Source organism: Zingiber officinale, chromosome 7A (assembly GCF_018446385.1).
Source record: "Zingiber officinale cultivar Zhangliang chromosome 7A, Zo_v1.1, whole genome shotgun sequence".
Taxonomy (NCBI): domain Eukaryota; kingdom Viridiplantae; phylum Streptophyta; class Magnoliopsida; order Zingiberales; family Zingiberaceae; genus Zingiber; species Zingiber officinale.
In genome coordinates, this window is record NC_055998.1 from 99,115,176 (window position 1) to 99,187,264 (window position 72,089).

Below are 72,089 nucleotides of genomic sequence, written 5' to 3' on the forward strand. Positions count from 1 at the left end.
AATACAGTTCAAAGTTAAGTAAAAAATAAGACAGTAAGTATAGAAACTTAAACAAAAAACTTTATATGCTTTCCCATTGATTATGTTTAAGTTTACTTAAACAAAAAACTTTATGTGCTTTCCCATTGATTATGTTTAAGTTTACTCTTTACTTAACTTTTCTCTCTCCCCCTTTGACATAAATAAAAAAAAAACCTAGGAAAAGAGAAAAATAGTCTATGTAACTTCCTCTCTCCCCCTTTGCTCTATGAATCGCCTTTTGCAAACATTGAATTTTGAAAATATAGCTTAAGTGAAAAGGGACTTAGCTTAATTTTGAATAAAATAATACTTATTTTTGAAAAAGAACTTGTTAGTTTTTTGGTTGAAGAGAGAGAGTAGCTAAAATTTTAATTTAGATTATTTATTCAGTTGGTCTTTAAGTCCAAGCATGAGTCAAGTTAAATAGTAATCAAATTATCTAATTGGTGTTGATCAGGTATCAGAGCCCTAAAGTCCAGGTAATCTTAATCTTAATATTTCCATTTCCTTTAGTTTGAGAGATACTTTTAGCTAAGATAAGGTTATTTTTGTCTTTAACAAGTAACTCAGCAAATTTTTGTGATATCACAACACTTTAAATTCTTAGTTTTTAAAGAGGGAGTTTAGAAAAAATTTGATCAAGACTCAGTTTAACTAAGATTTTTACTTTTTAAAATACTTTTATCAAAGACTTAGCTAAACTTATGAAGATAGTAGTTTTGTTAAGTATTTAACCTTAAAAAAAACTTAGTTTTTTTTAAAAAAAATTATTTTGATGAAATTTTGAGAATGTTTTGGAAAATACTTAGCATATTCAGCGAAACTTAGCATTTGAAAACAATTGCTTTGAGAGACTCTTAGCTAAATTCCCTTTTTGTCTTTAAAAAACTTTAAAAAGCACTTAGCTAAATTTGAAAATACTTAGCTATATATTCAGCTTAAAAATGATTGTCTTAAGAAAACTTCTTGCCAAATAGCTAAGTTTAGAGTATAATTTAACTAAGCTTAGTTAAAGAAGACTTGATTAAGTACTTAGCTTAAAGAGGTTTTACATAAAGGCTTAGCTTTGAAAACATTCTAGAAGAGTTGTAATTTAAAAGCCAGGTTATAAATAATTTTAATTTTAAAGTTAAGTTAAAAATAACCTGAATTTTTGAAGATAAGTAAAAATAGTTTTTAATTTTGAGGTCAAGTTAAAAATTTTAAAGAAAAACTAATTTTAAAACCGACTCAAAATCGCTCCCCCTTAATTAATGCCTTAATAAATTTTTGAGTTCAGGAGTTCAAGCATGAGAGGCTAAAAAATTATTTTCCGAATTTTCCATCTCACTCATTCTAGATTAGAAGCATGTTTAGCATATGAGTGAGTGTGAGATGGAGTTTACTTTAATTTACAACATTGAAAATATCAGTTAGAATTCCAAATAAGTGACCATTATTTTGAAGATTTAAAAATTAATTGAGTTTAGAATTTCAAATAATTTAATAACTTCTGAAAATGGTTTTGAAATTAATTTTTCAGAGGATATTTCAAATGATTTTTCAAATAAATTTTTAAGTAGTTTTGAAATAATTTTGAAATTAATTTTTCAAGGGATTTTTCAAATGATTTTTCAAAAGATTTTGAAATGATTATTTTTCAAATTAAGTTTTAAAGATTTTGAAAAGATTTTTCAAATAATTTTTAAAAGAATTTTAAAAGATTTTGAAAAGATTTTTCAAATAATTTTTAAAAGAATTTTAAAAGATTTTGAAAAGATTTTTAAAAGAATTTTGAAAGATTTTGAAATGATTTTTCAAATAATTTTTAAAAGATTTTGAAAGGATTTTGAAATGATTTTTGAAAAGATTTTTCAAATTATTTTTAAAAGAATTTTGAAAGATTTTGAAATGATTTTTGAAAAGATTTTTCAAATAATTTTTAAAAGAATTTTGAAATGATTTTTGAAAAGATTTTTCAAATAATTTTTAAAAGAATTTTGAAAGATTTTGAAATGATTTTTGAAAAGATTTTTCAAATAATTTTTAAAAGATTTTGAAAGATTTTGAAATGATTTTTGAAAAGATTTTTCAAATAATTTTTAAAAGAATTTTGAAAGATTTTGAAATGATTTTTGAAAAGATTTTTCAAATAATTTTTAAAAGATTTTGAAATGATTTTTGAAAAGATTTTTCAAATAATTTTTAAAAGATTTTGAAAGATTTTGAAATGATTTTTGAAAAGATTTTTCAAATAATTTTTAAAAGATTTTGAAAGGAGTTTTAAATGATTTTAAAAAAGATTTTTCAAATAATTTTTAAAAGATTTTGAAAGGATTTTTAAAAAGATTTTTCAAATAATTTTTAAAAGATTTTGAAAGGATTTTTAAAATAATTTTTAAAAGAATTTTGAAAGATTTTGAAATGATTTTTGAAAAGATTTTTCAAAAGATTTTGAAAGGATTTTTGAAAAGATTTTTCAAATAATTTTTAAAAGATTTTGAAAGGATTTTTCAAATTATTTTTAAAAGATTTTGAAAGGATTTTGAAAAGATTTTTCAAATAATTTTTAAAAGATTTTGAAAGGATTTTTAAAAAGATTTTTCAAATAATTTTTAAAAGATTTTGAAAGGATTTTTAAAAGAATTTTGAAAGATTTTGAAATGATTTTTCAAATAATTTTAAAAAGATTTTGAAAGGATTTTGAAATGATTTTAAAAAAGATTTTTCAAATAATTTTTAAAAGATTTTGAAAGGATTTTAAAATAATTTTAAAAAGAATTTTGAAAGATTTTGAAATGATTTTTGAAAAGATTTTTCAAAAGATTTTGAAAGGATTTTTGAAAAGATTTTTCAAATAATTTTTAAAAGATTTTGAAAGGATTTTTCAAATTATTTTTAAAAGATTTTGAAAGGATTTTTGAAAAGATTTTTCAAAAGATTTTGAAAGGATTTTTGAAAAGATTTTTCAAATAATTTTTAAAAGATTTTGAAAGGATTTTTCAAATTATTTTTAAAAGATTTTGAAAGGATTTTTGAAAAGATTTTTCAAATAATTTTTAAAAGATTTTGAAAGGATTTTTGAAAAGATTTTTCAAATAATTTTTAAAAGATTTTGAAAGGATTTTTAAAATAATTTTTAAAAGAATTTTGAAATGATTTTTGAAAAGATTTTTCCAAAGATTTTGAAAGGATTTTTGAAAAGATTTTTCAAATAATTTTTAAAAGATTTTGAAAGGATTTTTCAAATTAATTAATTGATTATAGAATTATAGTTATGAGTTTAAATTCCTTAGTCATCTCACCCGATCTAAGTTTTCAATCAGGTAATCCTATAATTTTTGTGAGATGAATTGAGGTTCAATTTAAGGGTTTGGTTTAACTTTGTGTTAGATTTAGATTTAGTTTTGGGTTCAACAAGTAAGCATTGTTTGGATAAACTTCTGGGCTATGGTGAGTCACAAGGAACTCATTAAAGTAACCATGCCTTCGAGGTTTTCCAAATAGTCCTACCCACTGAACTTAATACTAAACCTTGGTCTAACTAGTTATGATCCATTTAAGGGTAGCTTCGGTCAGTTCCACTTGGCCAAATGCACCAGGTCGAAGCCATATCTTCCTAGACATGCGATGCCCAAGCTTCCCTAACGTACTATCATCCAAAAACTTCACCAGTATTATGTTTCAAGTTAAATCTAACCCTTTTTAATCTATCCTTAACTACCCTACCGAGTAGTCTACTCTTGTTTTACCCATTTCGGGTAAATTAGGTTCAGTTACCCTGTCGGGTAGTTCAGTCGGAGGTGCCAGCTAGTTTGGATCCTCCATCTATTTTTCAATTTAATTTTGAATTTAGTTTCGAATTTTAAGTTTTGAATTCGATTTTTAATTTTATATTTTTAATTTAATTTCGAATTTTAAGTTTTGAATTTGATTTTTAATTTTATATTTTTAATTTGATTTCGAATTTTGAATTAAGATCGTTTTCATTTTAGTTTTCTCTGGATCACGGCCTCGATATGGTCTATCGAGGTAGTATATTTGATCCTTCAGAACCCAGTATTGGCCAAGTCCAATTTGATTGATCAATTTGGACTTGGGGACCCATGCTTGGACTGATTTACTACTTTGTTTGTTTATTAAGGATAAATAGGATTTATATTTCTTTTTACTTTTATATCCTAGCCCAGTTCTATTGTAGACGGCTCTTTGTGTCCCAAGAATTAGATCCAAATTCTTGGAGCCCAGAGAGAACTTTTCTAAAGTAATTTTTAAATCTTTTAACTGATTTTTCAGATTTGAATTTTCTTTCTCAAGTTGTTGTACTTGAGTTGAATCTTCAGTTAAAGATTTTGAGTTAATTACTTCTTTAAGAATGGTTACCTCTTTTAAAAGTGACTTAATTTTCAAATTTGACTTGGCTAATTTACGAAGTAAATAATTGACTAAATTATTAAGCCTAGGAATACTTACAGCGGAGTTTGGCCCTTCGGAAACGGATGCGGATGCGTGGCTTTGCTCGGAGTCTGCTTCTGACTCGTTCTCGGATTCGCTGATCTGGTCCCGGGCCATCAATGCGAGTAAACTCGTTTGGTCGAGTTCGTCGTCTTCGTCCTCCGAAGAAGATTCGTCCCAGGTTGCCTTTAGGACTTTCCTTCTTCTTTGCTTCTTGGCTTCCTTTTGATTGGGGCAGTTGGCTTTTATATGCCCCTTTTGGTTGCACCCGTAGCAAGTGACTTCGAACTTTGTCTTTAAGTTCTGTTGAGCCTCCTTGGATTGAACTGCCTTCTTTAGATCTTTCTTGTTGAAGCCCTTCTTCTTCTTGTAGAGCTTCTTTACAAGATTCACAAGTTCGCTGGTCAGTTCATCTTCTGAATCTTCTGAGTCAGGTTCGTCTTCTGATTCCGATTCAACTTTTCGCCGTCCTCTTGATTCTCGTGTTCGACTCGTTCCTGCAATCAAAGCAATACCTTTCTCGGATGGCAGTGTGTTAGTTTGTTCATGGAGTTCAAATTCGCTAAATAACTCGTCTAATTTTAAGGACGACAAATCCTTAGAGACTTTGTAGGCATCCACCATTGATGCCCACAATGAACTCCTAGGAAATGAGTTAAGTGCATACCTTATTATATCTCTGTTTTCTACCTTCTGCCCGATTCCATGAAGGGAATTCAGGATATCTTGAATTCGAGCGTGTAAGGAACTTGCCGTTTCGCCTTCCTGCATTTTCAAATTGTATAGTTTATTAAGTAACAAATCACGCTTACTTACCTTGGTTTCCACAGTGCCTTCGTGAAGTTCAATCAGTTTCTCCCATAGTTCCTTTGCGGAGGAGAATGGACCGACTCTGTTGAGCTCTTCTTTGGTAAGACCGCACTGGATTGTGCAGGTGGCTTTGGCGTCGGCTTCCACCTTTTTGATAAATGCTGGCTCCCAGTCCTCACAGGATGTTGGCTTACCGTCTGTACCAGTTGGTAGTTGTAGTACTGTTTTGACGATCATCCAGGTGTCGAACTGGATCTTTAGATAAATTTCCATTCGCCCCTTCCAATATCCGAAGTCTTCTCCAGAAAATAATGGGGGACGAACGGTGCTAAATCCTTCTTGTTGGGCCATTTAGATCTACAAAAAAAACAGAAACAACAAGATCTATTCCAAGACTAAGTCTTGGATTAGTAGTGCGGGAGGAAAAAAAAATAACAGACTCAAGTGGTATTGACCAGCTTTGAGCAGAAAATCGATTCGTAAAAAGAAATTAGAATATAGCTATGAGGCTAAATTCTAATTGACTCCGAACAAAACCACAAAAAAAATTGTCTCGAATAGTGGTTGCACTGATTCAAGACGACCCCGCTCTGATACCAATTGTTGGATCGAGACGCGCTAGAGGGGGGGTGAATAGCGCTCGTGGCTATTTCGTTCGATTATCGGAAAATTATCGGAGTAAAAACGTGCAGCGGAATAAGAGGAAATAAAATAAAGAGACAACACAAAGAGACAGATCGATTTTACCTCCTTCGGAGCCTAAGTCGACTCCTACTCGAAGGCCCGCGATCCTTGATCGCTTCCGGTGGGCAACAACTATAAGCTCGTTAAAAGATTACAATTATGAGTACAAATAGAATCTATCAAAAATTATACCGACAACAAGAAATGCTAATTCTGAAGCTTCGGGTCGTCGGGCACTTGTAGTAGTACTTCGGAGCGTCTTCTGGAGCAGCGTGTTGATGAAAGATCATTTAGAATTCGTTGTTTTTTGAAGCTGCACCTCAACCCTCCTTTTATATGCGGTTCCGGGCGCCTGGATCCCTTCCGGGCGCCTGGAGTGTGACGTGGCCAACCAACCAGGATGCTCCACGTGGCGGTCGCAAGGATAGATTTGGTCCCGGCGCCGGGCGCCCGGACCTCCGGGCGCCCGGATCCATCCTGGGCGCCCGGACAGCCTTTTTCCAGCAGGTTCCTCACCTGCAAACAAAGGTTAGTCCGAACAAAATACCCTGCAAGACAGTGTTAGAATCTGATAAAACACAGTAAGTAATAATTGACAGTCTTCGGACTGTCCGAGTCTGACTTTGGATTTCCATCCGGAAACCCTAGGTCGACCCGACGCCTACTGTTCCCTCTGTGGGGAACGCGCCCTCACCTACTCCACTCAGGAGATTTACCTGTTGCCAGTCGATCCTCCAGATCGACTGGACTTTTGCTCAGTACTCGATGCTTCCGGACTTTCTGCTGGACATCCGCTTCTCGGCTAGTCCAGTCTTTCACCTGGTTCGCGACACCAGGACTTTCCACCTAGGGTTACCACCCCCTAGGACTTTGGCCTGAAGCCATCGACTTGCCAAGACTTTCCGCATAGGGTTACCACCCCCTATGACCCAGGGTTACCACCCCCTAGGGTTTTCCTCTACCTAGGGTTACCACCCCCTAGGACCTAGGGTTACCACCCCCTAGGGTTTTCCATTTGCCTAACCGCAGCTAGGACTTATGCCTAAGTTCCACTTAGGACTTTCCTGTAAACTTGTTCAACATATTAGAAACCAAAACACCTTAACTTTGAACCCTTTGACATAATCAAAACATAGGTTCGATCGTCGGATGCTTCCCGCACCAACAAAATGGATTAAAGTTAGGTATAGTGTGATTTAACCTTTTTACCAACTGGGTAGTGTTGAAGATCGGTGGCTGGCTAGAAGGAGGGTTGAATAGACATTGGCCCCAAATCTATCGCTTTGCTACGTATTCGTTAGTATAGTAGAAATACAAACAAATATAAATACGAAAGCTATACTAAATACAAGACAAGAATGCAAACCAAACTCGACATGCTCGTTTATCTGATTCAAAGATAACTTGCTCCTACTCTATGACTGTCTGTAAGGTGGACGATCTTGATCCGTCGGTGGATGACTCCCCTGAAAACCTTCAGTTAACTCACGTAACTCCTTGCGGGTGGAGAAATCTCACCATAACTCTCACAAGAACATTTGAAATGCTAGGACACTTGGAAGACTACTAATAGAGGTTAACTACCTCTATTTTGTCAACCTTAACCAAGCTCCAAAACCTTGGTTATATAGACCACGGGTTGAAAAACCTACTAGTCGATTGGTAAGCATACCAGTCGTTTTCCCTTTGTGAAAATTTATTTGTTACAATACAACGATTAGTCAACTGATAACTTTGCCAGTCGACTGCTCCACATTGGCTGAGCGAACAGAGGTATTCTGTTCTATCCTAGTCGACTGCCCAGTCGACTGGCAAAGTCACTAGTTGACTGGTAAACCCTAAACTTAGGATTTTACCCCGTGTATAATCTCTTAGCACTCGGACCCTCACGCCTCACTTGACTCTTCCTCGCAGCCTTGATCTCTTGCCTTCAAGCTTACTTCCTTTAGCTCTCGTCCCTTGGATTCATTCAAGCCAGTGGCTTGCCCCAATGCCATCCTTCGCATATGCCTAGAAGTGCACTTCCCTTGACTCTTGTCCTTGCTACCTTTTGCATGGTCCCTCGAAAGCTCCATCCTTCACCAAACTCGAAGCTATCAAGCTGAGTCATATGTGTATCCTGTAAACTTGCATAACTCAAATACACTTATCAAATACAAGGATAAACCTAACTTAAACCCTTTGCTCAAACAGCAAAACTCATGATCACATTAGACCTCAAGATTGCTCCAACAATCTCCCACTTTTTTATGTTTGACAACATGTTTAAGTTAGGAAAAGCATAATAGCAAATAACAAGGCTAATCAAACATGCAACATGCATTGGAATCTATCACAAGACTCCCCCTACACCTAAGCTCCCCATTGAGCTAGGAATTTCTACACAAGGATATTTAAGAATCTATCACAAGGCTCCCCCTACACCTAAGCTCCCCATTAAGCTAGGAATTTTGACATAAGGATATTTAAGAACCTATCACAAGACTCCCCCTACACTTAATCTCTCCATTAAGCTAGGAATTTCTCATTCCAAAGGTATTCAAAGTTTTCCACTTAAACCTTACTTCTCCCCCTTTGCCTAATATCAAAAAGCTTCCAACAATATCTCAATTGTTGAAATTTGATCATCTAAATTGATCCTAAACTTGTGTATTTATCCCCCAAGGATTTCATACATCTATATGAGTTATCTCGGTCACACTCAATGCTAAAAAATAGTTTTCAGACTGTATCAGTCAACTGCCATAAACAGCAGTTGACTGCTCTCATCGAAATAACCCCACAGAATCATTCTGTGTTCGATAAACAATGTTACCAGTCGAATGGTAACTACATCAACCAACTGACACCCTTTTTAGCCCAAATAACATTTATGACTCAACTTCAGAAATATATTAAAATTTTTACAGATATCCAAAAATCTCCAAATTTTATGGAGAGGTCTGTTTTACTCATGTTTACTTGAAAAAAATATATTTAAAAATGTGCATATCTTGAATCCCAAGATTAACACAAATTTAAAACTATTTAAATGGTTTCATTGAATCTTGACTTAAAGTCCTAATTTTAACTTCCTCTTGATGTATTTGCTCATACTAAACTACAACTCACCCCTAGCATTAGTTTATATGGCATCCAAACATTTAAAACCAATTTTCATGTAATATGAACCCAATGTCATATTTTCATACATGAAATGTAATCTAATTGTGTTAATTTCTTGGATTTGAGACTCAAGTCCATCTCTAAACCACTATGGCACATTCCACGACTCATCCAAACTCCCAAATAATATCCACTTGAGATCCATTAATCATGGGTACCAAATTGACTCTTTAAGCTCCCCTAGAGCTCTTAACCTTAGCACTCTTCTTAGATGCTTTCTCCACTATGGCTAAACCACAATGGTGCACCTTGGACACCTCATCCTTACCATAATTATATGTAACCCTAGCATATTTCTTCTCATTAGCCTTGGATAACTCTCCCTTGCCCTTGGTTATTCCTCCCTTGTCATTATCATGTGTCACCCTAACATATGATCTCCTTTTGGCCTTGGAGGGACTAGATCGGTATCCTAAACCTGATCTATTATTGTTGGGTCTTTGACTACTTAATACCATACTTAACTCCTTAGATCCAACATTGAATCTCTTTAGAGTTGTCTCTAAATTATTAGCTTTGCCTTCAAGGCTTGATTCTCCTTTTCTAGATTCCTAACTCTAGAATTGACTTATCTACTATGGAGATTCCTAGACCTACCTACCTTTCTAGGCATATGTCTCCTCTTCTTGGGATTTTTGCCTAGGTTCTCCATTACTTTCTTCTCCTTAGGTAATGAGAATTTAACATGTTTAGGTTTATTATGCATAAGTATCTTAGGGTTAATTTTGAAATTTACCTTATTTCTATCATGATACTTGAAGCTAAAATTATGCATGGACATACTATGATAAACAAAATCATTTCTTCTAGCATGTATGAGAAAATAACAATTTGAATTACATTTCAAATTAGGGTATACCTCTCTCACCCTTGAAGCTTCCCCTCGACTTGAGCTTCTCTTCTTCTCCCATTTCTTCAAATTCTCCAACTTCTTGAGCTCTCCCTTCCTTGGATATTTTGTGTGGTAATATCTCATTTCACCACACATGAAGCATCTAATATACTTCTTCTCCTTGGTTCCTTTATTAAAACTCAAATTAGATTCTAAAAGAATTGAATTGAGTTTAGAAGTTATCTTCTTCTTACCCATAGGACACTTACTCTTGTAATGTCCTTTCTCATTGCACCCAAAGTAAATAATATAGTCCTTTGACTTCACTTCGGTCGAGGTGCTAGCTAGGTTGATTACTTTCAAGTCCTCTTCTTCATCCATCTTGGCTTCTTCTTTAACCTTTAATGATGTGGTTGACACTTCCTCATCTTCCTTCTCCTCGGAAGTTGAAAACGCATCACCTTCCGGTTGATCCTCCTTAATTTGAGCCACTTCATCCCTTTCTTCAGATTTTTCTTCTTCTTGTGAGGCTTAGGTTCTTTGCTTAGAACCATCTTCACTTTTCTCCAAAAATCATGAACATTCTTATATTCATCTACACGACTCATCACATCATTAGGCAAAATATCGATTAAAATTGATATTACCTTTGAATTTATCTTTGATTGTGAGTCTTGTTGGATCGAGACCGCGCTAGAGAGGGGGGGGGGGGTGAATAGCGCTCGTGGCTTTCACACGTTTCGGATTCGGAAAAACTATCGAGTAAAGCAGCGGAATAAAAGAGACACAAAAGAACACTAAGATTTACTTGGTTCGGAGCCTTGGGCGACTCCTACTCCAAGGCCCGCGATCGTTGATCGCTTTCGGTTGACAACAACTATAATATCGTTAAAAGAATACAATTGGATTTTACAATTTGAATGCACAAGAAATTATACCGACAGTAACAAATTGTAAAACTGAAGCTTTGGGTTGTCGTAGCTTAGTCGGAGCATTTCGTTAGCAGCTTGTAGCAGAAGGATTGCTTGTTTCTTGATTATCCTAGCTGCTGGTCGAGATGTCCTTTTATCGGCTATTGAGGGCACCTCCAATGCCTAATGGAGGAACCTCAAACACCAAAATCTATCCCGCTTCCTGTGCTGCGATGAGTATTCGTTGCCTGCCTCTTATCCGCCTGGAGGCACCTCCATCAACACTCCAAGGTGCCTTCAAGCAAGCATCTAGGGCGCCTCCAAGTCCCATGGAGGCGCCTCCAGCTCCTCTTCACAGCCAACCTTACCTTGCACCCAAGGCGCCTCCAAGCTCCATGGAGGGCGCCTTGGGTACTGTTCATCCGAGGCAAGGTGTGCACTTTAGTCCCTGCAAAATATGTTAGTCCACACCACAACACAACAACATACCCTGCAAGACAAAAGTTAGCACCATATAAACATAATAAATGAAGTAATCGACAGTCATCGGACTGTCCGGTTCTGACTTCATATTTTTGACCGAAAATCCTAGGTCGAACCGACGCCTAATGTTCCCCTTCTGGGGAACGCGCCCTCACCTACTCCACTCAGGAGAGTATACCTGTTGCCAGTCCAGTTCTCCAGACTGACTGGACTTTCCGCCTAAGGTTACCACCCTCTAGGACCTAGGGTTACCACCCCCTAGGGTTTTTCGCCACCTAGGGTTACCTCCCCCTAGGACCTAAGTTTATCCTCCCTTAGAATTTTACACCACCTAGGGTTACCACCCCCTATCACCTAAGGTTGCAGCCCCTTAGGGTTTTCCTCCACCTAGGGTTACCACCACCTAGGACCTAAGGTTACCATCCCTTAGGATTTTCCACCTGCCTAACCGCAGTTAGGACTTTCCTGAAACCTCATTTAAGCTCGTTAGATAACAATTAACCTTAACTTTGAATCCCTTTTGCCATTATCAAAACTAAGGTTCGATCGTTGGATGCTTCCCACACCAACAAGTCTTGCTCTTCCGTCCAATAACGTGGTCAGAGTCTCTTCCCTTTCTTGTCTCTTGAGACTTCGAATGGCTCCTCAACAACCACCATGGTGTCTCAATCTATTTTGAAAAAGTTTTTCATCTTCATCATTCAAAATGTGATGTCCCATAAATTTCCTCAATCATACTTTGGAGTTTCAATCAAGCCAGTCATCCTTGAAAGTTGCTCTTCTCGGCAGTTAGTTCAGTGAAGTACGACCTCTCTCTAATACCACTTGGACAAGAAAGCAAACCAAACTCGACATGCTCATTTATGTAGTTCAGAGATAACTTACTCCTACTCCACGGTTGCCCGCAAGGTGGATAATTTCGATCAGCTGGTGGATGACTCTCCAAAAAACTTCCGGCTAACTCATATAGCTCCTTATGGGTGGAGAAACTTCACCACAACTCTCACAAGAACACTTAAGATACTAGGATAATTGGAAAACAACTAATAGGGGTTAACCACCTCTATTTCATCAACTTCAACCAAGCTCCAAAGCCTTGGCTATATAGGTCATGAGTTGAAAAACCCCTCACCTACCAGTCGACTGTTCTCTGTGAAAATTCGACCGTTATAATCCAATAACTCGATACCAGTTGACTGGTGACTTTACCAGTTGACTGCTCCACATTAGCTGAGCGTACAGAGATATTCTATTCTCTCCCAATTGACTGCCTAGTTGACTGGTAAACTCTAAACTTAGGATTTTACCCAAAGTGTAATCTCTCAGTAATCGGACCCTCACGACTCACTTGACTCTTCCTCGCAACCTTGATCTGTTGCCTTCATGCCTACTTTCTTTGGCTCTCATCCCTTGGATGCATTCAAGCCCGTGGCTTGTCTTAATATCATCATTCGTGTATACCTTGGAGTGTGCTTCCCTCATCTCTTATCCTTGCTACCTTGTCCACGGTCCCTCGTATGCTATATCCTTCACTGGATCTGAAGCCATCAAGCTGAGTCATATGTGTATTCTGCAAACCTGTACAACTCAAATATACATATCAAATACAAGGGTAAACCTAACTTAAACCCTTTGGCTAAATATCAAAACCCATGGTCACACCGAACCTCAAGATTGCTCCAACATGCAAGACTTAATGGGTTTAGAGGACATGACACAAGGTTGAAATCTAGCTAGGTCTGTTGGACCTGATAGTTGGTGGAAAGTTCAAATTGGTCAAGGAGTAATCCGATATTTGGCAAGAAATCTGGTTGGATCTGTGAGACCTGACAGTTGGCCGAAGTTTAATTGGGCCTGTTGACATGACAATTAGCGGGAAGACCTAGTGGGTCAAAGGCTAGTCAAGTGATTTTGCATGGTAAGTAAGGTAAGTCACTAAAGGAGAGTGGTCAGTGAGGATGAGCCCCAATTTAGGACTTTAGATGATGGTCCAGTTTACATTCATTTTAGAAGGTTAAACTGAAACTATGACTAGATCCTGGTCTTGGAAAAATAAGATCTAATTAATAATACTTTTATATATTGTGTAAACGTTATTTTGCATGTTACACTTTGTTTTTGGATTAATGCATTCTACAGGGTTGAAGTAGCAAAAATCAACCTCAGATGAATGATATCCAAGGTGCCTCAAAGGTGCTTGAGGTGCCTCAGTTCAGCGCTTGGAGGCACCCTGGACCAGTTAAAGGCACCCTCAAGGAGATAAGAGTGGTAGATAAAACTTCATGGCACGGAGGGACCCTGGAGGCACCTCAAAAGCACATTGGAAGCACCTCAAGGAGCTTGGAGGTGCCCTGGCGTGGATAGAAATCGAAGTTAATAGAAATGATCGAGTTTGAGACTTTGGGGATCATTTTTGAGACTGGAGGTGCCTCCAAGCTCCTCAGATGAGCTTGGCAACTCCTCCAACACTCTTTAAAAGAGCTATTTGACCAAAACTTAAACATAACTTAATTACGAGCTTCAACAACTCTTTTGTTGCTATGCTACTACTCCGAGACATTTGACCATTACCGATAGACTAACACTGACATATGAGCTCATTAAGATTATACATTTCTAAAGTTTTGGCAACGATTTAATATTCTTGCACATCTTTTATACTTGCAAAAGAAAAGTGTAGACTGTTACACTTTTTCATTTTTATACTTATATTTGATTCCCTCTTCCGGCGGTTTCAGAAGAGGTTTATAGTGGATTACCCATTGATATGATCCAAGGGATCGTGGGTCTTGGAGTAGAAGTCGCCAAAAGCTTCGAACCAAGTAACTCATTGTGTTCAAATTCTATTTTTCTTTACTTAATTGTTTTTATTTTTCTGGTGCACACTAGTATTTCAAAAAGATAATCATTTTTAAAATACATGTGATTCATCCCCCCTCCCCATGTGCACACCGATCCTACAGTAAGTTTCTCTCTTAGTGCTCATCCCAAATCCCATAGTTAATAGCATCTTCTAGTACTACCATTCTCTCAGTACTTGGCTAGGGTCTTGCGGTTGATGACATCTTTTAATGCCGCATTAATCTCAGATAGTTGTTGATTTAATAGAGTGGGCTTGGATTTAGTTATTCTCTCCCTTTGAAGAGCAGTGTTTAAGGCATTTCTTGCTTGATCTCGCTATTGTGTCAGAATCCTAATACAAGATGAGGTCACACTTTGTTTATGAGTTTGATCAAGAGTCCTATTTAATTTATCACATCAAGATTAGAGAACAAATTTAAGAAATAAAATAGGAATAATATATACAAAAATAATTTGATTGGGTGATAAAAAGGGGACAATGAAACTCCTTAGAAATAGAATGAACTTTAGAGATAGAAGATTTTGCAGAGACAACAAATCCTCAGATGATTCTTCCGAAGGAGAGAGTCTTTTGACACCACCCTTAGAGGGTTTTAATTTTTGATTATGACAATGGGCCATGACTTCCAAAGATTTTACCCAAGGCTTAGGGGGTGTTTGTGTCATTCTAGTAAACAGGGAAAAAACAAGTGTATGAGAGGCAAGAGTTAAGGGATGAAGACGAAGAGGTTATGGTGATGACATATTTATAATGAAAATGTTCTGGTCTTGTCCACTCTTGATGGGGAATAATATAAGAAATAAATTAAAGTTGATCATAGGAAAAAACTGAAATGTCTTTTCGAAAACGTGGGGAAAATATTGTACCATGGGACAATTATAATAAAAGAGGAAGATTAAAAAAGTAAGAATACATGTTACCACATTGACCTGACGTTGTAGTAGTTATTATCCAATAGTTGCTACAATAGTTGCTCCAATGTGCACATTCTACTTTTCCATTTCATGATCGTAGTGACTATCATATACCCTCTCAACTGTGTAGGATGTAATAAAAATTATTACATTGCTCTTTTGTCGCGCTAGCCTATTGATATGTTAATAGAACGTTATGTTTTTTGTGACTATTGAAATTTCAATGTTATGTTAAAAGAATGATTTACACATTGTAGAAGCTACTGTTGGATAGATGCTATAACAAAGGTGGCTAAACAAATCTGTCATCCATTAGTCAATTACAATAATCAATTAGGGGTTTCTAGATGATGGCTCTGACTACTATAGCTTGTATTTAACAGATGGTGTGATTATTATGTATTTATATTACACATTGTGCTTGAATTATATTCTTATAGTAGCTGATGTAAATGAATTGTTAAGCTGATAATTTTTATAATATCGTTTGATTTATGTTGTAGTAGTTACTCGATAGTAGCTGCTACAATGTTAGTTTCATGTTGTAGCAGCTACTGTGAGAAAAAAATTCAAGCATGATGTTTAACACAAATAGAAAATAATCACACCATCTTTACATACTCAGACTATGTAGCATATAAGGTTAATCTCCCTCGTAATAAATATATAATAATTACACCATCTGTACAGTCTTTATCTCTTATTATTTTCTATCTCCCTCACATACATTGGTCGAGGCTAGGAGAAGTTTGGACAATCAACGTCCACAGTGTTCTCCATGAGTAATCAGCCTTGATCAACGTACATAGTGTTTTAAACCCCAAACAACATTGGGCTGATTTTTGTCTCCCTTGCGTACTTTGTTCTTGGTTAGGAGAAGTTCATAGAAGCGATCATCCTCTAGCTACTCCATGAGCAATCCTCAGACTCTTTGTTTTGGCCAAAGGATGTTTGAGCCTCCTTTGGTGAGAGATGGAAGAAATTTATCTAAAGGCTTTTTTTCTTTTTTTTTTAAAGGTAAATATGCATATGGAGTGAAAGGGGCATACAACAACCTATGGCACATGGCTACCACCCATCATGTTTGGACAAATGCCAGATCGGAGCAGAATATCCATAGGGACGCCTAATGATATAGTGCCACACACAAGGATTGACACTTATACATTTAAAGCACTAGGATGGTGTATGCAAACACCAACTTTCATCACAATCTCACATGATCTTGGGTACTCACTCAATCGCACAACCAAACTAACATGTGTCACTGTCACTGACAAATGTCATCATCGTCACCACGAATGAGTGCTCCTTAGCTCTCCGCCTCTGCAATCTATGCCCGGCCAAACTCCACGCTAGAGGTACAACTAAAACCAATAGCCCATAGCAACCTGTCAACAGTGATGAAGACAGCTTTCGTCTGCCCAGAGCAAGTCCAAACAACATCAACCATGAAGACAAGAAGCTCCAGCCTCCACTCTAAAGCTCTAGCCGCCGGCCGGTAGTGATTCCCCAGCCCAAGAGAGCACTGCAACATCTTCATTGTTAGGATCCTTCGTACGGAGGCTAGAGAGGGGGGTGTGAATAGCCGACCCCAAATCGTCGTTTCTTTCTACAAAACGTGTTAGCGCAGCGGAAATAAAACAGTAGAAAGGAAACGGTGAGAAGATCAAACCTCAAACTCGATGGATGTAACGAGGTTCGGAGATGAACTCCTACTCCTCGGCGTGTCCGTAAGGTGGACGAAACCTACCAATCCGTCGGTGGATGAGTCCCCGGAGAACCGGCTAATACAATATACTCCTTCTGGGTGGAGAAACCTCGCCACAATGTTTCTTGCACAAGCAAGATAGGAGTACAACAGATACAAGAAAGCAAAAGACAATATGAAACACTTGCTTGCCTTTCTTGTTGACTGGAGTGATGAAGTAGCAGCTTCACACCAGCAGCAGCTGACGAGAATCCAGTCGAGAAGCTCACGCGAAGCTTCAGCTACGAGGAGCTCAGCAAAGCTCTGATAGCAGGTAAGAGCAGAAGCTCTAGAGCACAAGAACAGAAGTTCTAAGGAGTAAACAGCCCCAGCAACGAAGCCCTGTAGCTTCTTTTATACCTGCGAAGAAAAACATGAAGGAATATAGCCGTTGCGTCGCAACGGCTAGTGCCCTGATCGGTCCACAGACCGATAAGGAGTGTGCCTGATCGGCCCACAGATCGATCAGCGCTTTCTCCCGAACTCTGCTAGCTACTGATCGTGCTCTGATCCGTCGTGGGGACCAATAAGGGTATGGCCTGATCGGTCTGCTGACCGATCAGGGCTTATTGAGTGCGGTTCCTCGCACTCCTCAAGATCGTCACCTGATCGGTCGGCAGACCGATCAGGATATCGCCTGATCGGTCTTGCAGACCAATCAGGCTCCATGCTGATCGGTCGCCGGACCGATCAGATAACTCAGCGTATCACTGGATCGATCCACTGATCGATCCAGCGCTTGGTTTTTGCCCAAACCAAGTCCCAAACCTTCCAAACCAATATCCGGTCAACCTTGACCTATTGGTACATCATGCTTAGCATCCGGTCACTCCCTTGACCTGCTAAGACTCCCCACCAAGTGTCCGGTCAATCCCTTTGACTCACTTGGACTTTCCTCTTCGTGCCAAGTATCTGATCACTCCCTTGATCTACTTGGACTTCCCAACACCAGATGTCCGATCACCCTTGATCCATCTGGATTTTCCCTTGCCCGGCTTAACTCACCAGGACTTCCAAACTGCCTAGCTTCACTCACTAGGACTTTTACCTGACTTCACTCACCAGGGTTTTCCCTTTCACCTAGCTTGACTCACTAGGATTTTCACCTGGCTTCACTCACCAGGATTTCTCGACTGCCTGGCTTCACTCACCAGGACTTCTCCGACTGCCTGGCTTCACTCACCAGGACTTTTCCCCGTGCCAAACTCCCTGTTTGGACTTTCCGCGTGCCAAGCTACCTGCTTGGACTTTTCCCCGTGCCAAGTTTCCGTACTTGGACTTTTCCAGTGCCAAGTCTCCATACTTGGACTTTTCGCGTGCCAAGCTCCCTGCTTGGACTTTTCCCGAATCAGGTCAACCTTGACCTAAGGTTGCACCTACAATCTCCCAAACACCTATTCTTGTTAGACATCAAGAATAGAACTTCTCTTTTCGTCAAACATCGTCAAACATCAAAACACAACTCGAGTCAGGTCAACTCGAGTCAGGTCAACCAGGTCAACCTTGACCTAAGGTTGCACCAACAATCTCCCCCTTTTTGATGTTTGACAAAATCCAAAATCAAATTAGGTTAACCCGATAACCTAACTTAGGTTTTCCAATGTTCTTCCTTGAACATTCTTCCAAAACCTACACTCTCCCCCTTGGGACATCTCTCCCCCTTTTTGACACACATCAAAAAGAGAGAACCAAGGTCAAGAGTTTCTTCCTAATGAAAGTCCCATACCTTTCATTGAAACCCTTAATTTCCCCCTTGATACTAAACTCAACACTCAACTTAGTGACAATCCCATATCACTAATCATCAAAAGTCTTAAGGAGTAAAAACTTTCCCTAAAAGTCAACTCCCCCTTGACAATTAGTAAAGACTCCCCCTAAAGGTCAACTCCCCCTTGACCATTGCACCAACAATGTCTTGGAGAGTTTCAAACCTTTAGAAACCCGAAACTCAACTCCCACAGCTGAAATTTCAGACCACAGTCGAAATTCAGCAAATTCAGCACGCCTGATTGGTCACCGGACCGATCAGGCCCCCCCTCTGGATCGGTCCCCAGACTGATCCAGATTTCCCTGGATCGGTCCAGTGACCGATCCAAGTTCAGATCAGGCGGTTTCTGATTTCTTCTCTCCCGAAATTCAGAAACTCACAACAAATTCCAGAAAAATTGTAAAATTTTGAGGATACATTCCTCATACCATATATTATCAAGGAAAAATAGTTTTTTATGAAAATAACTTTCATTTTCAAATCTTGATACAAAGTTCAAAAGTCTTTGAAATAGTTCAAAGTTAACTCTTCTTTGTATCAATTTGCTCAATGATGAATGCTATCACTAGAAAAGCTTCATCAAGGTTTTTCAAATCAATTTCAAAATGATTTTAAATCTTTTAATTTAGGACCATAATCTTAGGGCTATATGCACATGACTTGTACACAAGCTTTCCCTATGATCTCCCAATTAGAATTAGGCTCATCTAGGTACAAGAACTATGCACCTTGATCCTAACTCATCATCCTAATATCTCACACACATCTAAGGTGTATCAAACACATTTAAGTCAATTTTGATGTGAGATATGGGTTTAGGTCAACTTAGGCTAAGTTCTCATGCATTTTCTAAACACCAATTTGATCTCAATATCAAAATGTGCTTTTATCCTTAAATCAATTTCATTGATTATTAATGCAAGAGATGATGACATGACATGAAATAATATCATAAATGAAAACATGTGCCAATGTCATGATGTCATGGCATAAAGTATGAAACTTAACTAAAGCATGACATTTAAACTAACCTAAGCATTATCATGACATTTTAAATGATCATAAAATAAATATGATGTCATGACATGGGAGGGCAAACAATCATGGCAAGATTTAGCATGAATAAGACATACCTAGATTACCTATCTAAGTATCCTTAGCCTTAGCTAATACTTAAGCTTTAACCCTTGATTGCCCTAATATGCCAAAATCCTAATTTTGACACTTCTTGAACTCTAGATTCATTCATGCCACTTAAAGATCAAATTTATCCTCAAATCTTGGCATGTTTCATTTTTCCTCAAGAGTTCTCTAGATTTTCCCAAATTGTGCCAATTGAAATTAACATCATCATTTTCCATGATGGCACATTTTACTCTTCCAAGGAGTAAATATTAATGATTGTTCCATTTCATTTTCAAAGGTTCCCAAAAACCTTGAAAATGCTCCTTGAGTGTCAATTTCCTCAAAGTTGGGTTAACTACCCTTCTAATCGGAGTTGACACTCTCTAACCCATCTATGGGGTAGAGAAGATGCTCCTAGGTACCCAATACCTATTTGAGCTCATTGGGTTCACTAAATATTCACTAGGGATAACTTCCCTAGCAACCCTCCTAATGACCCTCTTAGGCTTTAAAGCCTTGGTCATTTGGGACTCATCAAGATCAACTCTAGGGGTGACTCCCCTTGTGACCTTGGTGGTGGTCTTCCTAGCCCTAGATTTTGTTCCATAATCGAATGGAACATTATGATAAGTGGGCTTGACCACTTGGGACTTAGGTTTGTGACCCAAACCTCTCTTGTCCTTTGACTTGGGTTTTTGACCCTTAGACCCTAGAGTTGACTTTTCTAAGTTCTTAAGAGCCTTTTCCAAAGTATCAAGTCTTGACCTCAAGACTTGATTCTCCTTTTCTAATACCTCAAGTTTTAATTTATCATTATTCCTTGAGGTATTTCTAGGCATATGTCTAGATGATTTGGGATTTCTACCTAGGTTCTCCTTAACCTTAGATGAGTTAATCCTAGTGTTATCATTTCTAGCATTGTCCTTACCTAGACTAACATGCTTGGCACCTAAGCACATATATCGATTCCTAAGATTATCATGCTTATCATTCTTGACAATTGCAATAAAACTACTAGCATGAGTCTTATTATTATTGCAAGAATGTGCCTTAAATGTTACCTTAGGGTTTGCCTTAGCTCCCCCTATCGACGTGCTCGGTCTCTTGTCCTTGTGAGATTGCCTCCCCCTCGGACATTGACTCCGATAATGTCCCCTTCGCTTGCATTGGAAGCACACAACGTGTTCCTTGCCCTTACGTGTCGGGACTCCGGCTTCCTTGACCTTTGGCGCCGGTGGAGTCTTCCTAACCCTCTTTGGACACTTACTCTTGTAGTGCCCAAATTCCCTACACTCAAAGCACATTATGTGTAATTTGCTAGAAATTAAAATGCTTGAGTTACCTAGGTTTGAGGATGGATGAACGCTCTCTCCTTCATCCCTTCCGGAGGTAGAAGCTTCTTCTTCTTGCTCCGAACTTGAAGAAGAACTCTCCTCTTCTTCTTTAGATGTTGAGTGGCCCTCAACTTCTAAATCCATTCCTCCATGATGTGAACTCCTTGGCTCACTTGACTCCTCTTCATGACTTGAAGTGGAGTTCTCCTCATGGAACTTTGCCAAGTTATTCCACAACTCCTTGGCATCGTTATATCCACCTATCCTACACAAAACATCATTAGGTAAAGAGAATTCAATGATTTTCGTTACCTCATCATTGATGGTTGATTGGTGGATTTGCTCCTTGGTCCACTCCTTCTTCTCTAGGGTTTCTCCTTTCTTGTCCATCGGAGGCTTGAAACCTAATTGAACACAACTCCAATTTTCAAGGTTAGACATAAGAAAATACCTCATTCTTACATTCCAATACGCGAAGTCGCAGCACTCGTAGAAGGGTGGAAACGTGATGTCTTCTCCGAGTCGATCTATTCTCTAACTTGTGCTCCCCCGGGTGTTAATCCGACGAAGAGCAACCTTGCTCTGATACCACTTGTTAGGATCCTTCGTACGGAGGCTAGAGAGGGGGTGTGAATAGCCAACCCCAAATCGTCGTTTCTTTCTACAAAACGTGTTAGCGCAGCGGAAATAAAACAGTAGAAAGGAAACGGTGAGAAGATCAAACCTCAAACTCGATGGATGTAACGAGGTTCGGAGATGAACTCCTACTCCTCGGCGTGTCCGTAAGGTGGACAAAGCCTACCAATCCGTCGGTGGATGAGTCCCCGGAGAACCGGCTAATACAATATACTTCTTCTGGGTGGAGAAACCTCGCCACAATGTTTCTTGCACAAGCAAGATAGGAGTACAACAGATACAAGAAAGCAAAAGACAATATGAAACACTTGCTTGCCTTTCTTGTTGACTGGAGTGATGAAGCAGCAGCTTCACACCAGCAGCAGCTGACGAGAATCCAGTCGAGAAGCTCACGCGAAGCTTCAGCTGCGAGGAGCTCAGCAAAGCTCTGATAGCAGGTAAGAGCAGAAGCTCTAGAGCACAAGAACAGAAGTTCTAAGGAGGAAGCAGTAGCAGCAACGAAGCCCTGTAGCTTCTTTTATACCTGCGAAGAAAAACACGAAGGAATATAGCCGTTGCGTCGCAACGGCTAGTGCCCTGATCGGTCCACAGACCGATCAGGAGTGTGCCTGATCGGTCCACAGATCGATCAGCGCTTTCTCCCGAACTCCGCTAGCTACTGATCGTGCTCTGATCGGTCGTGGGGACCAATCAGGGTATGGCCTGATCGGTCTGCTGACCGATCAGGGCTTATTGAGTGCGGTTCCTCGCACTCCTCAAGATCGTCACCTGATCGGTCGGCAGACCGATCAGGATATCGCCTGATCGGTCCCCAGACCGATCAGTAAGCTCACAGAATCGATGCGTGCCTTCTGTTTGTTATCTGATCGGTCACCAGACCGATCAGATACACAAACGTATCACTGGATCGGTCTGCAGACCGATCCGGAGCTTGGTTTTTGCCCAAACCAAGTCCCAAACCTTCCAAACCAATATCCGGTCAACCTTGACCTATTGGTACATCATGCTTAGCATCCGGTCACTTCCTTGACTTGCTAAGACTCCCCACCAAGTGTCCGGTCAATCCCTTTGACCCACTTGGACTTTCCTCTTCGTGCCAAGTATCCGATCACTCCCTTGATCTACTTGGACTTCCCAACATCAGATGTCCGATCACCCTTGATCCATCTGGATTTTCCCTTGCCCGGCTTAACTCACCAAGACTTCCAAACTGCCTAGCTTCACTCACTAGGACTTTTACCTGGCTTCACTCATCAGGGTTTTCCCTTTCACCTAGCTTCACTCACTAGGATTTTCACCTGGCTTCACTCACCAGGATTTCCCGACTGCCTGGCTTCACTCACCAGGACTTCTCCGACTTCCTGGCTTCACTCACCAGGATTTTTCTCCGTGCCAAACTCCCTGTTTGGACTTTCCGCGTGCCAAGCTACCTGCTTGGACTTTTCCCCGTGCCAAGTTTCCGTACTTGGACTTTTCCAGTGCCAAGTCTCCATACTTGGACTTTTCGTGTGCCAAGCTCCTTGCTTGGACTTTTCCCGAATCAGGTCAACCAGGTCAACCTTGACCTAAGGTTGCACCTACAATCTCCCAAACACCTATTCTTGTTAGACATCAAGAATAGAACTTCTCTTCTCGTCAAACATCGTCAAACATCAAAACACAACTCGAGTCAGGTCAACTCGAGTCAGGTCAACCAGGTCAACCTTGACCTAAGGTTGCACCAACATTCATGACCTTGTCGCATGATGACTCAGTCGATGCTTTTTTCAATAAGTAGCTCAAAACAAACAATTTAGTTCAGAACCTGTCGTAGTCGAGGCTATGCATCTTCCAAACAGTAGCTGCCCGCCAAAATAGGAACCACTTTCATCATCCACTAGCATGGTGGAGATATCAATGCACCATCAGAAATCCACCATTCCTACTCTATTTAGATATCACAACAAAGCAACAACAAGGCCCCATGCTCCGGCCACCCCGCCAACCCTTCCGTGAGCGCACCTTCTCACCGCTGGGGCAGGAGGATGGCTTGATGGTAAGAAGTAGAAAAGGTTAATCTCCAAAGGTATATGAGAAGAAGTGTCCTCCACGAATCCCAGATTGCGGCATCACCCATTGCCCTTCTTCCTCCAATTTTTGGTAGCCTCCCTCCCCCCTTCTCACAATGTCTGCCATGCCGGATTGTCTACCAACTAGCTGCCTGTGTCCTCCCTCTCTATGTGAGATCCCACTGCTAGATGAGAGACTGTGTGCATGACTAGAAGAGCAGGGGAGGCTTCTTCCTTGGCTGTGTAGCTCCGGTGCTGGCTAGAGGTTGACTGTATAGAATGATGTTCACAGTAAAAAATATTCCTTTCTGAACCCCAAATTGGTTGCGTACAACCATATGAAAGCTTACAATACATCGTGAAAGGTAACATGATCACCTTGTATTCTCTCTTTTTGAGAAAGACACACTACCAGATTTTGGATAAGGCACTGGATGTCATGAAAGGAATAATGAAGGTGGTGTTGGGAAGATAGCACCATCGTTATGCTACTCATTTACCTTTAGATATTATGAAAATAAGGAGGCTCCCTCTGCGACACCATAAATTTTATAGGAAACAGAGGTGCTATTAAATCTAGGAATAGAAGGTGTATCATGCGCTCACAGTTGTCCTTCTAACAAAGTCAGATTTTGCCTATGTTGATGGGTCATAGTTTATGACAGGTATGAGTGGTCATTGTATGAACATGACAGATCAATGTAGAAGTAGGTAGGTTACCATTAATTAAATGATGAGTCGTCATAAATTCATTATTTGAAAAATCAATTGGTCATTCAATTATTAGAGTTTAGGGCTCGTTAACTGCAGCGACATTAGCTACTACAATGTATAGTAGCTACTACACACTAGCTACTACACATTGTAGTTGTAGTAGATAATTAGCAGTAATTGCTACAATGTGTAGCAACTACTCGGGAATAGCTACTATGTGAAGCACTAAATGCTACATGTTATGACATCTACTCCAGAGTAGCTACTACACTGTGTAATAGCTACTATCGAGTAGCTACTACAACGTGCACCAGCTTGACAATACATTTACAATAGTTATACAATTGATTTAAATTTTTGGTGTATGCAATACATTTACATCAGTGTTACAATAGATTTACACTAGCTTGACAATTTACAACAATTTTACAATACATTTACACTAGCTTGATAAAAATTTATTGGTAAAAATTGACATTAGTTTTATAATGAATTTACACTAGCTTTTTAGTAATCCAGTGTTTTCTAGTAAGAATTTTATGACCAACATGAAAATTAAATTATCTCATCCTAACTTGTTCAAAAATTTTGGTTTTTGGTATATTAAACTCTCGTCATACTATATAACAAAAAAATACACAATCTAACCTAAAATATATAGTTTTTTTAGACTATTAATAGTCTAATTGCAAATAGGAAAATGAGGATGCAACATATACTTACAATTTTACTTGTGTTGGACCCAGGATTATAGATACATTAAATTCTCTCGACATTAACAATTGTAGCCCTGGATACCAGATATCGTAGTAAGATTCGTGCATGTTCTTAAAAAAGGTCACCTATATATGAATGAAGTTTGTTAGCAATACACATTAAAAGCCGATATGTATAGAACTCTTCAACATGGCAGGTACTTACAGAATTATGAAACTTAGAAGTATACTGTTCTAAGACTCCAAGGGAGTTATAATGCATATATTGAGCTTTTTACATATCTATAATTAGTAGGTGTTAGTAATCATCTGAGTTATTTAATGGACAAAATATATATCTGATTGGTTTGTCATTGTCAATGTTAGATGATAGACTAAATATCTCATACAACATTATTCCAAACAAATCCTGTGCAAAGAGACAAACATTGTAAGAGGAATATATGGAGAGAAAAAAACTTGATAGTAGCAGTTGGTGTTATACTTATAACAAAACTAGTAACACAAAGTATAGATGGTCAATATGGTATGCCAAATATTTTGGCTTTCTCTATAATGATTATAAAATATACATTTATGCAATTGCCATCTGTGAATAGGTTCAATAAAAAAGAGTTATAAAAAATTACATATTCAATATAAACATTCCATTGGACCATATTGGCTTTATTGTAGTCCTACATAAATAAAAAATAAAAAATATCCATAAATTATGTTTTATGACACTAGCAACTATTGCTATAACTGTTACAATTGTAGTAACTATGGAAATTATGTGTTATAACAACTTCTAATTATGCGTGGTTGAATTTATTCAATATTATGAAATGTATGTTTGACAATACAATAAAAATCTAATTCCAAAGTAATTTATCCTTATGTTCATAATACAATTATTAAAATTATCAATCGTATCTTTGCATTACAATAAATATGTAACTCAAGTACCTCTTAACTCACTTTAGCTGACTCAGTTTCAATAATGTCTCTACCATTACATTATCTTTATTTTTCTTAAAATATGACTTCACTTGCTGAATAAATACATAGACAAAAGTTTTCTCCATAAGTAATTAAATGTCATATAGGAATAAAAGAAAAAACAATTAACCAACCTAAACCATACATTCATAATTTTATATTTCTATTTGACAAACGCATGCAAGAGTTTATATAATGAAGATGCGACAAGTACTTCCATAGATGAGATAGGGGCTTCTTGAACTTTAACAAACTGCTCAATAATTTTCTCTCCTTTGGGCATCTTTGACTTATTCTTATCTTGGAAATTCACTTTTTTTTATTTCTCTAGGGCACATGAACTCCCTCAATTTCTTTAGCAGGTAAGGGTGTGATTCTCTTTGTAGAGTCCTCTTTACCCTTGTCATTGGCTGATTAGGATTAGTAGTTGTTGTCTCTTTATCCTTGGCAAGCAACTGACTTTGAAAATCTTTATTTTTTCTCTCTTGTTCTGTTATAATTTTATCTTTTATAGATAAAATTCCGTCCTTTTCTTCAATTATTTTGTATTTCATAGCAATTGTAATTTTTGAATCACTGACACTATTTTTAATTGCATCAGTTAGCTCGCTAATTTGGGTCTCCATCACAGCATGGAGCTGGACCTTAATAACTAGAGACTTCAAATGAACATTTTTAGACTCCCTTGCTTGGCAAAACATACAAGACTCTTTCTCCTGAACACCTTCTACAACATATTCCTGAGCTTCCGCTTGTTGTTTATGAAATTGCTCAGGAACTTGTTCAAGAATTTCCTCAGAAACTAGTTCTTTAAATCCCTCAATGATTTATTGATTTATATGCTCTACAACATCTTCTAAGGAATCATATGAGAACGGATGTGTCTCTAGATATGATGGACTTAAATCAACAATTATTTGGCCTGCAAGTAGTTCTGCAAACCTAGACTTTATTATCTCCATACAGGAGGCTGACCACTTCCATATGCATATTCTTGGATGACATGTTGTCTGTAAGATTCCATTATTCTGACATCTTCACACATCCACACATGCAATATAATAAGAATGGTTAAATTTATAATTCTATGCATAACATATATGAATCTATCATCAAATGTAAGAACTTATAGTAAGGAGATGTGCAAACCCTTTGACCATGGGAGCTTGATTTCCCTCAAGGCCCTCTGGCTTTGGCCTCTATGAAAGTATCACACTAATGACCTCCAACTGTGGGCTCATATAGCCATATACAATCTTATACTAATTATACCTACCTAAATTATCAAAATCATCTACACAATCAGTTAGTGATTGTATTGGTAATTTAGATATACTACTAGTAGTAGTAAATAATACACAAACAAATAAATACAATATTAAAAGTTGGCAAAAGAGAGTATTAGATTCAGCAAATGATGGTTGTTTGTTGAGGTTGATCATCTTATTCTATAGTTCCTTCTTCGAGCACTCCACATCAGTGTGTTGAAAAAATAATGGGGTGGAGGTTGCATTCAGTTGTAAATTAACCTCATCGCCTTAGTCTTAGAGTCCTAGAATGAGTGCATCATCTTTCTTTGTGAAGCTAATCTCTTGATTTTGACAAATGAAACATTTTCCTTCAACGTCCCAATCGTCAAACATATTTTGTATAAGGTTTTGGATATTTATAATTTCAAGCATGGCTAAGGTCCAAACAAATAAACTTCTATTTATCAACTCTATCTACTGGTCGTTTATTTCTACTAATGATATAAAAAACCTTGAATTAAGGGTAATTACTTTTCCATTACATTTTCTTATGATATGCACGGGAAGCAAAAGTCCTCTGGCTCACCATTTAATTCTGTCAAACAAATACATCATATCTTAGTGATAATCTTAATGATACATTACATTGTTAGTTTTCAACCATAATATGATACATTAAATGTCTAGTAGCTACTACAAAATGGCTATTAATCGTGTTGTAGTAGTTACGGTCAAGTAGCTCCTACAACATGACAACAAATAGGGTTTAACCACATTATAGCAGTCCATATGATTTAACCACATTGTAGAAGCTATTGTCAAGTAGCTGCTACAATGTTACAACTTTTTTTTAAAACTCTATTCCCTGAAAGTATAACTTCAAAGTGAAGACTTATAATCAATTAACACCAATATAGAAGCTAGGAGAAGAATCAAAACTCTAAAAAATCCTAATAAATCAAAACCCTAAACAACAGAAGAAGAATCAAAACACTAAACACTAATAAAATACTTACAATAGAGGTGAAGCTTCGGAGGAGAAAACCAGGCATCATGGAGAGGTTGATAGATGAGGATAGGTGTCGTGAAGAAAGCCAGGCGTCATGGTGAGCTACTTCCAAGGAGGATGGTTCGAAATGTTTGTTCGCCTGGTTTAGGGATTATCACTTGCCATCACGTTGAGAACCATAAGGGTAAAGAGTAATTACACAATATACTTTCGTTTATAAATAGTAGTAGCTATTGTCGAGTATTTGCTACAATGTGTAACAACTATTGTCGAGTAGTTGGTACTGTCTATAGCAGTTACAACTTGAATCATAATATATTAAAATATATCAAACATGTGAACTATAATACTGGCTAGAAACAATGACAATAAGATAAATTTAAATGTCTATTCTTCATAACTAATTTGTTTAAGAGTTAATATATCGTGGAAGAGTTTAAGCCAGAAGATCGATAAACACTACAACTTCAAATACCATCTCTATTCTTCATCACTAATTTATAAAGAATTTAATTTTTATTTTATCTCTTCCAATGTATCTTTCACTTTTCTAAATTTTTCAGTCTTCGATAGTTTTCTCTCTGAGTTTGAACTTGATATATATTTGAAGCTGCACACAAACTTTCTTTTCCTCTCGATGTAAAGGAGGTAGGTGCTAGATTTTTATCAAAGTGTGTTTCAAAAGTTCTTTTTGTCTCATCTTTACTCTTGAAGGATTGGTGTTTAGCGCCCATAAAACCATTAACTTGTCTAAATGCTTCTCTCCAGGTGTCCTAAAGACCTGACTGACATCTAATAAAGGCAATATATATTTTCTCCTATATTAAATACATCATTTAGAATCACATATAAACAATATATTAGGATTAGAGGAAATTACAATTTAAAATGAAAGGACTTATCATCGAATGAAATGTGGAAATAATTTTTGACAAGTTTCCTACAAATTATATAAACAAAAAAAAATTAAATTTATTAAAAAAGATTATTCACATTATAAGAAAAGATTGTTTGGCTTATACCAGAAGCAGCTATACGTTGTAGTTAATACTGGATAGAAATATAACAACAAGACAAATTTAAAAGTCTATTCTTCATCATTAATTTGTTCAAGAGTTAATACACCATGGAAGAGTATAAGCCAGAAGACCTATAAACCCTACAACTTCAAATACCATGTCTGTTCTTCATTACAAATTTGCAAGGTAGAAGGATCAAATATTAATCAAGATTATTCACAGTGTAAGAAAAGATTGTTTGACTTGTACGTTGTAGCTGCTATAAGTTATAGTAACTACCACATAGTAGCTGCTACAATGTGTAGTAGCTAGGGCTTGTACGTTGTATCATAAACCCTAATAAAAAAGTATATAGAGAGAAAAACATATATTGGAGTGGTAGGGCTTACAATCGAAATGGAAGGGGTGGGAGGTGCAGTGTCAGCTTTGTTTGCAGTTACAATTTAGGGAGCTTTCGGCTCGTTCGAGAAGAAACTGGCGACACCTTTGATTAGCTTGTAGCGGACGAGTAGAAGGGGAGTTAGTGGTGGCAGCTAAGGGTTTAGAATGAGCACGTCTGAGTGAGGGAGCGACTGAGAGGAAAAACAAATTTGGGAAAGTGTTTTGAAAGTTTTGAGCGGAGGGTGAGCGGAGAGAGATTAATTTAAAAAGTTTGTGACTGAGAGGGAAAACATATTTGGAAAAGTGGTTTGAAGGTTTCCTGCCCATTCCAGAAAAAGCTTGTTGCTGTATTTTGTGTTTAACTTGCAATGTCTTTGCTTTGCTTACGACAGACGGGCCAGAAGGGGCGTTGACGGCAGGAGCAAGAGCAATGGAAGACAGCGGTGAAGGAAGGAGCCAAAGCGAGGAAAATTTAGATTTGGAAAAGTCAAGAGAATAAAAGTCGAGTGACAGTTTTGAATGGAGGGCGAAAGGAGAGAGAGAATAAAATAAATAATATAAAAAAATCGAGTTGGCAACACCTTGTGAGTATGTCGCTCACGATCACGTAGGAGACGTCGGGCAAAATATTAAATCTATATATATACATACACATACATGTCTTACCTAACTTGACTGTCCCTTTTTCCCTACTTGATTTATCCTTTTTTTAATATTCCAAGTGATTTTGGTCTGACTAATCCTGGGATTGACGATCTTTCCCTTGATTCATCATCTATCAAGTAAATTTGAAGCATAACTTATACACACCTAGAAATAAACCTCAAAGATATTTCATCATCACACCTGTGTGAACCTTACTTGATACGTCCAGTGCCAATCTATCATCCGAATACCAGCTCGATCATATCGCGAGGGCCATTAGTTGGTGTGCCTTGATCTAACTAGATGTTGTCCTATCCAATCAACCTGTCACATTGAATTAACTTATTTGTCTCCCTCACGCCACTTGGCTTATCTATATACCCTCCAAGTTCACATTAAACTTGTTCAACCTATTGAGCACACAAGTGACAACTATTTAAGCCTCGTGATCATACCTGATTTATTAGAATGAGACCATGCTACTCCAAGTAAAGAACAAAACAAAGTAATCCGTATACGTCTTATCACAATTATGGGATCCACCATGTGCTTAGAAAAGGAAGCAAAATGTACACATTCTTTTTTATCATTAAATCATATTTAAATTTATCTTGTCGAAAACCAATACTTCATGTGTACGTTGAGATGGATGCTAGAATGCGTGCCAAAAGTTTGCTTGAGCGGAGAGATAAATACTGTGGTGAGGTTGGCCATTGAAGTGAAAGCTCGGTCTTATCTACCTTGATGAACACGCTTCAGAGGGTGTGGAAGATGTAAAAACTGGTGGAAACAAAGTGATTTTAGAAAATAATTAGAGATAGATTCCAATGATTGCATAGGGAGTAAGGGTTGTCTCTAGAAGACTCGTAACCTACTGAACTCGGAAAGGAGAACTTAAAGAGTTTAAAATGCAGATCAGCTCGAGGAGCTCTGACCTGAGAACCCGAGGACTTCAAAGCGTTCGAGGAGTTCGAGCCAGTGACTATGGGTCTCCATAAATATTAACCTTGCCGACCTAACGGAAAAGGTTGACCCTCACGACTCACAGTCTTTGCCTACATAAGCAACGATAATATCGAGCGGGGTAACACCAAGTAGGGAATCATTATTACAGGGTATCAAATCTCAATCACTCTTATATAGTATAGATTTCACAATGATCTAGGATTTTATTGTTTGAGTAATGATATGCTCAAGGAAAAAAATTTAAAAAAAAATTCAAGGATAGACACATAAAGTCATGACCCACAATTTCACTTTTTGTGGATCTCATCACTTTATGTGTCTATCTTTAAATTTTTCTTTAAATTTTTTTTTTAAACATATCATTTTTCTTATTATTTTCCTTGTCACGCTCTCAACGTTTCTAGTTAGATCATCTTGAGTTTTTGGATGGGATCAAACATCGTGTGGCTCCACCTGTAACCATTGGGCCATTACAATGACATAATGTCATATGATTTCTAGCTAGTTCCATAGTGATAGATTTGGATCATAATGTTAAAAAGTTGGTATTTAGCCCCACCTAATAGTCAAGGTTCAACATTCTCTATATTTTAGGTTGGAGGAATCAGTTAAATCGATGCAGTTTTTATTTTGAATTTTAAAAATCAATTTAGTAGATTAAACTAATTTTTTATTAAACCGATTAAGTCTTATTAAGATTTTTTGAATTTTTTATTTTTATTTCTAAAAAATAGTTAATTCGATTATCAACTGAATTAACTGATTTAAATCTGCTTGGTTTAATTTGAATGATGTGATTGGTTTAATTATTATTTTTTGATTTGTTGGAAATAGATAGTTCAAAGTTTAGAAACACTGGACCAAGCACAAGCAGACTACTAAGGTGTTGACAGACAGGTAATAGAAACACTGGACCAAAGCCCAATAAGCTAGGCCCAAACTCAGTTATCGAGAATTTTGGGTTGTGATGAGATCCTACGTAAAAGCCTCATGAATATATTAATTAAAACAACTTTGCTTCTATAAATGATTACAAGCTGGCGACCGTAAAAACAATGCTAATCACTAACCAAGAAGTTGTAGTCAGTTTGGTATTCAGCTGGGTTAGAATTAGTACTTGTCGTTCCATAAATATACAATCAATTAAATTAATAAACTTAATTAATTTATTAAACTAAATAAATAAGATTCAAGTATGTGTTTAATTTATTAATATTCATAAATAAAGATTGCGAGCTATCGGTGAATAATATTCACAAATAATTTATGAACCATCTATAAGGATCGGATCCTCTGGTCCCCTTGTCTTGATCGACTCCTAGACTGAGATAAGGGGATTGGTGGGAGGTAATGTCCCCCCACCTGTTAACAAGTGGGGGTCCATTGCCCCCCACCAATGCAAAGGTTGGACCATGAATTGATCCAGCCTTTGTGGACCAGAAGATCCGCCCCTTATCTATATCAATAAACTCTTATTAATATGATAAATAAAAAAAATTAAAATGAACAAACAAATTTCTATTATCAAATTCAATAATAACTAATCAAACAAATTTAAAATATAAAAATTCCAGATAATTAGATAAAGTTAAATGAAACATCAACATCTAAGTAAATCAAACTCGAGTTCATGAAAAAAAACTAAATAAAATTTGAATCATTTTAACGATTTGATTCATTTTCTTGACTTGATTAGCTCCATTATCTTTATCAAATAAACTTGACTCACTTACAACCCTACAATACTTGAATGCAAAGCTCATGACCTCGCCTTCTTGTGAGTTCGCAGACTACTTACGAGTTATTGGCGGTTGCATGACCAGCCAACTTGCAAGCTCACGCCCACAATCTAGACTTCGGAAAACAAGAACTTTCATCAATGGCTTGAAAATTTTCTACGTGTACTACTGGAAATCATCCCCTACATTGTCTCTTCTACCATCTCAAAATGTGAAGCGTTTGATCTGCAGTGTTGTACTGATTTAGACTCTTGATTTTAATTCTTATCAAATGGACAGTTGGCTAACATACGATGATGTTACAACTGAGGTCTGGAGTTAAATCCTAGCACTTAACCGGGTATATGTCCTCTCTCATGATTATTCAACTGCCCAATGCTAGTAGTCAATTATGATTTACCTCTTCTTCCGTATTGACCCAAGGATGGACTAACAGATACGCTGGGACGAGTGAATTGCTTTTTACGACCTAGATACAAAAAAAATAATCCCTATAATACTGCTAACAGTAGAATCCAGCACCAACAGAACACACATCAACGGCTTTCGTTTGGCACTGACCAACTACTATTAACCTAAAGCCAACTGGTAGTTAGACATCAAGCATCATAAGAGACACTAAATGAGTAAAAAAGGATCAACATCAAAGAGAGGGGGACCAGGGAAGGGTAAAATGTGTGACTCACTGACAAGTTTCCATCCAGTTTATCAGTATACCTAAAGCTTTAGAAGAAAGCAACAAACTTAAATGCCACCTCTAAAATCTCTTTATGTGCACTGCTCCATCCCTCTTTAATAGTGAAACTTCAGAAATCAGTGCATTCCCCAATCTCTGGCTACTCTTTCGCTGAATGTGCATTCGGTGCCTTTAGGTTTTTGACTCACAGAAAGAACATCATGATTGCAGTTACCTAAAGCTTTGCAGCTTGTGCTAGCTTCCACTGACAGCCATTAAATATGCAGAGTTTTTGCAGATGCTCAGTAGATGCTTCCTGTATTTTAATAATACTAGTATGATACTAACTCTTCTCTATGTTTTCTGGTCACAACTTTTGATAGGTAAGGAAGCTTGCTTTCTCCTACAAAAGGAAGAAGTGCTTTCATTTCATTTATATACAGTGGATCCAGTTTGAGATTGCCGACCTAATGCAACTACAATGAACTAATCAATGGAGAGCATGAATCAAAGTTGATGAAAGTATTTGACTTGCCACTGGTGCACATGGAATGCATTCCAAGTAGGTAACCAACTTAAAGCAAAGCTATATCAATTATCTTGTTGATGAAAGAAATTCACCATCTAACCTCTCTTTTCAACACACACATTGTAGCTTTAAAGTGGTAGGGTTACTCTGTCTGTATGATTAAGGAACTTACAGAATATTCCAGTGGTGATATTGTGATCTTGAGACAAACTTCAATCATTCTCGAGCAACTACTAACTGCTACTAATAGAGAAAGGTCATGCCAGAATTGATTCAACACACACATTGTTGGAGCAGTTAAAATTTTAGTTGGGATGGTGGGGCTCTACTACCAGGACCTAAACCAGTATAAGTAAAAACAATCAAGTCAAAAGAACTTCCTTCACGGTTGAACTGGTATGAGCATCGAGCAAAGAGAGAGAGAGAGAGGGAGAGAGAGAGATCACAAACCCCACACCCAACGCTCTCTTTGTTCCCTTTTGATCCAAGCCGACAACAACCAACTCATTGTCACAAGACCTGCTCATCTCGTGATATATGTTATTGTTCTTTGCTTCCTACTTTATTCCTTACCCCCCTTCAATATTTCATCCCATTAATTAGAGCCTTGGGATGCTTAAATTCAAAGAAAAGAAAACTTGTGTCATGAGCATTGAGCAACTGAAAGCAACCAAAGGCCTACCTAACATGTGATTTGATCAAAGGAATACTTTACTACACTACTCTCCCTTCAGCTACAGTCCAGTCGATATACAATTCACGAAGAAAATGAAAATGGAGTTGCAGAAAGTGGATTAGAATAGGAAGGAGGTTGTGGTGGATGAGAAAGAAACAATTAAATGAGGAAGTCTTGTGCTTGATTTGATCCGTATTTTAAAACTAGAATTCAATAAATGCAGTTCGAGTTTGATTAGAAAAAGGGTCTGTGAAACAAGGTCTAAAGATCTGATAGGGTCCAGCGCGATGGGACGGCCAAACTGTAAGGCCAAGGGAGAGTTGGGAGGGGGTAAGAAGTGAGCGATGATTCCAAAGCGATGGCAATTAATGGACACACCGAATGTGAGCTCAACTCCTGCGTGGGTGCGGGTGTGCTTACTGCAACACGGTGCTTAATGGAACAGTGACATTAAGGTCAGATGGCAACAGAAGTGGTGACGCACTACGTTCCAAAAAGTGGAGTGAGGGAGCGAGAGAACTCTCGATGAGCTTCTTTAAGAGGAAGAAGAAGTGGCCAAACACTAGAAAAGAACGAGTCACAGTGGAGCAGTGGGGTTTTACAGGTGGGGTGTGGGTGTGGCGGCAGAGAAGGAACAAAAGCAGCAGCAAAAAGTAGCGGTTCTACTCTGCTCACTGCTCAGCTCTGCCCTGCTTCCCCATCCATTTCTCTTTCTCTTTCTCCTGCACACTTGTGACAGAATTGCATACGAAGAGTGGTGTTAGTCACTTGCTAATCCACCCTAAGACGATAGAAAAGCACGTTTAGCAAGAATAGATGAGAACAAAGAAACAAATTAGCAAGGGAAAGATGTCTCGTTGCAATGGATTCAACCTACTCTGTTCTTGATCAACTGATGCAGTGAGCAACAATGGCAACTCAAGCAACGAAAATATATGCAACTGATTTAGCTAAAGCAAAAGAGAAGCAGATCCAGAAGCATACAAATATAATCACCAGCTTTATCCAACTGAAAAAAGAAAGAAAAAAAATTTGAGCTTCATTGTTATGGGTTCTTTATCCGTCCATTTCTTACCTCGAACTTGGACTCGGTTCCTGCTTGCTCAGAAGTTGGAAATGATGCTTGTAAATTCAGCTCGATGCGGGGTTGGCAAGGAAATCCATGTCAGAAACGGCTGACAGCTCGACCTCGTCCTCTGCCATTGCCGGCAAGTTGAGGTCGAAGAGGCTGACGCCGGTCGCACGCTTGGTAGCGGAGCCGACGACAGGTGACATGCTCAGCCGAGAGCGTGGTGGCGGATAAAGAGGGACCGACATAGGCATGTTGCGGGTGACCGAAATAGAGGAGGAAGAGCTGAAGTGGGCTCTCTTGTGGCCTCCTAGAGCTTGGCCGGAGCTGAAGACTCTGAAACAGAAGGGGCACTCGTGAACCTTCGCCCCGCCATTGGCGTCGGCGGAGTCAGCCTCGCCAAAGATCTGGACGGGCTCCGCGGCGGAGACGCAGCCATTGTTCTTCTTGTGACTGGCCCGGTGGCCACCGAGCGCTTGGTACGAGCGAAAGATCTTCTTGCACGCACCGCACTGGTACCGGGTCCGCCCCTTCCGCGGCGGCATCGGAGTTGCCCGCGATGGAGTAATTTCCCGACGCGCCTCCACCTCCTCTTCTTCCTCGCCCTCGTCTTCATCGTTGGATCCATCGGAAGGGTGGATCTCTCCGGCGACGGTCCAAGAAGAATCGCGGGAGAGCATCATTAGGCAGAGGGCGACGTCTTCCGCCGGGGTCACGTCGGAGACGGAGCTCGCCGGCTCCGCCTCAACCGCGCACCCGCGCGGTCGCTTGTCCTGGCCACGGTGCGCTCGGGGAGACTCGGTGTCGCTCTCCCGGTCCTGGACGACGACGCTGGATCCCGCCGGCTCCGGAGCGGCGAAGGACGAAGAGAACTCAGGGTCCGCGAGGCGGATGCTCTTCCTGGGATTGGCTCTCAAGCCGTAAGAACCGGCCGCCTCCTTCCCCTCCTCCGCCTCTCCTTCTTGGGGCTGGCTCGACGAGGCGGAGGCGGAGGAATCTCCCGCCGGAAGCAGGGGAGCCACGGCAGCCAGCGAGGAGACCGCGTGCGAGCGCATGTGGCCGCCGAGCGCGCGGCCGTTGTGGAAGCGGCGGAAGCAGAGGTTGCAGCTGTAGCGCTCCATGGAACCGAAACCAATCAATCGCCTCAACTCAATTCCATCCTTCTTCGCAGACTAAAAAGAGAGCAGGCGACAAGAAGCCACTTCATCTCCCCCGCACCACCGCATCAACAAAGCCAGAAAAACAAAAAATAAATAAATAATCAAAATAAATAATATTAATTTTAAAGACATTTCTAAAATTTAAAAATATTACCAAAATAAAATACATATATATATTAATCAGGGATTAGTTCTCTCGATCTAAAGCTTATCATCATTAAAGTCAGTAACAAACTCTCCGATAACAGCGTTCGATGTCTTCATGTCGATGACAAGTGCCTGCCAGATGCGATCATCTTGCCACATAAATAGCCTCAATCAACAATGGTTCAGAAAACGGTCCACATATGGTTCGATCGAACCAGACCATTTGGTTTTACACGCATCCTAAAGCATTCGTGTACCCTCGGCATTGTCGATGTCTTCGGTCGAGTAGGGCTGTACGGGTGGCGGCGCCTGCTCGGCGGAGTAGTCGATCCAGATCTCGTTCTGCTTTCCTTCGGCCGGATTCCGCTTTCTCAGGTACGAAAGCTCTACCGAGCTCGATTTTATTGCCTTTTCTTCTAATCTTCTCAAGGGATCCATTGCTTGCGCCGAAAAACTATCCTTTTTTTATTATTATTATTTCCCGGAATAGATTGATCGACGTACCGAGTGTTTCTTTGGGAGAACGAAATGAAGTACGGTTCGCGTTGTTCTTATAAATGGATGGTGTGATTATCCGCACCTCTTTGTCGTTCATGGAGGAGTTGCCGATTTGAGATTTGGGCATTTCTTGATGCCTTGCGATTGTCGCTCTCTGCTGGTTCCTGCACGGAGAGTTAAGTATGGGTAATTTTATGGTAAGTTAATAATCTTTTTTATTATTTGTTGTTGCCTTTCATTTTAAGCGATAACAGGCGTGTAGATTGGTGGAAAAAGCGCCATGGATAGATGTGTTTTACATTGTCCTGAATTATTTAGGTTTGCTCGTGGTATAGATCAGCCTTTTAGTTATCGCCCCAAATCAAGCCAATTTAATGGTTTTACTGGTTTTTATTGAATGTGAATGTGCAGAAAATTGAGCAATAGGACCTGTTGATATTGGAAGATGTCAAATTGGGTTATTTTGTTCCATAATATCTAAATAAAATCATTTTCATTTTTCTTGACCAAACTAGGTTTTACTTTTTAGCCAAAGTAGCTGATTCAAAGAATCAATTGCTTTGGTGAAACAACTTGGGGGATTTGAAAAAAAAATTCGAAAAAAATATATAAATGGAGGAAAATGCTTGCTTAAATTTATAAGTAAATCTGTATTTTTATTTATAAAAAAGGTAAATTTGTTAATTACAATTAGACAAGTTGGTTTGTGCTAGACTGAAATTGACTAAATGATATTATTGTTGATTTTTTTTCACTTTTAATTTTATATTAATTTAGATATTCTCTTTTTTTTTTTTGGAATAATTTTCTTTCATAAAAAGAGTGGGTTTCTAACTTTATGAAATTTATGGACAAATAATTAAAAGTTAGTTAGAAAGAGGCAAATGCCCATTTATTTTCGTAGGTAAATATTTCTTGGTTTTAAAAATAGTCCACTATCAATTTCATTCTATCAAGATATTTTAATAAACATCTTGATGGACTAAAATTAGAAAAACAAAAGTATTTTTTTCCTTTTTAAAAAAGCATTACTCTTAATTAATTAAAATAGGTATTTATTTGCAATTTAGAAGAAAATATTTTTTCAAGTCAATCTTAAGCTACTTCACCAACCGGCTTAACTAATTGAAATAGAATAAGCTTATACTTAAAATTAAAAAAAAATATTTATTTGTATAAATAAATTGTCATTTGGCTCCTATTTTTTAAATTCTTTTCTTTGAATTTTCTTCTGAACCAGTCAAGTTGTTTCACGAAATAGCTTGATTATTTTCGCATGAGACTGATTTGGGTGTTTTGGAATATGAGAGCCTGAATTTGGCCATTTCATATTCTCATGGGCTCTATTCAGGTAATTGCTCAAGAAAATTACTAGGTTGTAACATTGAATTCTGTGGATAAGTTAATTGTGGATGCAACCTGGAGCTCCATATGTTTATGTTATAACTTGGTAGTACCTGTTCCAAAATGTTAAATTTTTATCTCAAAAATTTCTAACAGTTGGTACCTATCATCACCTCTGAGACTAGAATGCATTTTAAAAATCTCTCTTTTTATGAAAAAGGAAAAAAGGGTATATATCATTCTCCCAATATATATATGGCAAGTAAAGAAAGCATACCTGCTGGTTACATTGTCAAGCTATAGGAAATTATCTACAAACTACCAATAGAGACTAAATAGTAGTTGAGTAACAACATGCAAGCAAAGTTTACTACAAAGTATAAGAAGATTTTAAGAGCCTGTAATTGTAATGCCTTGGAGGTTGGCATCTGTCCAATACTGATCTTTGAAGCTTCCTCGGGTTTCTGTCAATCAAATTCTTAAGTTTTACTGGGGCCTTAACTGACCAAGAAACCACCAATCTTTCCCATTCACCACTAACTCTTGAGATGTTTTCCTTGGTTGTCTTTCATGAAGTATATTATTCCTTTCCTTCCAGACAGTCCACAATCAACATTGGCATACACAAGGGAAAAAAGCTTGGAACTGGTTCTGATATGATCATGATTAAAGAAGAACCACTGCTTGCAAGTTTCAGTGGACAAACCAGCCCACTCCCCAATTATCTCCTTGTATACCATTTGAACTACCTTCAAATTTTCAAATGGATATTCAAGTGTTGTTTATTGTTGATCACAATTGAGATTGAGAAAAAAGACATGGTCTGCTATTAGACATCCTCAAAGGTATCTTTTTAGCCTAGATTGATACATTAGCTGGAAACTGTGATAACCATTTGTGAAAAGGCTTACCATTAAGAAGCTGAAAACACCAAAACATATGGGGTCTTACTAGTGATTTTATTGATTGAAAACCATCAAGGCCGTGGATACCGACAATAGTGGACATTGAATTGCGAAATTAGACTTGAATCAACATAGTAAAACTGATAGAACCCAAAATTGACAGTGAAACTACAATAAATTGTTGATTTACATGTTGGTAACATGAAATTTAGGGCATCTCTCTAGACTTTCTGCTTTCTGTAGAGTTTAACCAGGCGAATTTGTGTAATGAATCAATATGCCCAAGAAGAAAAACATTGATAAAATGCATGAATACAACTAACAACAATCTTTAATAGTCGGACTCTGACATGATAGGCATACATCCACGGGGAAGGGATTCTTTATAAACCATGAACACACTGCAGCCTTTCTTTGTCTTTATCATCTGAACACCTGACAATTTTAATAAGGTCTCTTCTTCTCCATTCTTATTTGATACCCTAGTTGTAGGTCCAAACCGGCTAGAGGGGATGAATAACCCTAAAAATAAGTTAGAGGAATTCTCTTGCTTTTGAACTGGCAAGGATACAAGATTAGTTAGGCATAAACAATTAACATTTAAAAGAATAACAACTTTAAAATGATAAGTAAGAAGGTTAAGATTTACTTGGTTACAACCTAGTGGTTGTTAATCCAAGGCAGTTGAAAGGACTAAAAAGATCTCCTTCGTTGAAGGTGGAGAAGCTTCATACATTCTTTGATAGCTCAGAAATTAACTATGAATTGAATATAGTAGTTGTTTAATTCCTAACTCCAAGGGGCTTTTTATAACCTCCGGATCAGTTATCGTTAATTGGAGACATCTCCAAAGCACTCCGGGGCGCCTCTAAGCGGATAAAACTATATCCACTTTTCAACAATCAGTCAACGACTAACCAACACCTTTTTGCATTTGAGGGCGCCTTCAGCTTCCTTGAGGGCGTCTCCATCAAGAGGCGCCAAGGAGCCTCCAAGCTGCTTCAAGGCGCCTCCTTCGAACTAGCACGATTGCGCCTTCGTGCTCCTCCAAGGGGCCTCGGGTCCGATAAACAATAGTTCCGCCACCAATGCTTGAGATGCCTCCAATACCCTTGGAGGTGCCTTCACTCGGGATGGCCTTCGCGCGGGTGATGCTCCGATCAACCGGAGTTGAGTTCACCCAAACCCAATTCCGACCTTCTTCTCGAGCAGTCTTCTTCCTTGGCTTTTCGTCCCTCGGATGCACTGTCCGCGCTCCTTCTCGTTCATCGGTGTACTCTTCCGTAGCTTCTCGTCCCTCGGTTGCACCAAGCCCTTCAATTCGCTTGCCATGCCATCTTTCTCGTCTGCTACGTCTTTCGCTTGATTTCCTGTATTTCTAAGTTCTGCATACTTAGACATAAGGTATCAAAATAACACAAGACCTAACTTAACTTGGTTGATCACATCAAAATCAACTTGGGGTAGTTACACTAGTTTTATAAGTAGACTGTCCAAGATCCCTTAGGGTTAGTTTACTTGGATGGAATATACGAGGGAAGGAGGGAAAGTGACACAAAAGATGTGCATAATGATGATATGAATTTGTTAGCATTTTTCTCCCCCTCCTGATATTCTTTCCAATAAATTCATTCATGTCATCTGAAGCGAAACCAATTTCAACCGCTCACTGGTGCTGCAATTGCAACCTTCCCAAGGTTAACTGCAGAGCCAGTTTCCTACCATCTGGCTGGGTTTATCTGCATTGAACCTCTATCCTTGGAGCAAAAATGGATGATGAAAGGTGCTTATTCTTATTGTTGTTTGCTATACTAACTAGAGCAACTTCAGACTTTAGATTTGATCGATCTAAGGTATGACCAAGTTGATTCTTTATTAAACTTTGGCCTATTAAGTTTGTTTTCCCCCTTCTATCATTCAATTATCAGATGCATGTGGTTTCCAGATAACTGATATCTTTCCTCAAATAAGGTTCAATGGCTTTAGAAAGTTTTTCAATGTATGATTCCATCATAGGAACTTCTTCATACCTCGTGATAATCAATGTCGTTGGATTTGTTGAATTTCTTTTCCAAGGATAATTGAATTAGGTCGGTTGCTCTATTGTTTGTCCTTTAGGATTTTCCAATTCTTAGAGAAAGTAATAGAGGCATGATTCTTTTTCCACTTTTTCACGTGAAGGAAACAAACTGATCTTATCCGTTTATCTTTTCTCGTCAATTTGTTAAAATTTAAGTTTTCCTATATACTATATTTTTTTCCGTATTGCCAATTCCTGATCTTTTTCCTTCTGCTCATTATTTGTCTGTGGTTATGTCTACCATTGTGAAGTACAGATAAACTCTATTTGAGTTGAACAAACATGAGCCGACCACAAAATGGACAGAGAAACTTCTTTCCTTTTGGAAATCCTTTTCGGATTTACCTCCACAAGGGATCTAATTTCTCCTCGAAGCTTCGTGAATTACTGTTTTCTTTTGAGAAAAATCTGGCAGAGCAATTAAAGAAGCTGAAGCCTAAGAATGTTGAAGATGTCTTCACCCTATCTTGGATGAGGCTTTCCATTCAGTTCTTATCAGATATGCATAATAGCATAAGAACTTTAATAACTGATCTTCAGTTACCTGTTTCTGACTGGGATGAAAAGTGGTTTGACATATATTTGGACAGCAGTGTGAAATTGCTTGATATCTGCATCGTATTAAGTTCTGAGCTGTCTAGATTGAATCAAGGTCAACTGCTTCTTCAATACGTGCTGCATCTTTTGGATATCTCAGCAGGTGATACTTCTTCCGAAGTACTTACCAAAGCTCACTTGCATATTCATGAACGGATAGAGCATTCCAAATCTAAAAGTTCTAAACTAGAAAGCTGTCCTGCCATGATAGTGTGTCTTCAGGGAACTCTTGGTTATCCGAAGGTCAAGAGCCCCAAAGGTAAGGTATTGATGAGGGCCTTGCATGGAGTCAAAGTAATGACTGTTTTTATTTGTGGCTGCTTTTTAGCAATGCTATCAGGGTGCTCAAATGCAGTGGTAGACTCACATGTTTCCGATGGTTTCTTCTGGTCTGAAGCCTTCAGTGACTTGCAAGTTGTTTTGAACAAGGAAATAAAGAGGCAATTTGCTGGTGGGAAAGTGAAAGCATGTAAAGAGATTGAAGAAGTGGAAATGGTGTTGCATAGTTTGACCAAGAGTTTGGGTTGCAAGAAAGAACATCTACAATGCAGCACAGGCATCAATCTTGAGGTGGAAACAATTCCACCAGCAGAAAGCTCCCACTCAGAAAGTCACAGGATTGAAGAGTGCGCCACAAAGTTGGCTGACAGAGTAAAGAGGCTTGGGGATGAATTAGATTCTCTTTCAAAGGAAGTCAATGATTTTTTCCAAATTGTTTTAGTTGGACGCGATGCTTTGCTTTGTAACCTCAGAGTATCTGCTTCTTTGCAGAAGAGCACCAACGAAATGAAGTCATGAGGTAATCGTTTTTACATGTACTTGTATGTGTATTGAACAATATGCCCTGGCAATGTTCTGTGTTCATAGTCATTCTTCAGTGTACTCATTGTCCAATTGTACTCTATATTGTTCAATGTGTGCCGGCAAAGTGGTATGCAAAAGTTGCTTAGTGGTGCTAATGATATTAATAGAGCTCGTTATGGATGTGCATTGTGGGCCTGTCTTTGTTGCTTATTTCATAGAGCTTCTTTATTGCTTATGTTCAGATGTTTTATACGATCGTCAATAATAATGACTACATATTTTATAGAATAGGATCATCCAATATTTTTCTTTATGGGTCCGCCTGTAACAATGCACCATTTACAACTCTTATCCTTGCAAACTAATTTCATTTTGTAGCTTTTGGTCTTTTATATGTAAACTCAAATCCTTTTTGAAATCACAATTTTTTAAATTCTTTTTTCAAGATTTTACCATCTAGTAACACTTTAGATAAGGATGACAAAAGCATAATACTTCATCTAAGGATGACAAAAACATAATAGTTCATCTAAGGATCGTGTGTAAATTTTGGTGAATTAATGGATAATTTTTTTTAATATGTGATTGATCTAAAAATATTAGGTTAATGATACTTTGTAAGTGCTTCTTAATTTCATGGGATTGAGCTGATCATTTCAAGATTAGTTAAGGATCTAAAAACACTGGGTTGATGTACCATGTTTCTCAATTTTATAGGACTAAATCGATCATCTCATAATTAGTTAGCGAATGTTAACTATCTAGTGTCAATTAAAAAAATAAATAAAAACTTAATAACTATTATGATATTCACTAAAATTAATAAAAATGTATTACTCAAGAAATTTTAAGTTCTTTCACCAAGCTATTCTGAGTTTCGCATCCTCATATCTTATATTTAAGAGCATCTTTGCAAGGGTTTTAAAAAGGTAGTTCGTGAAACTAAAAAATTGGACGTGAGGTTTGGATTTTTATTTTAAAAATAGTAGTAAAATTTTGAAGTTGTTTTTTTCTTCAAATGTGGGTGAAACCTATAAAAATATATTAAATGAAAATTATATTAACGATATTAAATAAAAAATAATAAATAAAAATATATAATTTAATATAATAAAAATATATTAAATGTCAGTGGGTCTATAAAAAATATTATAAAGAGATTTTTTGATAGGAAAAAAAAATAATAGATTTTTATAGTTTTGATGTGACATATTAAGGATCACAAAAAAATAGTTTAGAGCTCTACCAATAGAAGATGACTAATAATATGAAATTTTTATATGTATATTAGTTTAGGTTGTTATCTCATAAAATATTAAGTCATTGAAGTCAAGATTTTCTACATTAAATGCATAGTTAATCCATAGTGTTTAAGTAATCCTCCTCCAAATTCTTATAGGTCATCTCTTCATCTTTCTCCATAGTTGCATAAAATATTTTCTCAACCTTAGTCTCATTGTCATGCTCATCCTCTTTCACGAGCTCATAAAGTATTTCTTTTCATCATCTTGCTACTCGGATAAATATGATCAAGTCATGGGTCTTTTCAGATCTACTATTCTCAATTAGCCTCCCTTCTCGCCCAGTGTGGCTCAATCAGCCTTAGACCAAGCGGTCATATCAAAGATTTATTATGCAGGAGCCAAGGAGCTGGCTCCTCCAGGAGTTCACTTCTCATCACATTTGATGTTGTGTCAATATTCGCCAATGGTATTCTAGAGAAAGTGACATTAGCATGACAACAGACAAAACCAGTAGTACAAACCCATGGTTATCACCGCAGAAGAGAAGGCTCATTCGTGTGGTCAGTCAATGAGTGGTGCCTCAAGCATGCGATCATCCACGTAGCTCAGCCTGGGCGAGTGTGACGATCGATGTGGATCCTCTTAAACCAAGGCTTTATAAGCCTTCATACAGGTAGATGTAGGTATGATTTTATGGACACTTGCAAAAGCTATCTCGTTTATTCTTCTTCTTGAGTTCTTCATTGACTAGACTATTGGAGGGGCAATGTTGATCCCCAGACTCACGTCCGTTGATCCCTCAAGTTATGTCTCTCGATCGATCCTTGGCTACCAAATGAGGAGGAACGAAGGAAGGAGTCCAAGTGGGTGAAAATAAACACCATCAATTTGATGTTGTCAGTAGGAAGAGATACAAAAAGCTACAATACGAAGCATTAGGAAAGGTTGCATGGTGAACACCTGGAAAATGATGACACAACCATATTTAGAAGAATCGGAAAGTAATATCAACCTCCTCCGCCAGCTGTGGTGGAAACCTCCATGGGCCCAACTTCATGGGAGGAGTTCTCACGTATGGTAGCTACTATACTGGAGATGACTTTAAGACAAGGTCCCACACCCCGTCCTAAAGGGGAAGCAGGACCAGAAAAAAATTCTTGCTAGAGAGGCACTCCCACTTGAGCCCACTGCTCATAGTTTAGGGGGTGACTTCCATCTATCACTCTGATAAGTAGCCCATTCACAATGAACTCGAGGGACTACCTCCTTCTAGGAGGATGATCGCATGACAAATATCGTTTGCCAAAAATATTCTGAAGGAGGAATTACCCTAGTATTTTCGACCACTACACGTCCATGAATATAATGGCATCGTCGACCCCGAGGAACATCTTTGTGGCGTTTTAAGAATGTGGTTCTATTGCACCAATATTATAAGGGAATCAAGTGTCGGATCTTTTTTACTACTCTTATCAAACCCTCCTAGAAATGGTTTAATACACTTAAGGCGGGATCCATATAACCCTTTGATGACTTCGCCACATTATTCCTCTGTCGTTTTTCCAACTCGAAGAGATATTCACCTACCCCTTAGCATCTTTAACTTTAAAGAGAAACCATAAGAGTCCTTGCACGCCTATATATAAAGATTCACTCGAGCTACATGGGCATTCCTTTCGTTGTACCTAAGATTCTAATGGACGCTTTCACCCAGGGGTTAAAAGATGAAGATTTCTTTCATTCCCTATCAAAGAAGCCATCGTGCCATTATGATGAACTTCTCGCCAAGCAGAGAAGTATATAAACATGGAAGGATCCCAAACAACTTGACAAGAATCACCGAGGACCCGATCAATAGAGATTCTGGAGCGTTGTCTTGAACCTCAACCTGTTCCACAACCTATCCAATTACGCTATCCTCATTTCCCTACTCCTGTGTGGATACCTAAGGAGAGGGTGATGCAAATTTGAGGAGACCATCGACTTTTAAGAAGATTGTTTGGCTTTGAATGAGGTCCGGGATGGCCTCAGACAGATGCTTATTGTGCCTTTCAACACAAGTATGGACACACTACTGATAGCTGCTGCAATTTAGAAAATGAATTAGAGCGTGCTATAGTGCTTGGTCCACAAGTGTTGGTCTTACTTATAACTCTGGTGTCATATCAACTTCAACCTCCTTCTGGATACCCTCCAAACGAAAAATTTACCTGCACTTGAGCCACAACTTGAAACTCCTCCCCCAGATAATCAACCAGTTCGAGGAGTCATCAACATGGTTTTTGGAGGAACTAGATCGGGATTCTAACCATGCTCGAACAAGGTATAGTCGGGAGTCTTGTCTATTAGTGTTTATGGAGATGGGACCCATGTTAAGTTTCGGACTAGAAGATTTGAAAGTGTTGGGAATATAATTAAAGTCTCATATTAGAAATATATGAAAAATATTATGGGTTTAAAAAATGAAAGATATCTCCATTGGTATAAGACATTTTGAATAGATCCTAAGAATAAATTATAAGGATTTCGACTCAAAGTGGACAATATCATACCATTGTGGAGATATGTAAATTCTTGTAGTCTTAACAAGTGGTATTAAAGTCATGGTCCATACCGAATGTCATGCGGGACGACCTTGAACGAAATTGAGGGGAGGTTCAAAGCAGGTCAAGAGCGGCTGAATACTTGAAGGGAGGTTCAGACCATGAGAGTAATGGTGATATTTCGTTTGAGGAGAGAATTGCTAGACATACAAAGTCTCATATTGAAAATATATGGAAAATTGCATAGGTTTAAAAGATAAAAGATATCTTCATTCGTATGAGACCCTTTGGATAGAGTCGAAATAAATTCATGAGGGATTAGACCCAAAGGAAATAATATCATATCATTATAGAGATGTGTAAATTATTTCGGTCCTAATAGAAGGGTGTTTCGACTCTCCGCAATGACGCCCTAGTCATTCGAGTTACAATTGCTAACTTCAAGATAGCTCAAGTTTTTATTGATAGTTCGGTCAACATCTTATTCTGGGAGGCGTTCGAATGAATGCAGATAAGTACTAAAAACCTACAAAATGTCAATACTTTGCTATTTGGATTTTCAGAACATGCAGTTCAACCCCATAGGAAACTTCTGTGGGATCGGACTGATCACTCCCAAGATTAGTTAATGTAAACTAAATATCTAGTGCAACTAAAAAAATATAAAAGCCTAATAGCTATTATGATATTCACTAAAATCAATACAAATGTATCAGGCTACTTGAGAAACTTTAGGTTTATTTACCAAGCTATTCTGAGTTTGGCATCCTCATCCAATGTACCTAATAGGTTTTGAGGACGTGATAGAGGGTTTATATGTGAAATTTGAATAATTTGAATCTATGTAATAATTTTTGTCAAAATTACTATATAAATTTAAACTACCTAAAATTGTTAAACGAAAGCATAGAACGACTCAATAGGTTCAAAGAGCAAAAGAGATGGTTCATATAAGGAATTTGGACACTTTGGATATTCATACCAGAGTTTTAATTAAAATTGCTACATTGATCCAAATTATCCAAAATTGTCAAATGGAGACATAAAATGACTCAACAAGTTTCGAGGAGCATAACAAAGAGTTTATTTGTGAATTTTAGATTGTTTCATTCTACATAGCAATATTATATAAAACTATTATACAATCTTAAACTACCCAAATTTTAAATTAAGATAGAATGATATAACATATTTCAAAGAGCACAATAACAATAACAATAATAATAAGTCTTATTTGATTATATGAGATTGATTATATAAACTTTTTTACACTATTAAGCTCTATTCTCTGTTATATTATTATTTATATTTAAATAAATTTTATTTTATTTTATTATTATTAATCAAGTCTTTTTTTAATTTTTCTCTTCCTCATTTAATGTGCGTATTTGTTATAATTTCATATCGTCTAACTAGAACATCTATTGATCATCTATCTACATGTTCGTACCATCTTAAACATGTCTTTCGGAGTTTTTCCTTAATAAGTGTAATCTCAACTTTCTCTCTAATATTTTTATTTTTTATCTTGTTCATCCTTATATATCTCATATCCATCTTAATATTTTCATCTTTGCAACTCGTATCTTTTGCTCATGTACTCGAATCATAGTCCAACATTCAACTCCATATAATATAACAGGTTTAACTATCATTTTATAAAACTTTTTTTTAGTCTAAAGATACTTTACAATCACAAAGAACATTTGGTGTTCTTCTCCATTTTAAACATCTTATTTATATTCTATATAAGATATCTCTCTAAATCCCTCAATTCTTTTACAAAAGTGATCATAAATACTTAAAACTTTCAGTTATAAATAACTTGTCATCTCTTATCTTAATAATTATCTTATTACATTTAATATTACTAAATTTAAATTTTAAAAACGGTTTGAATCTAGATAATAATTTTGATCAAAATTGCTAAAGGGACTCTAGGTGTCCAAAATTATTAAATAATGGTATAACATCTTAACACAAATTTATGATATTGCAGAAGAAATTAAAACGCAAATACTTTGATATGAATGATAATATAGATTATAGAAGCTAGGTGAGAGGTTAAGTAAAGGTGGTAAAAGGTGATTTACTCGTTTCTAATATTTCTGTTAATCCGTCCGTAGGTCAATATGTAAGAGGTAAATCATGGATAACTACTAACCATTAGTATAGTGGTCAAGACATGAAAAAATATATGCTCAGACACGTCGAGTTTTAATCCCAGGACGTCAGTAAATGGTTATATATAGGGAGGTGCTGGGCTTTTGTTTTTGTTTTTGTTTTGACAAGATAGTAAGAGTGTAACAGTCTGGAGATGGCCAAATTTAGCAAAATACATTGGATGGAACATATGATAAATTTAAAAAAAATCAATAAGGGAATAAAAGAGAAATTGTCCTATGCCCTAACTACGAATCGAACAGGTAATGCCGTGCTTAGAAGGGAAATGAGGCAGTATGTGAATTTATACCCTTCTGTTTTTATAATTAATTAAGAATTCATTAAGCATGTACTTTTTAGGTTCGAAAGACACTGGCTACCATGCATTCATTGCGAGACAAAACTCGAACAAGGCAAGGGATTGTTTAGTTTATTTAATAAAATAATCAAATCAAGTCGAACTATTAAAGAAACTAAACTATTGAAGCAATTCCTTAAACTTAACTTACTTACGAATTTTATTCGTTTAAATATTATTAAACTTTCAATTTTGACCTATTTGATTGTTTAAAGTTTTTATATTTTAAAATTTATTTAATTGGTTAATAAATTTAATATTACTAATCCTGTTTGAAATTGATGGGGATGGCACACCAAGTAGGTGACTCTGGTGTTCATTATGTGAAGACTCTAAGTTAGAAAAGATGACTCCGAACGGTCATACGTGCCCAAAGGAGCGTTAGGTCGTTAGCAACCAGGCCAGGGACTGGGGGTCTCGATGCAAACCCTCCAACGCTTAAGTTAGTGATCCAATGAAAGGCGATGAATATTAATTGAACAGTGACTATAAGTATGTAAAATTATGTAGCGTCACATATCTACGTCTGTAGATGGAGACTCTCTTTTATAGTGTTATCGTTTGTCTGTACATGAATCTCAAAGTATATCCAAAAAAAGATAAAATATAGAGATGCTCTGACACCTTGTTCAAAATGGACTCACAGTCCTTGCGTTTGGCAAAGTGAAAGCTTCTAATGTACAATTTGCATATAAAATATTAGACCTTGCTTTCGGAGGGAGTCGACTCTGATAAAGGATGTAGACCACCTTGAGAACTCGATTCGGCCAGGAAGATTGATCGACTCAGATCGGCTAAGAAGAGCGGTCAACCAGTTAGAGTGGCGAATCGATGAGGAAGAGTGGCGGGTTGGCTACGAAGAGTGGCGGATCGGCTAGAGTGTCCATTCAGCGAGCCAGGGTAGCGGATCGACCAGGAAGAGTGGTTGATCGGCCAGAATGGTGAATCAGGTAAAGTGACAAATCGGCTAGAGTGGCGAATCAACCAGAAAGAGTGATGGATCGACCAGAGTAACGAATTGGCCAAGAAAAGTAGCGGTTAAGATCCACTAGCCGGGCTAGTTGAGAAAGATGATCATTGATCTCCCTTGACTTTATCACAACTCAACTTGTTGATTTGACTTTCTTTACCCTCGTGACCACTCTTCCTATTCTCCGTATCAATTAGTAATTTATTTATTTATTTTAAGTGTTTTTTAATTTCTTTATAAATTTAATATAAACTTTATTGATAAAAATTATTCACAAATATTATTAAGTTCAACTAAATGAGTTATATATATATATAACAAATATAAATAATTTTTAATAAAATTTGATATCAAATTTGCTATGATCATTTAATTTATTTACATCCTTAATTAAGTGGGAAAGGAAGCTTAAAGCAAAGGTAAAATTATTACGATGTGATCTGAATATTACTGATTCGAGTTGTGAATCAGTCTTTTACAAAATAAAATAAAACTAACCCTTTCCAGGATCCGCATTGAAGAAAGTTTTATACACCGGACTACTCTTGCATACTTAATTTATTTAAGTGGACCTCTCCCGATTTTGGAACTCCAATCACCAAGGAGAAGACCATGTGCTCAACTCATGGTACCAGACTCTATATACTCGACAAATTAAAGATCACACTAGTCCTCGAGACTGAGAGTGACCCTTCCATGACTTCCAGCCTAGCAGAGCGGCTGGAAAGCAGGTCGACTGCCTCTGCTTTCAGCTTCCATGCCATCCATTTGTGGCCTGACCACCACTCTTGTGGCACTACAAGAAACACACTTGACTTTTCATTATCCAGCTTTAAGCAAGCTCATTACATGCCTGTCAGAGGCTTAGGCCTCGGCTCCCCTACTGCACAAGTAATCTGAAGAGCTCGGTAGCTGAACAAATTTAATGCCAGCTTCAACAAAACTAAGAGAGAATTGAATGCCCATAGCAACAGCCTTCACGGAGTCAACAATAGCACAGGACATGGAGTAATTACTTCGATTGGCGCCATGTGATGTCTGATGTCTACCCTTCTTATCTCACATTTCTTTAACTGTAAAATTACGAATTAGAGATAAAAGATATGGAGTTGTTATTAGAGAGCTTAGCCAAAAATTGATGTCATAGTAGAGTAACTAATCTTCAACCAAAACTCTCTTTTAGGTAATGAGCTGCGACCGACTCGATGGACGCCGCCGCTGTCTTCTGTCGCAGCATCGCCGCCACGTGTGACATCGACGGGCGGAGGCTAGGGTTGTCCCCGAGGCACATCGCCGCCATTCTTAGTACCTCGGCCGCCTCTCCGGCGTCGTACTCCCCTGATAAACCGGGGTCCACCGCCTCCGATGCCCGGCCCTGCGGGTCCCGCAACGCAGGGGCCATTTCGGCCGTCAGCCGTCTCTCCCTCTCCGCGTCGAATGCCTCCGCGCCGGTGACCAGCTCCAGCAGCAGCACCCCGAAGCTGTAGACGTCGCTCTTCTTGGAGATCACCCCGCACCGCAGGTAGTGCGGGTCGACGTACCCCGGCGAGCCCACCACCATGGTCCGCCCGGATCGCGGCGGCGCCACCGCCGCCGAGAAACCCACCCGCGAGGATCCGAAGTCGCACAGCTTCGCCGCCATCCGCCCGTCGAGGAGCACGTTCGCGGCCTTCACGTCGCCGTGCACCACCTGGGGGTCGCAGCCCTCGTGGAGGTAGTCCAGCGCCTGCGCCACCTGGTGCGCCACCGCCATCCGCCGCGCCCACGGCAGCACCTCCCCGCCGCTTCCATGGAGCTTCTCGTGGAGGCTCCCGTTCGCCACGTACTCGAACACCAAAGCCCCTTCCGCCTCTGTAATCCCGATCCAAAATTAACCACAAATTACGGAAGATGCCCCAAAGGGGGGCGATTTAGGGCAGATAAAATACCGCGGTCGTCGCAATAACCGAGGAGGCGGACGATGTGCGGGTGGCGGAGCCGTAGGAGGACGTCGAGCTCCTGGCGGAACGCATGGTGGAGCCGCTCGCTGGGGCGGTGTAGCTTGAGGGCGGCGAGCGAGGAGCAATCCGAGAAGCGGGCGAGGTAGACGGTGCTGGATCCCCCCTCGCCGACCACCGCGGAGAGGGAGAACTTACCGGTCGCCGAATCTACCTCATCCCACCTGAACCGCCGGGGAACCGCCGCCTGCTTCGTCGCCGGATTCCCCTTCTCCGGCTCGGTCTCATCGGCGACGCGGGCCTGGCCTGGACCCATCTCCAAGCGGCCCAAGTCCCGAAAGCACCCAGCGGACGACAGTATGCGCCTGCGGAACATCCTGACGCACGCAACGGTCGCCGCACAAAAAGTTAGTACGACGGCGGCGGAGGTGAGAAGGCCGATGAGCAAGGCCGAATGCATTCTCCAGAGAGTCGAGGCCAATACCAGAACCATGAGAGGGCGAGCGAGTAACAGAGGAGGGAGAGAGTATATTTATACGGAGAAAAAAATTTCATTTGGCCCCCAATAGTTTGATCTTTTTTCACATATCCCTGTGCTTTCGATAATAAATGACTTAAATTTATAGGTGGTTCTATAATGGTTTGTAAGTTTACGGAAACTAAAGGTCAAGACCATCATTAAAAATATTTATAAATTGTAAGGGTGTTTTAAAATAAGTAAATTATGGGGGAGTGTATGGGATTTAGGAAGTCGAGATGGAAGGACTAAGGAGACGGTGGGGCCTACTGCTAATGGAAGAGAGGATGGTTTGTTGGTGGGGGCAGTGATCTATCACGTTGGAATATTTAATTTGTGTACTGGTGTATTTAATGCTATGTGGCATTTCCAACGTTTTGATAGTTTCATAATTTACTAAAGAAATGAATTTATCCCACGGTTTAAAATGGGGCAGGAGTCTTTCCGGAAGTGGGGAAAAAAAAATAAAAAACACATCTTAATTCGTTTACCGTGTTAAAAAGTTTATTATTCGAAATACATTCTCCTATATAAAAATTCTATATAAGTCTCAAATCTTTCTTAATAATTTATTATTTTATTTAAAAATTAAATTTAAAATCGTAAACAGACCTTAACATTATTGATTCCAAATTCAACTTATCTATTTTTAAAGGTTTAGACTTGGATCACAAACGATGCTTAACATTATTAATTCAAATTCACTTATGTTACAAATTTGATTAAATATTATTTCAAAAATCGGTTTCCGGGTTAAACATAGCAATGCACTAGGCCTTCTTGGGTATAAGATCATCCACTACTTCCTAAACAAAGTCTTTCAACGAAATTCAATATTTAATTTCCTTATAGTGACCGTAGATTTAACCATTAAGAACAATCGAATCACAAGATCGAAAAACAAAATAAACACAAAATCGAATCATAAATCCGAAACCTAGAATCGTTAGCCTCTTGTGTTTGGTATTTCAAAATCCATACAAAAGATGAATTAGTTATGATCTGGAAACAAAACTAGTTATACCTTTTGTAACTTATAGACCTCACGATCTTCTGTCGTATTCCTTTTCTTATCTCGGACGTCATGTGGGCGACGATCTACCGAGATGAGAATCCACCCAAGCCTTTTTCTTCCTTCCAAGTTTCGGCCACTACCACCAAGCTCCAAGGGATGCTAGGAAACAAAGACTTCTTTCTCTCCTTCTTCCTCAAGCAAGATCCGGCCACCAAAAGCTCCAAGAGATGTGATGCCGTCGGCCTTCAAGGAAGAAGAGAAGAGGATGAGCAAGAGAAGAGGGTCGGCCACCACCAAGGAAAAGAGAGGAGAGGAATAATAGATGTGTTCACTCATGGGGCAACCCCTTCCTCTCTTTTATAATCCTTGGTCATAGCAAATAAAGAAAGTTTTAGACATAATTAAAACTTCCTTATTTTCCTTACCAATGAATAAAAGGAAAATTTAATTAAAAATTTCCTTTTATTCTTTCTATGGTCAGCCACCTCATTGAGCTCCAAACAAGGAAGGTTTTAAACACAAAATTAAAACATCCTTATTTGTTTCCGGAAAGTTTTAAAATAAAAATTTCTCTTTTAAAATTCCCTTCATGGTTGGTTATAAAAGGAAACTTTTATAAATTAAAATCTCTTTTAAAACATGTGGACGATTACAAAAAAGGAAAGTTTTTTCCAAAATTAAAATCTTCCTTTTCAACTACAAATAAGGAAAGATATCAAATCTTTCTCTTAATCTTTTGTAGAAAGGTATAAAAGGAAATATTTAAAGTTTAAACTTTCTTTTAAAACCATGGCTTCCACATAAAGAAAGATTTAAAAAAAATTAAAACTCCTTTTAATCTAATGTGGCAGGCCATCCTACTTGGGCTCCAAGCTAGGGTCGACCACCACTTGAACCCATCTAGCCTTGGTTTGACCGGCCCTAGCTTGGGCTCCAAGCTTGGCTTGGCAGGCCACCTTAAGGTGGGTAAGAAGTTGAGTTTGGGTGGATGTAAGACTTTATAAATAAGAGGCTACGACAGAGTCCGAGAGGAGCAATTGATTTGGGTCTCCCGATGAACTTGAGTTTCTTGTGTTCGCCCCGAACACCCAACTCGAGTTCATCAATAATAACTCATACCACTAAAGAGTTATTATTGAACTACTGCACCAATCTCATATTACTATATGGGCTCCTTCTTATCATGAGTGTGTTAATCTCCCTGTGTTTAAGATATCAAATGTCCACTAATTAAATGAGTTACTGACAACTCACTTAATTAACATCTAACTCCAAGAGTAGTATCACTCAACCTTATTGTCATGTCAGACTAAGTCCACCTGTAGGGTTTACATGACAATCCTTATGAGCTCCTCTTAGGGACATCATCAACCTAGATTGCTAGGACACAGTTTCCTTCTATAATCAACAACACACACTATAAATAATATTATTTCTCAACTTATCGGGTCTCTTGATTTATCGAACTAAATCTCACCCACTGATAAATTAAAGAAATAAATACTAAATATATGTGCTTGTTATTATATTGAGATTAAGAGCACATACTTCCATAATAACAGAGGTTTTGTTCTTTTATGCAGTAAGTATAAAAAGAAACTATCTCAAATAGTCCTGCTCAATACACTCAGAGTGTACTAGTGTAATTTTATAGTCAAGATAAACTAATACCAAATTACACTAGGACTATTCCAATGATTTGTTCCTATCCATTTTAGTCGTGAGCTACTATTTATAACTTATAAGGAGCTGATAACATGATCTTCTGTGTGTGACACCACACACCATGTTATCTACAATATAAATTAATTGAACAACTACACTTAGTATATAAATGTAGACATTTGACCAATGTGATTCTTTATTTCAAAATAAATGTTTACAAAAAGCTAGGCTTTTAGTATACATTCTAACAATCTCCCACTTATACTAAAAGACTATGCTACTATAAAGGTTGTCATACATTTGATTCTCATTCCTTCAACATGTCGATCAAAAACTTTCGCCAGAAGGGCCTTAGTGAAAGGATCTGGCAGGTTATCTGCTGATGCAATCTTAGCGACAACAACTTCTCCTCGCTTTACGATGTCTCGTATCAGGTGGTACTTACGCTCTATGTGTTTACTCGCTTTATGAGCTCGTGGTTCCTTCGAGTTTGCTACTGCACCGCTATTATCACAATAAATTGTGATGCTTTTGGGCAAACCAGGAATCACATTTAAGTCCATTAGGAAGTTCCTAAGCCATACAACTTCTTTGGCGGCCTCAGAGGCTGCCACATACTCAGCTTCCATGGTTGAGTCTGAAACGCATTTATGCTTAACACTCCTCCATGCTATGACTTCACCTCCTAAAGTAAACACATAGCTTGATGTAGACTTACTATTGTCCCTATCTGATTGGAAGTCAGAATCCGTGTAACCCACAGGGAGCAGATCATCTACTTGGTATACCAACATATAATCTCTAGTCCTCCTCAGGTACTTTAATATATGCTTTACGACAGTCCAATGTCCCTGTCCTGGATTACTTTGATATCTGCTAACCATGGTCACGACAAAATAGATATCTGGTCTCGTGCACAACAAAGCATACATTAGGCTTCCTACATCTGAAGCATAAGGAACTGCCTTCATTTCTTCTATCTCTTTTGATGTCTTCGGAGACATCTCTTTAGATAAAGATACTCCATGCCTAAAAGGTAGAAAACCTTTCTTGGAGTCTTGCATGCTAAAATGAGCTAGGATTGTATCGATATATGAAGCTTGGGATAAGCACAACATTCTTTTCTTGTAATCCCTTATTACTTTGATCCCGAGAATATGTGCGCATTCTCCCAAATCCTTTATATCGAATTGCTTGGACAACGATACCCTTATCGTTTCCAACTAACAAAATGTCATCTACGTATAGTACAAGAAATACCACCATGTTTTCATCACACTTCTTGTATACACAAGACTCATCCGGACACTGAATAAATTCATATGACTAGATTACTTCATTAAACCGGATGTTCCAAGATCTTGAAACTTGTTTCAGTCCATAAATCGACCGATTGAGCTTACATACTAGATGATATTTGCCTTTTGCAATAAATCCTTCTGGTTGCTTCATATGGATATTTTCTTCAAGACTTTTGTTAAGGAAAGATGTCTTGACATCCATTTTCCAAACCTCATAATCCATATGAGCAGCAATAGATAAGAGTATCCGGATAGACTTAAGCATAACTACCGGCGAAAAAGTTTCCTCATAATCGATTCCCTCTTTCTGAGTGTACCCCTTCGCAACAAGCCTTGCTTTGAAGGTTTTCACCTTCCCATCTGTCCCTTTTTTCCTTTTGTAGATCCACTTATATCCAACGGCTTTTACACCATTTGGTGGTTCTATAAGCTCTCAGACCTTATTAAAATACATAGATTCTATTTCAGAATTCATCGCTCTTTGCCAAGATACTGCATCTTTATCTTGGAGTGCTTCGTCATATGTTCGGGGATTAGGTTCATGTTTACCTGGGACCAAGTCCGACGACTCTCCCAAAAACATGAATCTTTCAAGTTACCTAACAACTCTCCCACTACGACAAGACACTGTCTATTGTTGTGTATCATTTGTGATACGTGTTACAGTTTCTTGTGATATTTCATCTTGCACTGTTGGTACTAAAGTAGACGTGTCCTCTCTAATTTCTTCTAGAACAATTTCACTCATGGGGTTATGGTTCATTACATAATCTTCCTCTAAAAATCGAACATTAGTGCTAATAATGATCTTTTGATTTTTAGGATTATAAAACAAACCACCTTTCGTTCCTTTAAGATATCCCACAAACAGACAAACTTTTGTACGTGATTCCAACTTGTCAGTGTCTCCCTTCAGCACATGTGCTAGACTACCCCAAATCCGAATGTATTTCAGACTAGGCTTACACTCATTCCACAATTCTATGGGAGTAAAGGGTACTGATTTAGAAGGTACCATATTCAGAATGTACACTGTTGTTTCCAGAGCATATCCTCAAAATGAATTTAGTAATCTGAATAACTCATCATCGATCTAACCATTTTCATAATAGTCCTATTTCTTCATTCTGCCACACCATTCTGTTGGGGTGTACCAGGTGCAGACAATTGAGATTGAATCCCAAACTATGATAAGTAATTCCTAAACTCTCCAAAGAGGTATTCGCCACCACGATCAAACTGTAGTGTCTTGATACTTTTACCATGACGTTTCTCCGCATTAGTCTTGTACTCTTTGAACTTATCAAAGCATTTAGACTTGCAGCACATCAAGTAAATGTACTCATATCTCGAATAGTCATCTATAAAAGAGACAAAATATTCAAAACCACCTCTTGCCTGGATAGATATAGGACCATACAAATCAGAATAAATCAGTTATAACACATCTTTGGCTCTATCCCCTTTGGCCTTAAAAGTTCTCTTGGTCATTTTTTCCTTCCAAGCAAGATTCGCAAGTTGGAAAGTTTTCCAACACTAATGAACCCAAGAGTCCATCGGCTATTAGCCTTTGAATCCTACTCAAGTTAATATGACCAAGCCTTAGATGCCAAAGATATGTTTGGTTCATTTTCGAAGGTTCCTTTCTCTTATTAGAATTAGAAGATGTGTTATTAATTTCCATTTGTTGCTTTGTGGGAGAAATTAGATTTAGAGTATACAAATTGCCTAGTAATGTACTAAAATAGATAATAGCCCTATTTTTCTTGATAACTACTTTATCATCAAAAGAAACAGAATATCCATCCACAAACAGTTTAGAAACTGAAATTAAATTGTTTTTAAAAGTTGGTACATAAAGACAATTTCTCAAAACCAAAGTTCTATTCCTATCGAATGATAAGTAGACGTCTCCCACTACAACAACCGCCACTTTCGTAGCATTGCCCATGTAGACGGTTGTCTCTCCTTCATATGGTCGTCGGATTTCCTGGAACTCCTGCAATGTATTGCAGATATGATCAGTGGCTCCTGTATCTACACACCAGGTACTGGTAGATAACACCACTAAACATGTTTCAACTACTAGAGAATAAGATATACCTTTATTGTTCTCTTTCCTACGAGGACAGTCCGCCTTCCAATATCCAGACTGCTTGCAGATAAAGCACTTGCCCTTTGGCTTCTTCATTCGGCCAACTTTTGGTCTAGTACCTAGAGATCTATTCACCTTCTTTGCTGAGCCAACCTATTTCTTCTTCTTCTTGCCTTTCGACTTAGAAGTAGAAATAATTTTAGCAAAGTGAATTTTTGAGAATTATAACGAAATATCCCTTCTGCTGCCTGAAGTTCTGTCAGTAGTTCCTCCAATGAATAAATCCTTGTATTCATGTTGTAGTTCAGGCGAAACAACTCAAAACTTTTGGGTAGCGTTTGGAGAATAATATCGACCTGGGTTTCCCCATCGATTTCAGCTCTAAGGATTTGTATTTCATTCAAGTAGGTCATCATCTTTAGGATATGATCCCTTACGGGTGTCTCTTCAGACATGGTGACTGTCATTAAATTTCTCATAGCCTCTTGCTTAGCAGTCCGATTCTGGTGTCCGAAGAGTTTCTTGAGATTGTTCATCATGTCATAGGCAGTTGGCAAGTCTTGATGCTGATGTTGCAGCACATTTGACATTGAAGTCATAATGTAAAACTGCACCATCTCATCTGCCTTTACCCATTTCTTATGATACTCAATCTCCTCTTCACTAGAATCACTATTAGGCATATTAGGACAGTCCTCTAACAGTACAAACTTATAGCCTTCAGCAGTTAGGACAATGTCTAGGTTTCTTTTCCAATCTATGTAGTTGGGACCAATAAGTTTGTTCTCTTTCAGAATAATAGTAGAGGGTTGAAAGTCATCCTAAGAATCACAAAATAAACTTTTGGTCAAGACTCTAAATTTAGAATAATATTGATTCCTCAAACAATGTCATTTAAATTTACCAACACCTCAAAACACCATGAATTTTGCATGCCATGTTAGTGTGGACGTATACAAATTCAAACATTTGTAAGAGGAGGTTTTATCCATTAATTTTATTATCTTATCATCCTAACTTTATGACAAATAAAATTAATAGTTGGTTTTCCTTTGGTCACACAAAAAATAGCAGTGATTCTGTTAAGGAGGATACTATTGAATGCGTCTAAGTGTATACTATTACTTGATATTTAGTCCATTAAATAGGATTGTGTCCCTTCAGTTGGTGAAGATCACACGCTTTTAAATAATTTCCTATAATCATCCATAAAAGGAAGTTTGATCTAGTGATCCGCAAACAAACTCATCCGTTGTGGAGGAAGGCACTCAGAGCTAACACGCAAGTTTGTTTGCATCACTTACAAACCAGTAATGGAGACCGTGGAGTTTATTTAAAATCTCTCTCCCACTTAGTTATTTAAGGTGAGAAATTTTAACCATGCAAGCACACATCACGCATATCACAGTAAATAAAAGCAATAAATATGAAAATTAATTTTTCAACTATTATGGCTTCTTCCATCACTGCCCTCTGTGTGCTGCCAACCCTAGGGTGTATGTCATCGGGTCCATCGAGCTTACTTTTTTGTTGCGCCTCTGGTCCTCCAATAGTACCACGTCTCGCAAGGATACGATCCGCAACAAAAATAAAATTTTTACATATATCGATCCTATATTCCCCAAGGGAATGTACATAAAGTCTAGATCGAACAAAAATGTAAAATCCTAGGGCTAATACAACTCCGACTGTATTTAATAAACACAATCATGCACACACATAAAATGCCCTTGACATGTCCAAGGGTCTAATCACACGCAATCACATTAGGGCCATAATAGTTGGATCTAGGATGTCTGCAACCATAGAGTTAATTTATTTGCACATCCTACTATTATCCTGCCTAAAATATGTATGACATGTGTATAATTAAACTGAAAAATCAAACACACAGAGGCAAATCCTAGCTCGGATACCAATTGTTGGTTGCTACTCGGAATATCGTACTGGTTCCTCTGTACAAAAATTTTGTACAAGTCCCGAACCTTTCCTAACAACCTATTATGTTATTTAGAAATTAAATTTGGAATTGCAAACAGAGCTTAATATTATTGATTCCAAATTCAACTTATCTGTTCTTAGAGGTTTAGACTTTGATCGCAAACGATGCTTAACATTATTAATCCAAATTCATCCATGTTACAAATTTGATTAAATATTTATTTTAGAGATCGGCTTCCAGGTTAAACATGACGAGTCACTAAGCCTTCTAGGGTATGGGATCATCCACTACTTCCTAGACAAAGTCTTTCAACGAAATTCAATAATTAATCTCCTTATAGTAACCCTAAGTTTAACCATTAAGAACAATCAAATCACAAGATCGAAAAACAAAAGAAACACATAATCGAATCATAAATCTGAAACCTAGAATCGTTAGCCTCTTGTGTTTGGTATTTCAAAATCCATACAAAAGATGAACTAGTTATGATCCGGAAATAAAACTAGTTATACCTTTTGTAGCTTATAGACCTCACGATCTTCTGTCGTATTCATCTTCTTATCTCGGACGTCGTGTGAGCGATGATCTACCGAGATGAGAATCCACCCAAGCCTTCTTCTTCCTTCCAAGTTTCGGCCACTACCACCAAGCTCCAAGGGATGCTAGGAAACAAAGCCTCCTTTCTCTCATTCTTCCTCAAGCAAGATCCGGCCACCAAAAGCTCCAAGAGATGTGATGCCGCCGGCCTTCAAGGAAGAAGAGAAGAGGATGAGCAAGAGAAGAGGGCCGACCACCACCAAGTAAAAGAGAGGAGAGAAATAATAGATGTGTTCACTCATGGGGCAATCCCTCCCTCTCTTTTATAATCCTTGGTCATGACAAATAAGGAAAGTTTTAGACATAATTAAAACTTCCTTATTTTCCTTGCCAATGAATAAAAGGAAAATTTAATTAAAAATTTCCTTTGATCCTTTCTATGGCCGACCACCTCATTGAGCTCCAAACAAGAAAAGTTTTAAACACAAAATTAAAACTTCCTTATTTGTTTCCGGAAATTTTTAAAATAAAAATTTCTCTTTTAAAATTCTCTTCATGGTTGGTTATAAAAGGAAACTTTTATAAATTAAAATCTCTTTTAAAACATGTGGATGATTACAAAAAAGGAAAGTTTTCTCCAAAATTAAAATCTTCCTTTTCAACTACAAATAAGGAAAGATATTAAATCTTTCTCTACAAATAAGGAAAGATATTAAATCTTTCTCTTAATCTTTGTAGAAAGCTATAAAAGGAAAGATTTAAATTTTAAACTTTATTTTAAAACCATGGCTTCCACATAAGGAAAGATTTTAAAAAAATTAAAACTTCTTTTAATCTAATGTGGTCGACCACCCTACTTGGGCTCCAAGCTAGGACCGACCACCACTTGAACCCATCTAGCCTTGGTTTGGCCGACCCTAGCTTGGGCTCCAAGCTTGGCTTGGCCGACCACCTTAAGGTGGGTAAGAAGTTGGGTTTGGGTGGATATAAGACTTTATAAATAAGAGACTACGACAAGGACCGAGAGGAGGAATTGGTTTTGGTCTCCCGATGAACTTGAGCTTCCCGTGTTCACCTCGAACACCCAACTCGAGTTCGTCAATAATAACTCATACCACTAAAGAGTTATTATTGAACTACCGCACCAATTCCATATTACTATATGGGTTCCTTCTTATCATGAGTGTTAATCTCCCTGTGTTTAAGATATCGAATGCCCACTAATTAAATGAGTTACTGACAACTCACTTAATTAATATCTAACTCCAAGAGTAGTACCACTCAACCTTATTATCATGTCGGACTAAGTCCACCTGCAGGGTTTACATGACAATCCTTATGAGCTCCTCTTGGGGACATCATCAACCTAGATTGTTAGGACACAGTTTCCTTCTATAATCAACAACACACACTATAAATAATATTATTTCCCAACTTATCGGGCATCTTGATTTATCGAACTAAATCTCACTTACTGATAAATTAAAGTAATAAATACTAAATATATGTGCTTGTTATTATATCGAGATTAAGAGCACACACTTCCATAATAACAGAGGTCTTGTTCTTTTATGCAGTCAGTATAAAAATAAACTATCTCAAATGGTTCTGCTCAATACACTCAGAGTGTACTAATGTAATTTTATAGTCAAAATAAGCTAATATCGAATTACACTACGACTATTCCAATGGTTTGTTCCTATCTATCTTAGTCGTGAGCTACTATTTATAACTTATAAGGAACTGATAACATAATCTTCTGTGTGTGACACAGCACGCCATGTTATTTAGAAGACAAATTAATTGAACAACTACACTTAGCATATAAATGTAGATATTTGACCAATGTGATTCTTTATTTCAAAATAAATGTTTACAAAAAGTTAGGTTTTTAGTATACACTCTAACACTTTGAACATGTCTCTGTTGGCTTCCCTAGCTAACTCTACCCTTTATGGTCGAGTTATTCGTTGGTCCTCTCACATACACTCAAGTCTATCCTTAGGGATACCCTTTAGGTCAAGTCATCCTTGCATCACGACCCCATACCCCGATTCTCTGAGCCAGGATAGGCCACCTAATTGGAATTGGACTCTGGATCTAGTTAATGACTTCTTCTTCCAAGCAACCTTTCTCATGTTGTACCTTTCGACTAAGACCTTTTTCTGAATGAAATGAACCCGACTTTTTCTCTAATATTCTTATTCTTGTTGGTACCCCAAGGTTGTTTTGATGTGATCAAACAAGTTAAGTTAGGTCCTGTTGTGTTTAACCTTGTGTCTAAGTGTACATGGACTTAGGAGCATAGGACATTGGGCAAAAGATGTGCAACGCCCTGCCTCCTACTGTCTAGACTGTAAGGTCGGGGGTTACAATCATTAGGCTAAACTGAACTATAAGGTGCGGAAAAGTTGAACTAATTAAAACCCTCTGCTAATTGCTATGAAATCTGGATTTTATATTCAGATTACACTTCTGAAGTTATACATATGCTAAGAAAAGGAACCTAAATTTTCTATTTGATCCAAAAGCTGAAAGCAGACACTTCTAGCTGAAATCAGACTTTCCAATCGATCGGCTGGTCGATTGGAGTGGTTTGATCGATCCACTGGTCGACCCAACGTGCTACTGTGCAAGAAAGTCCCATCTGGATCGATCGACTGATCGATCCAGTCTGGCCAATCGATCAAGAGATCGATTCAGAAGCTCTCTGTTCATGGAATTTAAATTCTCGATTGATCGGCTGATCGATCCATGGACGATCGATCAGCTGATCGACTCATCAGCTCTTTGTACGCAGCAGATCGCGGTTCGATCGATCGGCTGATTGATCGAGGGCTCCTCAATCGATCAGTTGATCGACTCAATGTCGTTCTGTACGAGGGGACTTCTTCCAATCGATCAGCTAATCGATTGAGGACTCCTCAATCGATCGACTGATCGATTGGGTTTCTGATTTCTGTAGAAATCAGACCCAACCTTGTACAGGACCTTCAGAAATCAACAAAAGACACCACACTACTACTAGGCATGTCAGTACTCATAGTTAGCTATCTAATATCCAGACAATGAGTAGTCTAAGCATAACTTTCATAATTCAAGACACTTAAACATCTAAAGGTGCAGAAAAGTAACTAAAAACATAAATACTAAATCTTTTGGTGGGCTATTTCCCAAGAGTCTTTATTCCAAGTTCCTTCTCACACACATCCAGTCGCATTGCCCTCCAGCCTCCGCTAATCCATCTTTCCTTTACCTTTATCTGTAGTATAAGGAAAATGAAACTATAAGCTTGGGAGCTTAGTAAGAAACCATCTACCTCACAAAACATGTATTCGAAGAAATCGTGTTTTCAAAAGATGCTATTCGAAATGCATTCTAATGATCATGCTGAAAACGCTAAAACATGGCATATCGACAAATGAGTCATGCTAAACAAACATTGAATAAAAGCTATTCATTGTATCGGCAAGTTAATTAAATCAATACATAAGCTAAGCTAGTTGTTATAACAATAAGAAACTAAACCAAAGCTAAGCTGTATTCACATATCAGGTTTGTGAAGTTTGAAAGCTATTTTCATAAGTAGATAAAAATACTAAACATGCTGCTGATGGGCCCGACAACTGTACTTGCTGTGCGTGCATCCCTAACTAGGCCCGAGGTAGCAAGTCCCGAATCTAGTAGGGTACCAGGTTATCGAAACCTAGGGACGACTATGGGAGCCCAACCCAAGGACAACTGAAGTCTAGTACAGTGCCACTGATAAAATAAAATACTGTTAATAAACTGATTTATCATATCTTGCTTTTACTAGGTTACCTGAACCTAGAGCTAGGTTATCTGAACCTAGAGGCGACTATAGGAGCCCACCTATTGGACCGTGGTCCCATATCAACTGAAGCAAGACTAAGTATACTATTTAAAATGCATCTATGACATTTAACTAAACTATTAAAACACCTACTGTAGCACATAACTGTACTAGGTATTTTATCGAACACCTGGTGTGCTCTAACTCTGCATATGGCTGCACTAATAACATAAAAGCGAACTAAGAGCACAAAAGCATACGATTGGCTACTTATACTGTAGGTGAGGGGTTACTTACATCCTGCGGTAACTTTCTTTACAATCCGATCCCTAGATTTTCGGAGAAGAAGATTGTTTCGACGATCTTCCTACGTCTATGCGTTCTTCTCGCGGAGAGGAGCGTCCTCGTATCGGAGACGTCGCCGGGAGGTGCTCCTATGACCCTAGGGATGAAACCCTAGGTCTCTTGGGCTTGGCGTGTCGAGGAGGTGCGGGAGAGGAGAGGGGGCGGCGTGTGAGGGTGAGGGAAAAGATAGTTGCCGATAAAAATAATAACTCCCCACTTAAATTTCCTATTTATATTAAGTGGTAAATACACCCGAACTCAATCATAAATATAATTTCTCTCCTTTCCTTTCAGCACACTCCTGCTGGGGCCCCTTGGTTACTAAAGTCACTCTATAAGTCATAGGGTCCATAGGTCTTGGGTTCAATTCCCGCTTAGGCTATTTTACATTTTTATTTAATTTTGCTACTTCGGCTATTCTAAAATTTCCAGAAAAATATCCTAAAATTTCAGAAAAATAATAGAATATTTCTAAAATAAATTTAAGAATTTTCGGGCGTTACAATCCCCCATACCTTATAAAAAGTTCGTCCTTATACTTAGAATAACTCTGGGTACTTCTGCCTCATACTAGCTTCTGTCTCCCAAGTTGCCTCTTCTATTGTGTGATTTTGCCAAATGACTTTTACTAATGGTACCTCCTTGTTCCGCAATTTCTTAACTGCTCGGTCTATTATCTGAATAGGCCGACTATCATAGCTGAGGTCGACTGGGGCTCAATCACCTGGGTGACATCTGGGATATGCTTCTTCAGCATAGAGACATGAAATACGTTATGGATAGCTGACATCTCCTGGGGTAGCTCTAGCTCATATGCTACTTTGCCAACTCTTCTGGTAATAAGGTATAGTCCCACATATCTGGGACTTAATTTGCCCTTCTTCCTAAAATGCATTACTCCCTTCATGGGAGCCACTCGGAGGAATACCGTATCCTCAACTGAAAACTCTAATGGTCGACGCCGTGTATCAGCATAGCTTTTCTGGCGGCTCTGAGCTGTCTCTATACTCTGGCGGATCTGCTGTATAACTGCTATGGTATCTGCTACTAGATCTGTCTGAAGTTCTAGTTCTTTCTGTTCACCACTCTCATACCAGCAGATTGGAGATCTACACCTCCGCCCATAGAGAGCCTCGTAGGGTGTCATGCCGATAGTGGCCTGATAGCTATTGTTGTATGCAAATTCTGCTAAACACAGATATTTGCACTAACTTCCCTTGAAGTCTAGGGCACACGCTCGGAGCATATCTTCGAGTACCTGATTTACCCGCTCCGTCTAACCATCTGTCTGAGGATGGAAAGCTGTGCTAAACTTCAACCTGGTGCCCAATGCCGACTGTACACACTCCCAGAAGTGTGACGTAAATCTACTGTCTCTGTCTGAAATGATGGTCCGTGGGGCTCCATGCAGTCTGACGATCTTCTTGAGATACAACTGAGCTAGCTGCTCCATGGAGTAGGATATCCTGATAGCTAAGAAGTGGGATGACTTAGTCAATCTATCGACTATTACCCAGATGACATCAAAACCATTCGTGGTTCTGGGTAGTCCCACTATGAAATCCATGGAGATATCCTCCCACTTCCATTCTGGGATCTGAATAGGCTGCAGAACTCCTCCTGGTCTCTGGTGTTCTGCCTTGACCCTCTGGCAGGTCAGACAGGTACTGACATATCTAGCGATGTCTCTTTTCATCCCAGGTCACCAAAAATGTTTCTTTAGGTCTTGGTACATCTTGGTGGAGCCAGGATGCGTCGCATAAGGAGTCCTGTGAGCTTCGTCTAGGATCTTCCTCCGTAGTTCCTCCTGATCCGGAACGCATAGTCTGTCACCAAAATACAACACCCCACTATCAGATACTCTGAACTCTCCACTTTCTGATTCTGCTAACCCTTGCTTGATTTTCTGAATTTCAGGGTCTTGACCCTGAGCTGTCTGGATGTCACCAAAGAGGGTAGATGCTAAGGTCATAGTAGAGAGCTGTCCAACTATAAGTTCGATACCAAACTCTGTAATTTCCTTTTGTAAGGGCGGTGACATGGCTGCTAGGAATAGTAAGGTGGCACTGGACTTCCTGCTAAGTGCGTCTGTCACCTTATTGGCCTTTCCTAGGTGGTGGAGGATGTCTATGTCGTAGTCTTTGACCAGATCGAGCCACCTGCGCTGTCGCATATTCAGATCCTTCTGAGTGAAAAAATACTTCAGACTCTGGTGATCTGTACACACTCTGCATTGAGCTCCATACAAGTAATGTCTCCAAATTTTGAGGGCGAAAACAACTGCTGCAAGCTCAAGGTCATGAGTAGGGTAGTTCCTCTCATAGTCCTTGAGTTGTCTGGAGGCATAGGCGATCACCTTACCATTTTGCATCAATACTGCTCCTAGTCCCAATTTAGAGGTGTCATTGTAAATATCAAAGCTGTCTGTGTTTTCTGGCAGAGTCAGAATGGGAGCACTGGTTAATCTTCTTTTGAGCTCCATAAAAGTATTATCACAGTCCTCTGTCCACTGAAATTTTCTGTTCTTCCTGGTGAGAGATGTCAGTGGGGAGACTATCCTGGAGAAATCCTCTACGAATTTTCTGTAATAGCCTGCTAGTCCTAGAAAACTTCTAATTTCACTGGCGTTCTTAGGTCTCTTCCAGTTACTCACAGCTTCTATCTTACTGGGGTCTACCATGATACCATCCTTGGAGATGATGTGGCCCAGAAAGGATACCTGATTGAGCTAGAATTCACATTTCGTGAACTTGGCGTACAGCTGGTTCTGCTGGAGAGTCTGCAATACTATTCTCAGGTGCTCTGCATGTTTTTCCTGAGTTTTGGAATAAATAAGAATGTCGTCGATGAACACGATAACAAACTTATCTAAGTATTCTCTGAATACTCTGTTCATGAGGTCCATGAAGGTAGCTGGAGCATTCGTCACGCCAAAGGGCATGACTACGAACTCATAATGTCCGTATCTAGTCCTGAAAGCGGTCTTGGGTATATCACCTTCTTTAACTCTCACCTGGTGATATCCCGATCTGAGGTCTATTTTAGAGAACACCGCTGCTCCCTTTAGCTGATCGAACAGGTCATCTATCCTGGGGAGAGGATACCTGTTCTTAATCGTGACTTGGTTTAGTGCTCGGTAGTCTATACACAGGCGCATGCTCCCGTCCTTCTTCTTCACGAACAATACAGGCGCTCCCCATGGTGAGTGACTAGAGCGTATGAGGCCCTTGTCAAGTAGCTCCTGTAGTTGATCCTGAAGTTCCTTCAGTTCTGCTGGAGTCATGTGGTAGGGTGCTTTGGAGATGTGATTTGTACCGGGGATAAGTTCTATCTCAAATTCAATCTCCCTGTCTGGTGCTAGGCCTGGTAACTCCTCAGGGAACACTGCTGGGTAGTCACGTATGACTCGGACCCCATCTAGCTTTTGGTCCTTGTCCTGACTGGTACTGACTACATGTGCTAGAAATGCCGTACATCCTGAATCAAGTAATTTCTGTGCTTTCAGAGCTGAGAGAAACTTCTTGGCCTTTCTCTTTGGTTCTCCTATGTACCCAAACTGCACTCCTGCTTCAGGTTGGAATACAACTTTCTGTTTACGGCACTTTATGGAGGCACCGTACTTGATCAGAAAGTCCATTCCCAAGATGACATCGTAGTCAGTCATATCTAGCACTATCAGATCACCAAAAAGCTCTCTGTCTGCTATAATAACTGGTACTGCTCGAAGCCAGTGCGTGGATGTCATGATTTCTCCTGAAGGTAGTGTTGTCAAAAACTGACCACTGAGTACCTCTGGAGGTATTGTTAGATTTTTGGCAAATGCCCTGGATATATAAGAATGGGTTGCCCTAATATCGAATAAGACAGTCGCACTTTGCTGTAAAATACTAATTTGACCTGTAACAACTGTCGAGGCATTCGCTACGTCTTCTCTGGTGAGTGAGTAGATCCTCGCATTTGTCGTGGCTGAGGGGGCTTCTAGTCTGCCCTGGCTGATGTGTAGACCATCTAAAGCAGCCTGCATCTGGTGTAACTGGCCTGGTTTGTCTCCATACTGAATCGGCTGTGGTGGGGGAAAACTAATCTTGTTCAGACATTGCTTAGCCATATGCCCTTCCTGGCCACATTCAAAACATCCTTGAGTGCCCTTGCGACAAACTCCGGGGTGGAATTTCCCACAAGTAGAACACTTGGGATAGCTAGGCTGTTTACTAGCTGGTCCTCCTTTTGGGTAACTCCCTGGTTTACGTTTGTTACCGGAGTTCCCTTTCCAGTTAGCACTATGGCCCTGGTGTTTCTAAGTAGCTGAGCCTCCTTGGCCTTTGGACTCTGAGAAGGCTTGCTTCTGCTGTTTGATGCTGTTCTGGTAATGCTCGGTGGTCAGAGCACTACTTACCAGTTCTTCTGTGGTTTACGGCCTATGAACGCCGCTGGCCACATTCATTGCTATTTCTGGCTTTAGCATTTTGAGCATCAACCGGACTCATTCTCTTTCAGTGCTGACTAGTTTAGGGCATAGACGAGCCAGTCTGTTGAATTTCTTCACGGCCTCCTCAACTGAAAGGTTGCCCTGACGAAATTCAGTGAACTCGTCATAGTGGCAGTTCGTGACCCGCATGTGAAAGAACTCCTCAAAGAATTCTCTCTCAAAGTCAGCTCATGTCATCTGGTCCACTGGGCGCTTCACTTTAATTCTCTCCCACCACATACGTGCGTCTTCTGTCAGGCAGAAGGAGGCGCATTTCACCTTTTCATACTCTGGCCAGTCCAGAAGCTCCATCGTACTCTCCAGTGTTTTGAACCAGACTTGGACATCCCATGGTTCACTGGTGCTTGAGAAATTCTCTGGCTTGATTTTCTGCCATTGGATCAGATAAGCTTCTCTCCTTGCCCCTGCTGCTGGGGCTACTGGTGCTGCAGGTTGGACTGGTAGAACCTCTATCACCATTGGGGTTGCTAAGTTAGGTTCTGGAGTGACAATGGGAGTGTTATGCTAATTAGCCCTTAGGGTGGCTATCTCCTGTTGCTGTTCAGCTAGTTGCTTCTGTAACTGAGCCACTACCTTTGCAAGGTCTGGGGGAGGCATTGAGCTGCCTGCCTCATGCTGGGGCTCAGTAGCTGGTGTCTTTCTAGCTGGGCGTCCTCGTATCATTTTCTAAGGAAATAAAGGACATACATAACTAATACAATCATAGGTACATGACTATTATTATCACGTTAGATGTTATCATATATCAACAAGCTTTAGTTATCTATAAACATGAAATCAACACATAAATAAAGTGAGAAGTGTTCTTACTTGGAAGCTACAGGTTCAATGTTGATGTGTGTGTGAGGAAGTATGGAACTTGCTTTGATACCACTCTGTAATGCCCCGCCTCCTATTGCCTAGACTGTAAGGTCGGGGGTTACAATCATTAGGCTAAAATGAACTATAAGGTGCGGAAAAGTTGAACTAATTAAAACCCTCTGCTAATTGCTATGAAATATAGATTTTATATTCAGATTACACTTCTGAAGTTATACATATGCTAAGAAAAGGAACCTAAATTTTCTATTTGATCCAAAAGCTGAAAATAGAGACTTCTAGCTGAAATCAGACTTTCCAATCGATCGACTGATCGATTGGAGTGGTTTGATTGATCCACTAGTCGACCTAACGTGCTACTATGCAAGAAAGTCCCGTCTGGATCGATCGGCTGATCGATCCAGTCTGGCCAATCGATCCAAAGATCGATTCAGAAGCTCTCTGTTCGCGAAATTTAAATTCTCGATCGATTGGCTGATCGATCCATGGCCGATCGATCAGCTGATCGACTCATCAGCTCTTTGTACGCGGCAGATCACGGTTCGATCGATCGGCTGATCGATCGAGGGCTCCTCAATCGATCAGCTGATCGACTCAATGGCGTTCTGTATGCGGGGACTTCTTCCAATCGATCAGCTGATCGATTGAGGAC

At 38.7% G+C, this 72,089-nt stretch overlaps 3 protein-coding genes across 4 annotated transcripts; 1 reads left to right on the forward strand and 2 right to left on the reverse strand.

Moving 5' to 3' along the window:
* Positions 1-35,980: 35,980 nt before the first annotated feature.
* LOC122001885 (zinc finger protein ZAT4-like) lies at positions 35,981-37,475 on the reverse strand. Its single transcript, XM_042556861.1, has one exon. The coding sequence runs from the start codon at positions 37,267-37,269 to the stop codon at positions 36,211-36,213; it is 1,059 nt and encodes a 352-aa protein (XP_042412795.1). The 5' UTR covers positions 37,270-37,475; the 3' UTR covers positions 35,981-36,210.
* A 193-nt stretch (positions 37,476-37,668) lies between these two features.
* Positions 37,669-43,863, forward strand: LOC122001884 (UPF0496 protein 4-like). 2 transcript variants are annotated; one of them, XM_042556859.1, is made up of 3 exons: positions 37,669-37,830; positions 37,946-38,150; positions 42,539-43,863. In XM_042556859.1, exon 3 carries the CDS (start codon positions 42,565-42,567, stop codon positions 43,675-43,677), a length of 1,113 nt encoding a protein of 370 aa, XP_042412793.1. In that variant the 5' UTR covers positions 37,669-37,830; positions 37,946-38,150; positions 42,539-42,564; the 3' UTR covers positions 43,678-43,863. The 2 variants fall into 2 exon arrangements, with proteins under 2 accessions (XP_042412793.1, XP_042412794.1); XM_042556860.1 differs by lacking the exon at positions 37,946-38,150 and having other exon boundaries at positions 37,678-37,830.
* Positions 43,864-51,372: 7,509 nt separating this feature from the next.
* LOC122001886 (salt tolerance receptor-like cytoplasmic kinase 1) lies at positions 51,373-53,397 on the reverse strand. The gene is made up of 3 exons (XM_042556863.1): positions 52,890-53,397; positions 52,129-52,812; positions 51,373-52,034 (listed from the first exon to the last, which is right to left on the reverse strand). Exons 1-3 carry the CDS (start codon positions 53,389-53,391, stop codon positions 52,021-52,023), a joined length of 1,200 nt encoding a protein of 399 aa, XP_042412797.1. The 5' UTR covers positions 53,392-53,397; the 3' UTR covers positions 51,373-52,020.
* Between the last annotated feature and the right edge of the window lie 18,692 nt (positions 53,398-72,089).

Bases quoted from the DNA above. Each gene is read 5' to 3' on its own strand.
- LOC122001886 (XM_042556863.1), bottom strand. From the start codon at position 53,391: ATGGTTCTGGTATTGGCCTCGACTCTCTGGAGAATGCATTCGGCCTTG. The intron at 52,813-52,889 runs GTATTTTATCTG...TCGGGATTACAG, and splicing joins CGGTTATTGCGACGACCGCG to AGGCGGAAGGGGCTTTGGTG.
- LOC122001884 (XM_042556859.1), top strand. From the start codon at position 42,565: ATGAGCCGACCACAAAATGGACAGAGAAACTTCTTTCCTTTTGGAAAT.
- LOC122001885 (XM_042556861.1), bottom strand. From the start codon at position 37,269: ATGGAGCGCTACAGCTGCAACCTCTGCTTCCGCCGCTTCCACAACGGC.